General features: G+C 34.0%; 5 protein-coding genes across 15 annotated transcripts in view; 3 read left to right on the top strand and 2 right to left on the bottom strand.

Annotated features, from left to right (window-relative positions):
- The first annotated feature begins 25,864 nt into the window (after positions 1-25,864).
- LOC120071121 (EPIDERMAL PATTERNING FACTOR-like protein 1) lies at positions 25,865-26,572 on the top strand. Its single transcript, XM_039023190.2, has 2 exons — positions 25,865-26,003; positions 26,111-26,572. The coding sequence occupies exons 1-2, from the start codon at positions 25,931-25,933 to the stop codon at positions 26,404-26,406; spliced, it is 369 nt and encodes a 122-aa protein (XP_038879118.1). The 5' UTR covers positions 25,865-25,930; the 3' UTR covers positions 26,407-26,572.
- Positions 26,573-27,818: 1,246 nt separating this feature from the next.
- On the bottom strand, positions 27,819-33,094 carry LOC120071120 (CBL-interacting serine/threonine-protein kinase 24). Of its 11 annotated transcripts, none has more exons than XM_039023184.2 (16): positions 32,834-33,094; positions 32,555-32,669; positions 32,182-32,390; positions 31,475-31,537; positions 31,299-31,370; positions 31,089-31,196; positions 30,909-30,983; positions 30,763-30,816; positions 30,367-30,492; positions 29,980-30,069; positions 29,494-29,616; positions 28,977-29,096; positions 28,678-28,794; positions 28,521-28,574; positions 28,354-28,428; positions 27,819-28,219 (listed from the first exon to the last, which is right to left on the bottom strand). In XM_039023184.2, the coding sequence occupies exons 3-16, from the start codon at positions 32,344-32,346 to the stop codon at positions 28,151-28,153; spliced, it is 1,311 nt and encodes a 436-aa protein (XP_038879112.1). In that variant the 5' UTR covers positions 32,347-32,390; positions 32,555-32,669; positions 32,834-33,094; the 3' UTR covers positions 27,819-28,150. The 11 variants fall into 11 exon arrangements, with proteins under 11 accessions (XP_038879112.1, XP_038879113.1, XP_038879111.1 ...); XM_039023185.2 differs by having other exon boundaries at positions 27,819-28,167; positions 32,555-32,707; positions 32,834-33,073; XM_039023183.2 differs by having other exon boundaries at positions 32,555-32,707; positions 32,834-33,071.
- Positions 33,095-61,025: 27,931 nt separating this feature from the next.
- On the top strand, positions 61,026-62,662 carry LOC120071028 (Tetratricopeptide repeat (TPR)-like superfamily protein). The gene is made up of 3 exons (XM_039023013.2): positions 61,026-61,888; positions 62,014-62,186; positions 62,285-62,662. The coding sequence occupies exons 1-3, from the start codon at positions 61,319-61,321 to the stop codon at positions 62,433-62,435; spliced, it is 894 nt and encodes a 297-aa protein (XP_038878941.2). The 5' UTR covers positions 61,026-61,318; the 3' UTR covers positions 62,436-62,662.
- LOC120071027 (Nucleoside transporter family protein) lies at positions 62,603-65,080 on the bottom strand. The gene is made up of 2 exons (XM_039023012.2): positions 64,334-65,080; positions 62,603-63,852 (listed from the first exon to the last, which is right to left on the bottom strand). The coding sequence occupies exons 1-2, from the start codon at positions 64,887-64,889 to the stop codon at positions 63,158-63,160; spliced, it is 1,251 nt and encodes a 416-aa protein (XP_038878940.1). The 5' UTR covers positions 64,890-65,080; the 3' UTR covers positions 62,603-63,157.
- A 4,993-nt stretch (positions 65,081-70,073) lies between these two features.
- LOC120071434 (nucleoporin-like protein) overlaps positions 70,074-72,089 on the top strand; it is a 6,621-nt gene continuing 4,605 nt past the window's right edge. Inside the window, exons 1-3 of the mRNA XM_039023717.2 lie at positions 70,074-70,575; positions 70,962-71,017; positions 71,607-71,773. Coding sequence (XP_038879645.1) covers positions 70,311-70,575; positions 70,962-71,017; positions 71,607-71,773 — 488 coding nt within the window. The 5' untranslated portion in view covers positions 70,074-70,310. The remainder of the gene's footprint in view (positions 70,576-70,961; positions 71,018-71,606; positions 71,774-72,089) is intronic.

Below are 72,089 nucleotides of genomic sequence, written 5' to 3'. Positions count from 1 at the left end.
TTGTTATTGAGTTGTCTTTGAATCAATCATGAGAAGAAATCCTTGACCTTAAGGGGGGCGTAAGGTATCATTGGTTGAAAAGGGATTCTGATCTTTAAGGGGATCTAAGGTAATATAGATTGAATAGGAGTTCTCAAACTTAAGGGGAGCCTAAGTGAAGCGATCCTCATTTGAAGTGGGAAGATAAAGCATTGGTGAGAAGATGTCTCACACTTAGAGGAGCCTAAATGATCCTTCATTAATATTAGGCTCCACGTGCGTCACTGTAATTGTCATTACTTTATAAATAAGTACAACATCGTAAATAATTGACTTTTCATATTAGTAAATGATAACTTGTAGAAATACAAGTTATTTTTGCTCTTAAGTTGGAACAACTAAGGTTTTTAATGGTAAATTCTCCTCATTTTTAGAAGAAACACATGGATTTATTCAAACATTAGCAAACTCATGTAAAAGAAGTTTTATTACTAAATATCGCGCTACTAACGCATTGTATTGCAGGATTTCAATGCAAGGATTAACGCTAACACATTAGACAAGTGCCGCAGGAAAAGCTTTAACGCATAGGCCATGCGTCGGAGGGAGTTCAACACAGAGAAGATTCATTACTCCAGGCTGATTGTGTCACATCACCACTTGCAAGTATGGGCACCTACAACAGGCGGCGTCTGAAAAGCTTCCACGCAGCAGGCAGCGTCTGAAAAGCTTCCGAGAGTCAGGCGGCTAACCAGGGCATGAACTTTAATGTTGACCTGGGCATGGACTTTAATGCTGCCCATTCACCAAGTGGACGTGACCAATGCCTATAAATAGATGAAGTCCCTCCAGAGTCAAGAAGTTTGGAAATTATCAAGATCCTTACTCTCTATATATTATAGTCATAGTTTTAGTTCTTAGAAGCTGTGCTGTGGTGCCAGACGATCAGAAGGGTTGAGAATCACCACCACCGTCGGTCAGGGAGCGGAGGAAGCCACTCTTGAGAAAGACACTTCATCCAATTCCTATATAAGTGATTGTACACAACGAGATTAAGCCAAAGAAATACAAGAGATTGTATTCTTTGGCTTGACTCAGTTTTCTTCATCTCATTTATCGCTTTCATCTCATTTGATTAAATATTGCTTCTATAAAGACTCTGTTTCTTTATAAAATTCATATATTTGATCCATCATACTTGCTATGTTTATTTCTTGTTTATGTTGAATGCATTAATACTTTATGCCAAACTTCATTCTAACGCTCAAGCCAACTTGACAAATTGGTAAAAAGCACCTTAACTTAGATTGTTCGAAATAATAACTAAGCTGCATCAAGTAGGACGCCTAGTACAGCTAGAGATAGACTTACTGGTGTCTATTGCATTCTGTGTTAGATGCATGCATCCTAGAGATAGGTTTTGTATGTTATTTGCATTGAGAAATGTTGAATGAAGTCTAATGCATGAACAAAAGATAAGCAAATCACTCCATCTCATCCACATCACATCCTGGTTTGTATACATTCATCTTAGACCGACGCATCCAATTACATTAAACTCCATTCTCACATGATTCATCACTAACTATTCAACTCTTTTGCATCTCTTGCACAGGCACAACAATTTAGTGTAAATAACCCATTTCTCACATTTATTTAGGAAAACCCCTACAAAGATACAACGCAAGGTCTGCATTTGGTTAACTAAATCCCTGAGTTCGGCCCTGGATTTACCTAGAACCTAAATTAGATTTATACTTGGGTCTGGTTTAGGAAAACTTGAACGTCATTAGAAGGAGTTGTGTGCGTTCTGTTGCATATATCTGATGCCCCAACGCGTTATATTTACTTAAACGCATCAAAGTATAAACGCATCACTTACACTTAGAACTTATTCTTCCTATTTAGTTTATACAATACACTCCTAGAGCGAATCACGATAGCAACAAATAGTAAATTTATCTTTCTCAAGCACACTGCCCCAGACATAGGTGGTATATCACCAAAATGGGTTACCAAACACTAGTTGTTGGTACTTTAATTGTTGTTTCTATAATTACAAACCTATTTGATCGAGCAAATATGTCGTGTAATTCCGGATCAAATAAATTAACCGCTTCTACCTAATATGTAGTAACAGTAGCATCGGTTGAACTCAAGGAACCATTGAGTTTCTCTATTAAATTGTCTACAGTCCGAGGTAAAAGAGGAAGGGGTTTGAGATTGATTAGTTTGTAAGAAAAGTAATAGCATGAAAGTAAAGAAAGCAAAAGAAAGTTGTGATAATCAATGAAAAAAGAACTAGTTGGGGTAATTTCGAAATTTTCCTATTAAGTATACTCGATCATTGAATTCTCATAACTTGATTTAAGTATTTGTTTGTATTTAACTAAATTAATATGAAAAACTAATTAGTTGTCTTAATTAACTCATTAGTTCAAAGTGAATTGCATGTGAATCCAAATGGACCTAATTGCATTAAGCTCTCGGGCAAAGTTAAGTTGAATATTTAATTTTCAAACGCCTAATTAAACATTCCATTCATTTCATCCTAGATTGATTAGAGCAATGTTTATCATTATCGATTCACAAGCTAATCAAACATATTGCATCTTACAGATTAGTATACAATTATACATCACTTATAATATGCCAATCTAAAGCGGTAATCATACAATCAACAATCGATACACAATATGACCATGCTCTATTAAATCAGAATTGAAACCAACAAATAGAAAATAACTAAGTTCAAATACTCAGAGCTACATGAATAAGGAGAAAATCCTAAAATTCAAGCTAGAACGAGATACCTTAGCCCATAATCAACATTATGTCAAAGAGGTAGAGTTTGTATACATCAAAGATAAAAAAGATAGAAGAAAATAGAAAGAAATCAAGTAGAAATCAGCTAGGATCAGATCTCTTAAACCCTAGGCAGCTAATGCACTATTTATAAAAATTAGTTTGATGTTGTGCACTAAGGTACAACATCGCAACACTATGTATATTCCAAACCTCAGGTGGAAGACACCGTGCCCTGGTGTTGTGGCACTGATGGGCATCTGCATGTGTCCATCTTCATAGCATCACAACACTCTAGGATAGCTCCACAGTGCTCAACACATCTCAGTAAAAATGATGCTTTCTACCTCTCAAAGTCGAGCAAGGCACCTACCTGGCAATGCAACTACGCCATGCATGTAGGGGCAATTTCATAATCTCAGCATTTTTTTTTCCAGTTGATGCATTTGAGCTCCGTTTTGACTCGTATTGGCTCCATTTACTAAAACTTTGATTTATCTTTTAGATGCTCGATACCTATAAAAATTCATGAAATAAACACATAAAGTCTAGGAACAACCCCGAATTAAGCAGAGTAAGATAACACATTTTTTTGTGCTACCACTATCTGTTAAACATTCATGTTCTGTGTGACGGATCACCTTAATTTCATGTTTGAAATACACAAAATAAGAAGTCATTAAATATTTTACTCTTATAATACTTTAATATTGTATCTTCTTTTGTCATGATTTAAATGTGTTTGAAAATGGTTTTGTTTTTAATTTTTAGTTTTTGAAATTTGTTTTTATTTCTCTTAATTTTTTTAATTATGATTTCACATTTCTTAACCAAACAATTTTTTACTAAATTCTAAAAACAAATAAAAACTATTTATTTACGCTCTGTTTGATAACCATTAGTGTTTTTGTTTTTAGTTTTTGAAAATTAAGCCTACAAACACCCTCTTCCACCTCTAAATTTTTTCCTTCATTTTTTACTTTTTACCCATGTTTTTAAAAACTAAGCAAACTTTGAAAACTGTTAGAATTGCGATATTAGAAATTATTGTTTGAAGTTGGTTTGTTCTTCTGCAGCAAGTATTCATTAGAATGTCTCAACATGTTTGTTTCCTAACTGCTAGATGTTATAATCAAGCTGAAGTTTCTTTTGTTTCCTTATTGGGAAGATTGTGGCAGTATATTTTCTTCAAATGAGTTCTCTTATCTATCAATTTCATAATATTTTGTTAGAGTTCTCTTTTACGTTTGGCTTTGCATATTTAAAGTGGTCTTGGTGTTTTCTAAGATTATGCATTTTTATTCAAAAAGATAATTATCATTGCAGCTATCTTGTGAGTCTGAACAGAATCACAAGTGTGTGTTACCTTCTCGGTGAAGGTGTGTGTTCTTACCTCGTTAGTCCTCACCTAGATAATACTGGCTGAGTTTACAACAAGTTGAGAGGGATTCTCTAACTTAGGGGGAGCCTAAGTTTATGGAGTGATCTTCACTAGAAGAAAGAAAGATAAACTGTTGGGAGTAGGAAGTCTTTTACAATTAGAGGGAGCCTAACTGTTCATCTACTAATGTACTTACATTTAGGGGGGTCCTAAAGTGTACTGAGAAGAAGTCTCACATTTAGGGGAAGCCTAATTGTTCTTTAAAGAAGTTGAGCTAGATATGTATCACTATTATTGTTTGTTCCAACAGATAAGTATAATGTTGTAATTGCTTTACTTCACATTAGTGGATTTATCTTTCTTGGCCATATTGCCCCTCGAACATAGATGTTATTTCATTGAACTAGGTTACCAATTTCTATGTTACATTTGTGTTATTTATTCTCTATCTTTCTCTATATTGTTTTATAAAGTGTTACAGCATCCTACTTAACATCTGCAATTGTGCGTTATTTTATCTTCCTATCTTTTCAAGAACTAAAAAAGGTAGCTCTTAAAAATATATTTTTGGAATTTGGAATTTGGCTAAGAATTCAACTCTTTTACTCAAGTAAGATGCAAATCATTTTAAGAAAATATGATAAAAGTCTTAATTTTCAAAACAAAAACAAAACATAAAATAGTTAACAAACAGAGCCTTGTTTATATTTTTTATTTTGAAAATTTAGCTTGGTTTTTTAAAACATTAGTTGAAAGTGAGTAAACAAATTATAGAAACTCATTAGTAAAATTAGTTTTTTAAAACTATTCAAATGGTTATCAAACTTGCTTTTATTATTATTATTTTCTTTTTTTTTTCTTAAACATAAATCGATTTTAACCGATTTTTGTTAGTTTTAACACTTTATTAGTTTTACTTTTAGATCATAAACAAAATTGACAATAACTTTTAATACTTTTTTGTTATTACGATTGTTGATGCCAAATTTTAGGCAAAAAAAAAAAAAAAACGCACATGACCTTTACATAATACCAATAGTGAATTTGTTTGAAGAGAAGAAGAACGTGGTCTATAAAAGAGAAAATTTGCACACTATTATGGTGCTTGCCACATGCACTCTGATTCTTAAGTCAGAGAATAAAAGAGTGCAGAAGCTAAAGAGTTTGAGAGTAGGATTCAAATTATCTCATATCAAGTTATAATGATGTATATATGGAGAAAGTTGACCTAGGTTGTTCTCTAGAGTTTCAGAATCCTTTTTGGATAACTAGATAACCTACTAGGTCAAAGGGCGTGCCTAGTTCCAACCGTGCATCTTCCTTAGGCCATAGTTCGGACCGAAATGATATAAGCATGCCCCATTAGGCATTTAGTAAGGTTTGTATGGTCTTAAGTTGCCCCTTTCGGCCCGTATCATGCTTCTTCTTGATTTTTTCATTCATATTTGCACTAGATGTCAATTATACCCTTCAGTCAAAATCACCTATAACATTAGCCCCACTCCTAATGTTGAGTCTCAAGGGTTGGCTACTTAAATTATGAGCTAAATTTTCTAGGCCCGACTTGGGAGTATAATTTCTTCTAACTTGTGTTGCTTTGTGACCCTATTGGTTGGCTCTCAACAAGCTTCAACTTCTCACCGATGTCCACATGTGGTGCCCGTAGATTGGCCCATCATACCTGTAAAGTTGATGTTGGAATTGAATCCCAATGCGGAAGTGATTTATTGTTTTTCTCTTTGAATTGGGATAAAAAATTAACAAAATTAAATCTAAATAATAGATTAAGAAAACATAAAGGTTGAGAATTTACCTTAATGTAGAATTGTTCTTCAAATTCTCCAAGTTTTTCTCTGTATGAATCTCCAAGATCACGAATAAAAGAACACCACCAATTAGATCTTCCTCGCTATTCTTTAGTAAGAATTGGGCTAGGGAACCCTTTTTGGGATACAAAGAGAAGAGAAATAATATAGATAAACTGTTTTTTTTTTTTAAATTGTGTGTCTTGAAAGTTGAGAGAATTTTTCATTCTCAAGCAATTTTACAGAAAGCGAGAGTGTATCAAGAAGTGTTCTATCTCTTCAAAATCACGTTCTTATTTTTGAAAGAGGGGGGAAGTTATAACTTCCTTTAACTCAACATTAAATCCCCTTAACCATAGGAAGTTAAAATTCAACTAAGGTCTGGAAAGTGGTTGGGGATGATTTCTGTGATGTTGTCCTGTTACCTACCTGGTGGAGTTAATTCTACTACTATCACTCTTATCCTAAAGAGGTGGGAAGCAGAACGTATGGAGGAGTTTCGTCCTATTTCTTGTTGCAATGTTGTGTATAAGTGTATCTTGAGGATCTTAGCTGAGAGATTGCGGTTGTGGTTGCCTGCTTTCATCAGTGGTAACTAGTCTGCATTTGTTCCGGGCAGGTCAATTTTCGAAAACATATTATTGTGTCAGGAGCTTGTAGGGGGCTATAAGGAGGGCAGAGGGAAGTTGCGTTGTATGTTGAAGGTAGACCTTCAAAAGGCGTATGATTCAATCAATTGGGATTTTCTGTTTGGTGTGTTGCTGGCTATAGGTACGCCCCTTCAGTTTGTTAGTTGGGTGAGGGCTTGTGTTACTTCGCCTATGTTCTCTGTGATGGTCAATGGTTCCCTTGAGGGGTTTTTTCCTGGTAAGAAAGGCTTGAGACAGGGGGATCCGTTGTCTTCTTTTTTGTTTGTGATGGTGATGGAGGTCTTGTCTAGGTTGTTGAATAATCCTCCTATGTGATTTTGGTTCCATGATCGGTGTGAGCATGTGGGCCTGACTCATTTGATTTTTGCAGACGATTTGATGATTTTATGTGTAGCTGAGAGAGATTCTTTGGAGTTTGTGAGGCAGGTCCTGGCAGATTTTACAGGGTTGTCTGGGTTAGTTGCTAATGTTGGAAAGAGTTCCATGTTTGTTGTAAGTGTGGATTCTGGGGAGGCTGAGGAACTAGCTACGTTCATGGGTTTCTCTCTTGGTTCACTTCCTGTTAGGTACTTGGGTTTACCTTTATTGGCAGGTCGATTAAGGACTGGGGATTGTGCTCCTTTGATTCAGAGGATTACAGTTCGTATTAGAAGCTTGGCAGCGCGGTCCCTCTCCTTTGCTGGGAGGTTACAGCTTGTTAGGTCTGTCTTACAATCCTTTCAAGTGTTTTGGTATAGCATCTTCGTGTTGCCTGCATGTGTAACTCATGAGGTTGATCGTCTGTTACGTAGTTATTTATGGAAGGGTAGTGTAGTGAGTCGGGGTGGTGCACGGGTGGCGTGGGATAAGGTGCGCTTGCCTTTGGGCGAGGGGGTGGAGTGGAAGGTTGAATGTGAAGCATGTGGCATCTTGGAACCAAGCTACTATTATGAAGCTGCTCTGGCTTCTCTTAATTAAATCAGGTTCATTATAGGTGGCGTGGGTGGAGGCTTATGTTTTGCGTGGGCGGTCTCTGTGGGCTGTTTGGAGTGAGGTTGGGAGGTCTTGGTACTTAAGGGCTATCTTGCGAAATAGAGATAGATTCAAGCATTTGGTTTGTTTGATGGTTGGCAATGGTCGGTCATGTTTTGTTTGGTAGGATCCTTGGCTGTCGGGGGGTGCGATTTTGGATTCATATGGGTCTACGGTGATTTATGATGTAGGGAGTAGTTTTGGAGGCACAGTTGTCAGAATTCATGGATGGTGAGAGAGATTGGAGTTGACCTACAGTGTCTTGGGAGCTTCTTGAGATCTGGGGTCTTATTCAGGCAGTAGGGCCGAGGGTGAGAGGAAAAGATTATTGGGTGTGGGTGTCGAATGCGAGTGGTCGGTTTTCTATTACTAGTGCGTGAGAGAGTTTGTGTCCTCGTCGTCCTAGGGTGTCTTGGGCTGGTATTTTGTGGGTTGGGGGTGGTATTCTGCGTCATTCCTTCTGTACGTGGTTAGCTGTGAGGGACAGGTTGGGTATGTGGGATTGGTTGAGGAGTTGGGGTGTGTTGTTAGAGGGGGGGGGTACCTTCTGTGTGGGGGAGGTGTGGAATCGCGAGATCATTTATTTTTTGAGTGGGAGGAGAGAGGTGTGGTCTGGTGTGTTACGTCAGTTGGGCTCGTCGTATTGGGTGGCGGGTTGGGATGTGGAGTTGAGTTGGTTGTGTCGAGTGGGATCAGTAAGTTATTCTGTGTTTTCTAGTGTGCTTCCATATACTACATCTGGCAAGAACATAATCGGCGATTGCATGAAAGTAGACCGAGGTCAATGCCAGCTCTGGTTTACCTTATGGTCTCTACGGTTCGTGCTCGTGCTTCTTCCTGGAGGGTTGATCTTCTTGATCTTATATAATGTGTTTACGAATGTTTTTCTTGTTGTACTTCCCGTTGTTCTTTGTTTTTCTTGTTGTCCCTTGTTTGTGGGATTTTTCTTTTCTTTTCTTTGGCTTTCTCTCTAGTGGTATGCGAGTTTGTTTCTTTTTGTGTTGGTTTTGTTCTAATCTTATCCTATAGGCTTTGTTTTGGGTTTACTTACCTTATCTTTGCTTGTGCTTTGATGTTTTGATGCCTTGATCCCGGGCTATGGGATCCCCGTTGTTGTTGTATAATAATATCACTTATTCTAAAAAAAATTCAACTAAGATCAAATTAAATCCTATTTAAATTAATTTAGTTAAGTAAACAAATATTAATTAATATAAATTAATTAAATATCATTTATATAATTAATACTAAATTTGAATCATATTCAAATGTATTTTCCTCTCATAATCTATAGTTTAAATATGAATCTCATTCATATTATATTTAAGCTATAGTTTTAATATGAATCTCATTCATATTATTTAATATTTGAATATTATTCAATATTATCTCATATTATATAGTTTAATTTTGAATCTAATTCAAAATTAACTTTATATAATATAATGTATCTATATACATTATATTAATTGTATCATATACAATTAGTATATAATTCCCTCATATAAATCTTATTCATATTAATTTAATATTTGAATCTTATTCACACATTAATATATGTAGTTAATTTTGAATCTAATTAAAAAAATAACTTTATATTGTAATGTATCTCTATACATTATGTTTATTGTATCTCATACAATTAATGCACATTCCTTTATTTAATTTGAACAATTCAAATTTATCCAAAATAAATTAATTCTTATTTTACCTTTGGTGAGCTAGCAGGGGGACCTAATGGACCTATAGATTAAAAGTTCTAATGATACAAGATTAATTAATTAAACTCTTTAACTAAAATTAATCAACATTCATTAAGTGTGGGTCACTCCTAATAAAGACCCACAACTACACTCGTCACACTGTAGATATATTTCTGTGTCCACGGATATAACTGTTACAGTAAGTCGACCATTCACAAATTGCTTGTAATTACAGTTAGATCAAATTATTGTTTTACCTCTATAATTACTTTTTACTCTTTAAGTCCCAATGATTTCTCTAATGAATAATCAGTTTATAGCCCAACTATAAACTAAATCACTCTTGGGTCAGTAAGAGGGTGAAACCTCATTGTTCAAGACCTAGAATAAGCCCTTAATGGAGCAATTCATCTACTTACCCTAAAGACGGGAATAAATAAATTTCATCTTATGTAGTTATGTTCTTAGCTCTCTACTTGAACAAGTCCCTAAGGTGGTAGGCTTATTGAGTCGGTGACATGGGTCACGCTCACCCATATAAATTAAAAGACTGTCCTCATAGACAAAACTCACTCAGGATTGAGATCGAGTTACATTCAATTAACCTATTAAATGTTAATCTCTTCAGTCAATGGTGTTATAAAGAGAGATTAATCATTTTGCAGTTTGATCTTATACAAACTCTTTGTATAGGATACCTTCACTTGCATGTCTCTACATGAATGATTTGGATCAAATCTTTTGTAACACTTACAACTCTTATAACGTTTACAAAGTGGGTTGTATCTATTGTGTCACCAAGATAAGGCATCCAACCTCATCTATATACTACAGACCTTTTAGGTTATTACATAAATATGATCCACTTGTATATCTACCACATACTGTTCAAGTTATATAAAATAACCTTGGATCTTAGTTTATTGGATTGGGTTACACAAGACTAAAAGTTGAAAATAACTTTTTATTTTATTAAATAAATGAATATTGTTTATACAATACAAACTATTATGTAGGACATAAATCCCAACAGGGGTACTTCTTTGGATGGTGCTCGAGGCTCTAGAGTTACCTTGGCAGTTTTCTAGAGTGGTTCCAAGATTATCCCTAGATGACCCATGGCACCCTGTTAATATGGTCGCTAGATTCCTCTAGGTTTAGTTATTCCTGAAGTCAATCCCTTTTTCAGGGACCAACTGAAGGGATCGACTGTCGCAGCAAAAGCTTCGATTTTGTATTAGAAACTTACATCACATAATAGAAAAATACAGCATTTGTGATGCATAAATAATAGACTAAACATGCTTTAAATAAATTACTAAAGACAAGAAATTCATACCTTTGAAGACATTTTTCAAATCTTCTCCAGGTCTTAAGAAAAAGTCTGTAACGCATCTCCTTCGAACAAACTCTGGACACTACCTTCGAATCTTCTCTGGTACTCTCTTGGCAAAGACCCATTTGTGGGAACCTTCTTTTGAAAGAGAAGAGAATAGCAAGGAGAAGAATCACAAAGAAACTTTTTTCCTGTTAAAGGGTTTTCTAGAGAGAAAGATCAGGAGGAAGAAGATGAAATTGCATATAGATTAAGAGATATCTCATCCTTCTATCTCTCTTCTAAAATACATGAAGTTGGGAATTAATAAAAATTAACTTCCCACTTAATTAAAATAAATAATTTATTTTGATTAATTATTAATAATTAAATTAAATCAATTATACAAAATTAAATATCTTATATTTAATTTATTAAATATTTGAATCTTATTCAAATATTTCTCTCTATCATAAACTATAGTTTTCATATGAATCTTATTCATATTAAATTTTAACCTATAGTTTTAATATGAATCCTACTCATATTAATTATTTGAATCATATTCAAATAATAAATTTCATTTTATTATAAAGTTTAATTTTAAATCTCATTCAAAATTAACTTTATATTATAATGTATCTATATACATTATATTAATTGTATCATATCAATTAACATTATTCCCTTATTTAATTTGAACAATTCAAATTCTTTCAAAATTCTTGATTATTGTTTACCTGTTGTGAGCTAGCAAGGGGACCTAATGGGCCTGCAGATTAGAAGTTCCAATGATCCGACATTAACTAATTAAACTCTTTAATTATGTTAATGAACATTCATTAATTGTGAGTCACTCCATTAAAGACCCACAGCTGCACTCTTCGCACTATAGAATATTTTTGCGTCCATGGATTTAACCATTATAGTAAGTCGGTCCTGAAGGGATTAGAATTTTTCGCAGCGGAAGCAATTGGATGCACCAGATCCTAAATTTTGTTTTACAGAACATACAAAAAAATTCAAAGCGACGGAAACTCATAGATAAACAAAGTTTTAACTTAAGCATGTTGCTACTGAGAAAATATAGAGAGGAGAAGAGGGATAGGATATCGCATACCTTTGAAGAATATCGTCTTCTTGCTTCATCTCCCAAGCATGAACACGGACTGCTTCTCTTGGTCTCCTGCACCCGCAACTATGAACACGACGTATAGAAGAGGACACCACCACGACGTCTTCCTCGTTATTTTCAGGGATGTGAATTGTGCAGAGTTTCGTGGGCTTAAACTTAATCTTGGTAAAGCGGAAGAATGAAAGCTTGAGATATTTTTCTAAGAGGGTAACATAGAGAGATGGAGATGGATGAAGAAGATGATCCTCCTTCTCTCTCTCTCTTTTTTTTTTTTTAGGTGATTGGGAGAACAAAGGAAACTACTTCCCCTTATTTTTAACTCCCAAAAGGAGTTATTAAATTAAATTCAGATTCAAAGTTTGAATTTAATATATATATATATATATAAACTATATGTTATATCACATATAACATATGATCTATAGTTTGTTATTCTCTTAAATAAAACTGTAGTATGAATCATATTTATATTAATGTTGACCCTATGGTATTTATATGAATCACATTTATATAAATAATATTTGAATCACATTCAAATAATTTTCTCTCTCATAAAACTATATAAATTTAATACGAATTATATTCACATTCATTTTAACATATAGTTTCTATATAAATCATATAATATTTTAATCATATTCAAATATAATTTTCTCTCATAAAACTATATATAAACTTAGTATGAATCATATTAACATTAATTTTAACATACAGTTTTTATATGAATCATATTCATACAATTAATATTTGAATAATATTCAAATATTTATTTCTTTTATAAAACTATTATAATGTATCAACATACATTATTTAATTGTATCTTATATAATAATTCCCTTCAAATAATTTGAATAATTCAAATTAAACCAAAATTTATTTGATTCACATTAGTTTTTATTGAGCTAATAAGGGACCTTATGGACCTATAGATTAAAGCTCTAATGATTTGATTAATTAATTAAACTCTTTAATTAAATTAATCAACCTTCATTAACTATCGGTCAATCCACTAAAGACCGACAGCTGCACTCTTCGCACTATAGATATATTTCTATGTTCATTGAATATAACCAATCAACAGTGTGTTGACCCTTCACAAATTGCTCGTAAGTACAACTGGGCCAAATTACCGTTTTATCTGTGTAGTTTCATCTATTAGTCATAGTCCAACTATAACTAAACCCTTCTTGGCCAGGAGAGGGTGAGACGCCACATTGTTCAAGCTTCAAAATTAGTTCTTAAGGGAGTGATTTATCTACTTATCCTTACAATAGGAAAGGAGTTAATTCCTTCTTGTGTAGCTTAAAGGAGTATGTGAATACCCGCAATGAAAAGATCGTGTCCAAAGTTTTTTTTTATTTTATAGAAAATCATTAATTCAAAGGACGAAAAAGAGATACAACATTCTAACTAAGTATACTTACACAATAATTTAGAGAGGAAGAAAGGATTAATGGACTTATCCTTGAAGACCGATAACCTTCACGAATCCCCTCCAATGTACTGCTCGAAACAATTCGAACTCTTCCTCTTCTCTTGAACACACGAACACAGCAAATGGAATTTCAAATTTTGGACACCACCACAAATGAATCCTCATTATTCTCAAGGTAGAGAATCCTGAGAGGTGTGGACTTCAGTTTAATTATGGAAGGGAGAGGGAAATTTTTTTTTTAGAGCAATAATTTTTTTTTTCACTGAGATTTCTATGAGATCTTGTGAGAAACTGCAGGAAGAAGAAGAAGTATTAACCTCTGTCTTAATCCACGTTAAACCAGAGAGAGGGATTTTTCAAATAACTCCCTCAATAACTTATTTTTAATTTAATTAATATATATATATATAATAACTAATTCAATATATATATCATATATTAAACCATATGTTATATTTAATATAACATATAACCTATAGTTTAAATTATATCACATATAATATAATCTATAGTTTATTGTTCTCTCATTTAACCTATAGTATTAATATGAACCATATTCATATTAACTTTAACCTATAGTTTTAAATATGAATCTCATTCATATAATTAAGTTTGAATCATATTCAAGTATCTATTTCTCTCAAATAAAACTTGATGTTATAATATATCACATACATTATATTAATTATATCTTATATAATTAATTACCTTCAATTAATTTGAACAATTCAAATTAATCCAAAGTTAATATTGATTATCATTAATCCTTATTGAGCTAACATGAGATCTTATAGACCTATAGATTGAAGTTTCAATGGTACTTGATTAATTAATTAAACTCTTTAATTAAATTAATCAACTTCCATTAACTGTCGATCACTCCACTAAAGACCGAAAGTTGCACTCTTCGCACTACAGATATATTTCTATGTTCATTGGATATAACCAATCAACAGTGCATTGACCTTTCGCAAATTGCTCGTAAGTACAACTAGGCCAAAATTATCGTTTTCCCCTTGTAGTTACATCTAACTCCTTAAGTACAATTGATCCCTTCAATGAACAATTAATTATAGTCCAAATACAACAAAACCCCTCTCGAGCTAGGAGAGGGTGTGATGCCACATCGTTCAAGCGTTGGAATTGGCCCTTAAGGGAATAATTTCTCTTTTTTACCCTAACACTAGAGAATGAGTGAATTCTTTTTTGTGTAGCTGCATTCACATCTCCCCAATCAGATGAATCCTCAAAATGGTAAGTATATTGAGTCGGCAAAATTGGCCACTTTCACACATGCAGTTCAAAGGATCACCTTCATAGGCACTCAAGATTTAGGTCAAGTCATCTATGGTCATCCTGGTGAAATATAAATCTCTTCTAACAACGGTGTTATATAAAGAGACTATTCATTTCATGGTCCAGTCTTGTACAACTCTTTGTATAGAATCCTTACTCAAATGTCTCCACATGAATGATCAGGATCAGATCATTTGTAGCACTTTCCAACAATTGTAACAACTACAAAGTGGGTTGTATTTGTAGTGTCATCAGGATAAGGTACAATTGTAACTTTTTGTAGATATTACGATTATTGTAAATGCTACGAATGATCTGATCAGGATCATTCATGTGGAGACATGTGAGCGGGGGTATTCTAAACAAAGAAGTTTGTATAAGACCAGACCACGAAATGACTAGTCTCATTATATAATACCGTTCATAATAGAGACTTACATTTCACCAGGATGACTATGGGTTATATGACCTAAATCCTAAGTGAGTTGTGAACTCTTGCCTATGAAGGCGGTCCTTTGATTTGTATGGGTGAGAGTGGCCAGATCCCCCACTCAACAAGCCTACCATTTTGGGGATTCGTCTGATTGGGGAGCTAGAAACTAGGGGTGTTCAAAAAATCCGATGACCCGAAAAAATCACAACCTAATCAATCCAACCCAACCTGTGTGGTTTGGGTAGGGTTATCAACTCATTTGGGTTGGGTTGGGTTGGGTTCAAATAAATGAAAATTTTATGGGTTGGGTTGGTTCATTTAATATAACCCAAACCAACCCGAACCAATCCGAATTTATTATTAACTTTAAAATATATTTTTTTTATTACTTAAAATCCAATTATTTATACATATATTGATTTTAATTTTATTTAATTTCAATATTTTTTTGAATAATTTAGGTTGGGTTCAAATATTTCATGGTTGGGTTGGGTTGGGTTCATTTTTTAATAAGGGTTATTTGGATTGAAGAAATTTACAACCCGAACAATTGGGTTGGGTCTAAAAAGTCTTTCAACCCAACCCAACCCAACCCATGAACACCTCACTAGAAATACAACTACACAAGACAGAATTCATTCATTCCCCAAAGTCGAGGTAAGTAGATAAATTGCTCCCTTAAATGATGATTTCAGGGCTTGAACAATGTGGTGCTACATCCTCTCCTGGTCCTAGAGGGGTTTGGTCATGGTTAGACTATGATCTATAGTTCATTAGAGGAATCAGTAGTACTTAATGAGTTAGTCACTACAGGGGCAAAACGGTAATTTTTGCTCAGCTGTACTTACGAGCAATTTGTGAAGGGTCATCTTACTGTTGACTAGTTATATCCAATGTAATACGAAGAGTGCAGCAGTTCTTCTCATCTCTCTTAAAATCCCTCTCTTCCAATATAGCCAGAGCCCATAAAACTCCTAGATTCTCACCCAGAGAATACTGAGGCAATCAAGTGGTGGTGTCCATTGTGGGGTTTTGTGTTCGTGATTTTTGGAGAAGAGAATACACTAAGAAGATCGTTCTTCGAGGATTAGTTCTCTCACCCTAATTCTCTCATTTCCGTTTTGTTTGCATGTTGTAAATTTATGATATACATAACATTTTTACTCTTTAATTTTGATTTTGTGAAAATAAATTTTGAATCGATCTCCACGCTTCCACTCAAGGACCTTCAAAAGTTCCTTCATTTAGATCATTTATTGCTTCTGTTGTGCATGTGTATGTCCATCACACTCGTATGTCTCCATATGAATTATTTGGATTATATCGTTTGTAACACTTTACAACAATTGTAACTTTTACAAAGTGGAACATATCCATAGTGTTACTAAGATAAGACACCCAATCTTATCCATATATTATAGACCTTTTATGTTATTAATTGAACATGATCCACCTGTATGCCCATTACATACTGTTCAAATCTCATGAAATAACCTTGAATTTTTCCTCAATGGATAATTGCATATATAAAATAATCAACTATTATTTCAAATAACTTATTAACTACGAGGTTTTAGGGCATACATCACTTCACTGACCCCATACTGAATCTTGTCAAAAATATGAAAATCGATTTATTTTAGATTATAAGAACCTTCTTGAGAAAGATGAATATAGATTTCTAAGAGGTGAGGTGGCCAGTAAATGATTATATTTGGAGCTTGAGATTTTTTCTAGAAAGATGATAATCGATTTTTTAGAGATGATACGGCTAGCAAATGACCATGTTGGAGCTTAAAATTTTCTCTAGAAATTGATTTTTATATAGCTTTTCTAGACACTCTTGAACATGTATTGGGCTATGGCTAATGGAAGCATATTAATCTAGATTAAAAGAAAGTGTAGTGACCATGTAATGGTGAAATACGTGTTGGGCATATGGTAGCAATAGAAGAAGTTTGGCCAAGGTTGGCCTTGGCCTCGGCATGTGTGCCTAGGCTTCCGTTCAATGTTTATCAAATGATTTATTATTTTTTTTCAAGGATGAGCTCTCAAGTTGCAACAAAAAAACTTAAGTGCATGATGTGTATAACTTTTAAAAGAGGAAGGGACAATCTTTGTCTCGACCTTGGCCATCTTAGGCTCAACCTTGGCAGTTTAGTGTGCGGTCTCAGCTGAGCTTGACCTTAACTACCCATATATTGGTCGAAAGGTTTAACATTACTTTTTTTATCATTCTTCAAGTGAAGTTGGCTTCAACTTATTTTCCATGGAAGCCCCAAGTTTTTTGTCAGATTTGAAGTCATCTTATGAAATTATATTGATGCTTATCTTATAGATTTTATGTTTTTTGTTTGATAGGGAAGCATTGATAACTTGTGATAACAAGTTATATTGGCACCTAATATTGGGCTAATGTTAACCTCAAAGCATTAGAAAAAGTCAAAGTTTTAATTCTTGTAGCAATATTATGTAAAGACTATGCTAGCAAAACATGTACCTTAATGAGTTTTATATCATAAAATACTTTGAAATTCATATAAAATTATACTGACTCTAATGATTGATGCATTTGAAAAATTGATGTTTGATGCATCTGCAAAAATGATTATTGATTGCCAACGCTTCGAATTGACATGCTATAACATCACGGGAACTCAATGCTATAGTATGGTGGAATTTCTACCGCATGATTGATAGCTCTCAAAAAGAGCTATAATTCTTAGCTTAATTTAGGCTCATTAATGGATTCTTAATGTTAATTATCATATTTTGTAGTGAGGAGGTAGAATTAAGCAATTTGAGTCAAATAGGTTAATTTGAGACAATTTGGAGTTGATTTGAATATTCGGACTTCAAAGGAGTAAAAATGACAAAATTACCCTTGTTAGAGCATCGCAACGCTCGTTACATGCATAGCCTCAACGTTTGCGCAACGCTGAATGGCAAAAGATGAATATGCAGGGAAGCGTTGTAACGCTATCCTTGGCGTTGCAACACCACGATGGTTAACGCAACGCAACGTCTGCACGTGCACACTTGACGCAAGGGAGGTGCATGCCTGATGCTTGAAGGCTAAATCGATAAGAGCGTTGGAACGCTCCCATTAGCATTGCAATGCTATGACCAAATTTATAAAGACTCTCTTCGGATTTAGGTTAAAAACTAGGCTGAATTTCATGGAGGCCAATGAGAGACCTTATTTTCTTCTTCCCCTTTGTGTTTTCAGTATCCTTAGGTTAGATTTATGCTTTATTTTGGATTGTAAATAATGAATTGGATCTTCCTTCTCGATTTGTCTATGGATTGCTTGAGGTAACGATTTTCTATCTAGTTTTTTGGAGCTTTAATTCTTCACTAATTTCTAGAAGTTTTCTATGTTCTTGAACGAATTGCATGTTGAATTCGTGTCTTCTTCAAATACATTATAACTGCTAAAGGAATGATTGAGAGGTTTAATGTTCATGTATAATCGTGCATGGTTAATCGACTTTTAGTTACGTCACGCTCTTACTCAAATGTCTAGCTAAAGTCAATTAAGTAAAATTAGTTAATTGTGCATTTGATGGCTGATTTGCTAGGTTTAAAGATAATTTGGTTAATTGAACATGGCTTTCCTGACAATTAATCGACTTAATTGAATCCTAAATCGTAATGCATATGTTTTTAATTCTATATGATTGCTATCGAACCCAGTAGAATTTAGAAGCATGTAGTTTAATTAGGGTATGACCTTTTCGACCTTAATTAGTAACTAGGATGCTTTCTCGATTAGATTCTTGTTAGTTGTCCACCTTTGTAGAGGCTAGTTAGATATCATCGAGTGAGTAGTTATGCATACATGAATCGGATGCATGTTTAAGTTTGAGAAATCAATTAGAAATTGCAATGAATGGTTCTGGAAACTAGATAGATCAATCCTAGTTTACATTTATCCTTTGCATTTTAATTCCTTGCACGTTTTAAATTTTACCAATCAAACCAAAACCCCCATTTTTATTGCTTTTCATAGTCAAATTTAGCTTAGGAGAGATTTAATTCTTGGCCTCTTTGTGGTCTGACACCGTACTTAGCATTGTTACTATATTTTTGTAGTAATAGGAGTAGTTCGGTGATCTTTGAAAATATTTTTTTGATGAGGTTTGAGGTTTATTAACAACGTAAGCTTCGGACGTATCAAAATGGCACCGTTACCGAAGAGGCAAGCCAATTAATCTCTTTTAATTGAATTTGACTTGTTAATTTTAAAAACCTAAAAAGAATTTTCTTTTCTTGTGTCTACTTGTTTTCTCATGGCAGACGATTTGAACATTTACTATGCGCTTCGTATTGTATGCGGTTCAGTGAAGAGAACAAGAGGGAAGTGAATTTAATGATCTTAAAGATCAAATATCTGAACTAACCTCTCCTGTTCAAGTTTTGGTTATTAGACAATTACAGGTTTCGCATGGTCTTGAGCATAATTATTATCCTCATTAGGAGATGCATAGCCAAACTCCATTATCGATGCATGTCTCTTCCTTCAGTTCAGGTATTTCTTTAGAAGAATTGATTAGGGAACTTTCTAACGGCTCTGGTGAGTTTATGCATGAGTCCTCTTATAATCATCAATAAGCCTTGAGTTTCCAGTAGGATAGCTTCCATTACGGATACGAAGCTGGAACTGATTTTCAAAGTTTGAGCGACCTTGTTGCTCAGATCACTGAATCAGTTAGGAGACTTAAAGAATCCTTGGTGCATCCATCTTCTGAAAGTACTGAGCTAAGAAGTGGAGTGACTGACATCGTCCTTCCCACTGAGCAACCAGTTCCTCAAATTTCAGGTAAAGGTAAGACTTTGGATTTAAAAATGTATGAACTTGTTAATGGTTCCTTTCAGTGTATATAGGAGTCTATTGAGTCTCACTTGAAGATTCAAACTCCTATGCTTACATTGGAAAGTCATTTAGAGTCTTTCATCATCCATACCACTAAAGTCAAATTTGTGGAGGAACTTAGGACTTACAAAAAAAAATGTCTATCTCATGCCATGTCCAGAACAAGTCAGTGAAGTTAAGTATGAGCCCGAGCTTTACTTCGAGGTGTCTCAGGTAAAAGAGTTAGAGGTTTCCAAGCCTCGATTTGTTCTTTCTCCTAGTATTTCTTACATTTTTTAATATTGCTCATCTTTTCCTTGTGAATCAGTTGAGTCAGAGTCTTTATTTTCAAAAGAGTCAGTCCTTGAATCTTTTATTTTATTTCCTTTCTCTTTTATAAATCTAAAACATATCAAATTTGACTTGCTTGGTTCTTTCAAAAGATGGGAACCCTTATAGCCTTATTGGACTATATTGACTCATCCAAGAACGGACCAGAGAAATACGAGAAGTTCTTTGTGCCTTGATAGGGGACAAGCCACGTCGAGCAACCAACATAAAAAATTTCCCTTTCCTTGAGGGAGCCAAGTAATAGAAGTTACTACTTTCTTTATTTGCTTTCTAGATTAGCTTTCTTTTGTTTTTGTTTTGTAGGTTCCTCCCCCTTGGCCCCTAAAGAAGAAAGAAACATCTTTTGAGAGGTGGGCCCTCCTACCACACCTCAAAGATCGTGCATGAAAACACGTACAGGAGAGGTTTTCTGTTCCCTTGTCTTTATTTTCGTTGGGCTTTGATTAGAGCAATATATCGTTTTAAATTGGGGGTGGTAGTTATATATGCATGTCGGGTAAGTCCTTAAGCAATTGAGTTCGGACTTTGTGGTTCAGCTGCTGATATAATTTTTGTGATGCATGTATTGTGATGATGACTTTTTGTGACAAGATTTAGGTAACTCTCTATTTAGGATTCACAAAATATATGCATGATTTTAGGCTAAATTTAAAAAAATTTCTTGATTCCCTTGCATATTTTGAGCACAAAGCCATCTTATTTGTGGTCTTGAATGCTTAGGATTGGGTTATTTGGTCCACTAAGGAGGTAGAATCGAGTAATTAGAGTCAAACATGGTTAATTTGAGACAATTTGGAGGTAATTTGAGCATCCAGACTTCAAAGGAGTAAAAATGACCAAACTGTCCATGTTAGAGCATCGCAACACTCGTTACATGCATAGCCTCAATGCTTGCGCAACGTTGAATGGCAGAGGTTGAATATGCAGGGAAGTGTTGCAACACTATCCTTGGTGTTGCAACGCTACGATGGTTAACGCAATGCCAACATCTGCGCGTGCACACCTGTCATAAGGGAGAGTCACGCCACCGTTGCAACACATGCCTGACGCTTGAAGGCTGAATTGATAAGAGTGTTCAACGTTGCGACCAATTTTATAAATACTCTTTTTGATTTTAGGTTAAAAACTAGGTTGAATTTCATGGAGGCTAAAAAGAGGCCTTGTTTTCTTCTTCCCCTTTGTGTTTTCAGTATCGTTAGGTTAGATTTATGCTTTATTTTGGAATGTAAATGATGGATTGGATCTTTCTCTTCGATTTGTATATGGATTTCTTGAGGTAACGGTTTTCTATCTAGTTTTTGGATCTTTAATTCTTTGTTAATTTCTAAGAAGTTTTTGGTGTTCTTGAACGAATTACATGTTGAATTTGTGTCTTCTTCGAATCCATTATAATTTCTAAAGGCATGATTGTGAGGCTGACTATTCACGCATAATCATGCATAGCTAATCTACTTTTAGTTATGTCACGTTCTTACCCGAATATCTAGCTAAAATCAATTAAGTAGCATTAGTTAATTGTGCATTTGATCGCTATTCCTAGGATGCATGATTTGCTAGGTTCGAAGATAATTTGGTTAATTGAACATGGCTTTCCTAACAAATAATTGACTCGTTGAATCCTAAATCGTAATGCATATGTTTTTAATTCTATATGATCGCTATCGAACCCAATAAAATTTAAAAGCGTGTAATTTAATTAGGGTATGACATTTTTTACCTTAATTAATAATTAGGATGCTTTCTCAATTAGATTCTTGCTAGTTGTCCACCTTTTTAGAGGCTAGTTAGATCGCATCGAGCAAGTAGTTGCGCATACGTAAATCGGTTCCATGTTTAAGTTTCAGAAATCAAGGATAGAAATTGTATTGAACGACTCTAGAAATAGATAGATCAATCCTAGTTTACATTTATCCCTTGCAGTTTAATTCCTTGCATGTTTTAAATTTTATCAATCAAACCAAAATCTTCATTTTTATTGCTTTTCATAGTCAAATTTAGCTTAGGAGAGATCTAATTCTTGGTCTCTTTGTAGTTCGACCCCATACTTACCACTGTTACTACGTTTTTGTAGTAATAGGAGTAGTTCGGTGATCTTTACAAATATTCTTTTGATCAGGTTTGAGGTTTATTAATGATGTAAGCCTCGGACGTATCAATGATAAGATATTCTTGGGACCAGTGCCATTAACAATGGCCGACAAGAGCAGATTGCACCACTGCCAACTGCCTGCAACATCTACTGACAGACACCTATAGCATTGACAAGTACCATCAACATCAATTGTACTTGTCTGCAGCGTCTACTATAAAGCATTTATGTCCCCCTTGAGTTTGTGGACCATTCTCATTAGTTGAAAAACATTATAAACAGAGTCTTTCATCCATACTTTGAAAAAATGGGAGAGAAAGGAAGAGCTTTTCATCTTCTTTCTCCATCTTCACCTGAAGTTCATGAATGGATATGGCCAAACCACATTGTTGAGCTCGAGATGAAGCTGTTGTTGTGGAAAATAGGCTATTGTGTCAGAATTTTGTTGTAGCATTATGATATTGCATCAATAGTATTTTGCTCTTCTTTCCATCTCTTCATTTCCATAGTGTTTAATCTTTATTCTTAAGAACTTTATATATATATTATTTCTTCTAGATTTCAATGTGAGCTAAGTTCTCTTCAAGGCTTGACTTTATGTCCCTATGTTATGACCATCCTTATGTTTCAACCTACGCTTTTATTCACCGGATCAATCGATATAAAGTAATAGCATGTTTACGCACCAGATAAGTTGAAATGTGTGGAAATACTCAAGTAGAGCGAGAGCGAATGTAATTTCACTGGTTGTTATTAGGAATGATGCAACCACTTGTAAGTAGTAAGAGAGAACGGGAGTGAAGGCATTGAGTTAACACAGACGATCTCCAACTAATTCGATGTTCTATGCACCACATTGGAAGGTGGGTGTAGTAGGTTTTCTCGCTTAGATTTCGGAAGATGATTAGTAAAGCATAGGGCTAAAGCGTTAAGACAGGTGCAACATAAGGCAATAATAGTCAACCCTTGTCTCATCATATGTAACCTTCTTATAACATCGTATTTATGCATTTTTACATTCACACGTCAAATCTCTCCACTGCATCACTTTTATTTACTTTTTCAACAGTTATGTTTTACACAAAAATCACTCCAACTGATTGACTCTCATATAAGATATTGGTTAATTACTTACATGTTTCGCAAAGCACATTAAAGTCTTTTTCCCTGTGGATTCGACCTTGGAATACTCCCAAGTATTACTAGCCACAACCTAGTTTACCCTTGAGCTAGTGCGTTGAGTGGCTATATCTTGTGTTTCCAGTTTTATTGTCTTCTTTTAATTTCACTGTTATTTTTATGCTTATACCTAGGGTAGTAGCGGAAAGTTTTTTCCAACAACTTAACCCTACATGTTAAAAAGTACTTGAAATACATATGAGTAAAATAAGATGTGTAGTTGAGAGACTAAGTATTGATGTGAATGAGGGATAATTTCTAACACTACCGTGGCAGTCACTACTCTCCTTCATAATTTGACGTGTCATCAAATGATATATTAATTTATTATTACCTCTATATTATTTTTTTAAATGCTATTATCATATTCATGGTAAACGATAATGAATGAATGTTGTATTAAAAAAATTTCCTACTGAATTTTTTTCACGTGAATAAAAATGTTGAGTTTTTGAACTTTTTTATCTCGATATTCAGGTAAAATGATTTAATTTAGAAGGACTCATGCATCTTAATATCATAATATGCATCTTCCTTATTCTAATTAGTATTCATAAATATGGTTTTACATAATATTAATGGATTATATTATTGAAAGGCCAATCAATGTGGGCTGAGGATTGAATGAACACATTTTTTAAAGGAAAAAAACGTAAACCGAGGGCTGCAGAATGATGGAACGATGGTCAGCCACACAAGTGTGATGGACCAAAACACAAGGTGTGGGTTGGGACTTCAATAATTTGAATTGCTAAACCATATAAATCATTCGGTCCACATTTAGTGGTTCGTAATGAAAATTGGTGTAATCATAATAAAATTTTATTAATAGATCAATCGTAATAGACCACAATCGCAAATATAATTGAATTATTTGTGATCACAGTAACAATAAATGTGACAGATTCTAAAAATATGGTAACTATAACTGTAACGGTAACTATATTAACTATTGGGTCCCGCGTAATTTTGAAACACAATCAGATTAATTATCATTTGCACCTCAATTTGATTGTGTTCTTCGATTACAAACTTGGAAGTAAACCTTACATTTCATAACGATTACGAAACACAGGTAAACAACAACAAATGCGTAATCAAATGGAGTCCACTTTTCAGATTACTATTTATTTAATTTATTACGCTTTCCTTGGAGTAAACATGGCCTTAGTCAAGAGAAAATAAGAAAAGAATTCTCTTACAAAAATGTTGACATTTTATAACCGTTGAAATATCATTTTGATCCCTATACTTTGAAGTTTGTTCAATTTTTGTTCATGTACTTTAAATTGTTTGATTTTAATCTCTATACTTTCAATAAATCTTAAATTTAGTTCTCAATGCTAGTTTATTATTAGTCTTTAAAAAAGAAAATTATTGCCATATATAACATTTTTTACTATAAGTTTTGAAAACATAGTCACATACTCTGTTTTCTTGCATGAAAATTATTATTAATATTTAATCAATTTCAATAGAATTTAACTCGGGGAAACTAAATTTAAAATTTATTAAAAATACGAGAAGTAAAATTGGACAATTAAAAATATAGGGATAATTTTTTAATAAACTTCAAAGTATAGAGATTAAAATAGTATTATTTTAGGTTGTAGAGGTTAAATATGTGAATGTCAAAAAAGTATGGGAGAGAATTATGAGTTTGAAGAAAATGCAACCTTCTCTTAAGCAGCTTAATTCTTCTTCTAATTGCATATGAGATAGAGAGATACCTCCACTTAAAAACATTCAACATATATGAAAAGAAAATATTTACATGTTTGAAAAATGTTTGGTATATCCATTAAGATTCCTCTCCCTTTTACATTTGCAAATGCAATTCTAGACAAAGCTTAAAACATACCTTCCTCAACACATTTAGATAGAACTAGCTAGTTCTAAGCTCAAGCAACATTTCACTCTTATCACAATTCATCTTCAGATTCTTCAACATTAGTCAATTGAGATCTCTACTTAGTTTCTAAAGCATAGATATGAATACGAGACACGGATACGACACGAAACGTTCATGGCAACATGTTTATTAAAATATATATTTTTATACCATGAAAAAATTTAAAGTAAATGAGTTGATGTATTTATATGCTTAAAAAATTAGTCTAATACGTGTCCAACAAGTGACAGAGTGACACGACACGCTAGCCAAACTAAAATGTTTATACTTCTTAGCGTAGTTTCACCCAAACTTCATCCTGATCGAAGCTGGTATCAATAAATAAATAAAAGTTAAGGTGAGGTGAAAAAGCTTTTCACTTTTTTGTTTCTTCATTGGTCTAAAGGAGAAAGAAAAAAGGGTTGATTAATTGAGTTGGGACCCCCAAAAACAACTGATAGATGCACTGCACTAGGAAGACAAAGGCCACACCATTTCACTGTTAGCTATTTTGTCAATACACACTTCACCAGTATACAGAACAACTTCATTTCTATTAACCCCTTCTTCAATTCAACTCACAATCCTTCTCTCTCCCTTCACAAATTCATTCAAATATGGCTTTAAAAAACTCTCTCCTTCTCATTCTTCCTCTCATATTTTGCCTTTTTTTCTCTCACCCCACATCAGGTAAAACCACCCCTTTACTCATAATTATTATCATTAATCCAAACTTAGAGGCAAAGATATAATATATACTTGTGTAATATCAATCCAATTTGTTTTGTAATATTCAGGGCATGAGGATTCTTCTCCTTCTTCTTCTTCTTCTTCTTCTTCTTCTTCTTCTTCTTCTTCCTCTTCTTCTTCAAAGCAGAAGGAATTGGTAATTGGGTCAAGGCCACCACAGTGCTTCAACAAGTGCTTAAATTGCAAGCCATGTGTTGCTGCTTTAGTTATTTCTCAGAACCATAAAAATGATGATATTGTAGTTTCTAATTTGGAGGCAGATCTTCTTCCAGTCCCTAAAGATGATGCTTATTATCTTCTCTCATGGAAATGTAAGTGTAAAGATAAGTACTTTCAACCTTGAAATAAACAAAAAAAAAACTTTCATTTTCTTTCCTTTGTAGCATATAAGATATTAATTATTATTCTATTTTTCAAACCTTATCTTTTCCTAACACACTTTATGTTAGTCCTGTGGAAATCTACAAGCTATTTAATGAGAATATAAGTTAGTTGTTTTCGTTGAATCAGATGGATGGATTATTATTATCCATTGGACCACTATACTTTTCTGTTTTTTAAAAGGAAAATGAAGGATTAATTGTTTATGGTAATCGATTTTACAAATTATAGTTATTGTAAAAGGGGGGAAAGAAACAGATTATTGGGAAATTGAGATACTTTTGTTTTAATGATTTTGTAAATTTGAGATTTTTAAGCTTATGGGTCGGTTTGTATTAGTTAGTCCATGTGGTTTTGAGTTATTGAATGGTCATAGTCATACTGCTGTACTTGGGCCGACCAGTTTTAGAGGTGCAGTAAAGGAAATCTTTTTAATTTAAAGCTCAATTCTTTACAGCAAAAAAAATGGGTCTGTGTTTAGATGAAAACAGTCATTGTTTTTATATTTCAACTTAGACATGATGATGAGCAGCAGCAAGAAAACGATAATGTTTCTCCTGGACCATGTTCAGATCTTATGCTTGCATGTTCAGACATATATATATATATATATATATATATATATATATATATATATATATATATATCTTTTCCTCAACAGCTACGAGCCAAATTGAATCCAAAGCTTGAAACCTCACTTTCAGATTTATTAGAACTGTTCCCAAAGAGTAATTGAAGGGAAAGAAAAGGAAAATATTAACTGGGTCGTCTATGCGAATCCGACATCTTGACTTAATTTTTCACCATCTTTGTGTAAATGGGCTATGTTTTTCACTGAACTCTTAAGTTTAGGACAAGTAGGTCCCGTTTTATAATGATTCTGTTTTTAGTTTTCTATGTTTGAGAATTGGATTTAGTTTTAAGAAAAGTTTGAAGGCATAAAAGAACTTAACTTTTTTTATTTTTAATAAGTAGATTAGAAACAAAGAAATTATAGTAAAAATAGTGTTTATAAACTTAATTTTCAAAATAAGACCTAGTACTCTTAGGTTTAAAGAAGGGAGAAGGAAAGCCTCGGATTTTAACATGCCCCCATCATTCATGTACAATAATCACTATTATGTTACTCCAAAATTCTTAACCTAAAATCACAAGAAAAAGAATACGATAGTATTTAAAGTCACAAGATTCCTTTTTTTCTTTTCTATAATGTTAGAAAAAGGAGTTTCTGAGACTTGTAAACAAAATATTAGAAGCTAGGGAACAGTGTCTCATAAAATATAGTTTAATAAAATTGTACTTCGGAATTATGATCTAATGATTTGTAAGGGTTAGGAATGTTAGTTATTAACAAATTAACCTTCAAAACAGCTCTCAGCAAAAAGATTCTAAATTTATTTTCAATGACATTCTGTACAATCCAAGGCAAATTTCCTACTGAATCCCGCCTTTGGTGACAGAACCTTTAAATACAGGAAGGCTGAAGAAAATTAAACACGCACACACAAATACACACGCACTTCTTGAGTTATATCATTTGCAGCTTAGCCCTTTCTGTTTTCTAAATCATAATAGCATATATGAAGTTCAGATCATGGACAGTGAAGCTTCATTTATAAAAGCATCTCATCATGATGAACAGCTTTTGGGCAAACAGTGTGGTTGCTCATTTGCTCCATAGAACCAGTTAGTAACCAAGCAGGGCTTCAGTTCCGCACACTCTCTAATGGTTTCAAGATTATGTTTTCTAGCTTAGCACAGAAATTCTTGTAGAACTACAAGACCACACAAAACAAAACAAACAAACAAACAAAAAAAAAAAAATGGTAGTGTATAACAATAAATATATATGGAAGTATGTAGGATTTAAGCGTACTTATGCATTTTTTAGTTAATTATATCAAATTACCTTGTGATATTCTAGAGTATCTCCAGCAGCTTTGCGAACGTCGACCATAAAAAGCGATGGTGCCACCTCATAAATCTAGGAACAAGAAGTGAACTTAATAAGAAGTAGTTTCTAAGTACTTTATAAAACCTCGGATTATCAATCATTCATCATGTCTATGAGATTACCTCCAGCACAGCAGCAAACTGTGCAACCCTGTGTCCAGTCCTTTCCAACCTTGTCTGTAAAGAAATTTTCAATTCAAGTTGAAATTAATATGTAATTCCAAAACTATAACATAGTATTATACTTCCATTCGTCATAAGGGAAGAATAACAGTTGCACCTTGAAATTACGTGTGTGGACATTTAAACCCATTGTTTCTGCTACGGCTTCAATGGTTGACATTATAAAGTTAGCAGGTTTACAAGAAACAAAACGTGTTTGCCGCTTTATATAGTCCTGTCATGGAAAGGATATAATTTCAAAAGAACAAAATGAGGATAAGAAAATTGGTAAACGTCAGAATTCCAACAAGTAGGCATACAATACGAGATGGACACATTGTGGCCTGAGAGGATAATAGTATGGAGCTCTTGACGTTCTATATCAAAGAAGGGAAACAAAGCTTGACACGAGCTAACCTGTCCCCGGTCAAATAATGGTGACAGATTTAATCCTTGAGATAATGTTATCATCTCAAATGCATTCATTATCAAAGGACCGCCGTCACTTTTTTCTGACTGATCAGCTACATATTCATCCTGCAAAATGCAAATCCTGAGGTAAGCGAAGAGAATTAATTTAGTGCACAAATATGCATGAAAAACAAGTAAAATGTTAACAAGACCGGTAACACGAGCTTTAAACTTAAAGCAAATTAGAAAAAGGAAGAATGCATTTCATTGCTTAGAAAACTCTGTATAGTATGCCCCACATAAACCCCTGTGGTCACATGCAATGATTAAGAAGATCAAAAAGCAATTTAAACATAACTGCGCAGTTAGGCCATTTGTTTCATATGAAACTACTCTCGAATAAGGAGGGGTGGGTGGGTTCTGGCAGCTTCAAGTAGTTTTCATGGTTGTATATAAGCCCTAAATGTTTCCATTTTGAAGAGATGCAAAACCATAAATAGTGATAAAGGTAACAAAAACCAACCTCAATGTCATCAAAAACAGCCTGAACATCATCCAAGTTTACTTCCTCATCTTCTCCTAGTTTAGCAGGGATGTAGTTTCTTCTGAACCATGGATCTTTTCTAATTTCTTCAATTCGAATCCGCTGCAGTGCACAAATGAAAACCTCCGGTGAAAATCTTTAAAACAATATGAACAGACATTAAATCCTACATGATATGAAGAATTCTTTTTCTTTATTTATGTACTCCACAATGATGGTGATGAATGACAGAATTTCACATGAACTCATTCACCCAAGAAGACAAATATTTCCAACACCAGCAGAATAATGATACATCATTAAAACAAAAAACCCTATGGTCCCTGCCCTATGACGCAGATAAAGGCAGCAAATCCTAAAATAGTAAACTAATAAATAATGATTGAACTCGTTAATTTATGATGAACCAAAAATCTCACCATTGGAGAATTGGCAATAAAAATCTCTGAAACTGAAAAAACTCACAGTTTTAGGATTCGGATCAAGGATCTTCTGTATCAAGGACTTCGCACCAGATGAAAACCAATAGGGGCAGGAATACTCCGCTGCATGTATCTAGGCATCAGAAATGAAGTTGTTAGAAACTTATCATTCACAGTTGTGAAAGCGCTGAGCCATCATCTAATTTTGAATGCAAAAATCAGTTCATCCATGCATGCTTCTCAACCCCAGTACATCACAACAGAAAAGATATTAAAACAAAACCCCGTATTTCATAAATTGGATATATGTTGTAGATGTTGGCACCTAAAAAGCATTTTTGTATCAGGAAGAATGGTATTCTTATTTATAAATATGAGATAGTCATTGAATTCTGAGGAAACTATGGTGGTGTAAAGATTGGAAACAGACCTTCATATTTAGGGTAGGGAGATCTGTCTCTGAAAATGGAAGATATCCAGCCATTAGTACATAGAGGATGACTCCACATGACCATATATCTGCAGCTGCACCATCGTAACCCTGACCTCCAAGCACCTGCAAGGAGCAGTTTACATAATGGTTTTAAAAAAACAGAATGATAGATAAACATGAACATATTCCTACAAGAAAGAAACAAGATACCATCATTTACAATCCAATGAAACAGACCAAAGGAATGGAACCACCTACTTAAGAGCATTTTAACGATATACAGTACATCCATTGAGGCAAGGATGTCCTCACATCCTGCACAATCCTTAAAACTCACAAATCGTGAGTCTTTAACTTGTACTTATACTTTGACATTGCTTATGGATAATGTACCTCGGGTGCAACATAATTAGGAGTTCCACATGTTGTGTGAAGTAGCTCAACACCCTGATCAGAGACAAAGCAGAATAGGTTAGAGAAATGAGTAACGTGCAATTGACAAAATTTCTGTCATTCTAGATAACTGTCATTCTACATACTTGTCGAGACAGTGCACTCAGTCCAAAGTCAGAAACCTTCAGATTTCCATCAGCATCAAGAAGAAGGTTTTCAGGCTACAACAAGGAAATAAATGATTAATTAGGACCAGAACATTTGAAACAGTTTTTTGCCAGAACCGTGAACATTTAAACAATATTCTCTATTTAAAAGTTTTGCACCTTAAGGTCCCTGTGGTACACACCCTTGCTGTGACAATGAGCAACTGCATCTATCAGTTGTTGAAAGTACCGTCTAGACTCAATTTCTGGAAGCTTCTTTTGAAGAACCTGTGCAGATCAATTATACATAATCATAATTATACAGTTCCAAAACTCACCAATCTGGAGGATGATAATAATGTTCAACTATTTAAGACAGGAAAGCCATACGATTTTATCATATAGTTCACCTCCAGAGACAAACTCAAGGATAATATATATCTTTGTCCGGCTAGCCAACACCTGGAATTTAGGGGGAGATATCATAAAAGATGCCAATAGCAGGAAAGTAATTACAGATAAATCCCACAAGTAATTTGATATTGTCAAGAAGCCATAAGTGGTACCTCATGCAGTCGGACAATATGTGGATGCCTGACAATTTTCATTATTGATATCTCCCTCTTAATCTGAAAGAGAATTTACAAAAGAAAAATTAAATTAACGAAATATTTAGAACATGAAGCAAAGGGCAAGTTTCATTATATATAAGTAATAGCAGCATCCTTCCAGACATGAATACTGCAGACTTATTGAATTCATCATGACTTTAACGGGCAGAGGAGAAGCAAATAATCGTGCCTAAGCTCTGAGTTTGTTCATTTCTTTATTTCTGTGTAGTTTTCATTCATGAGGAAATACTGATTATCCAGAAGTTTGATTCCTGATCATGTTTTGAGCTTAAACCATGGCAAAATTCATCACCTCCTATTGATAATCCTTTGTATATACTCATAACTTCCTTATTAGAATGATAGTTAATGTGAATCTTCAAGTGAGTAGTGACTCCATGTGCCTTACCTCCATAATAGGTTAAATATCCGAGTGCTAATTCACGTAAGGGAAAGTGGGGTTAAAAATAGATTTCATGATGTTCAGTTGACCAAAAAAGAGATGCCCAACAAGTCCGGATTAATAATACAATTGATTCAGCATCGAGTTTCATATTAAAAGCATATGCTGTCCTTTTAATATGAACATGGAAATAATACTCATTAGGCAGCACTATGACATTAAATCCTTCCCGATATTTATGAAGAATTCAGGTAAGTACCTGATCTACCATTTTGTGCTTGAGAATGCTACTTTTGGCCAAAACTTTTATGGCCACACTCTCTCCCGTCTCCGTGTTACATGCAAATTTAACCTTGGCGAACGTCCCTTCGCCGACAGTCCGCCCCACCTCATACTTCCCAAGTTTTCTAGTTAGTCTCTTCATGATCGCATTTTCGAGAAGAAAACACACTCCGCGATAGTTGTCAACTAAGAAAAAGCATCCAACATGACACACAAAATAAACCTCAATCGACTCAATTCAACAAGGAGCCATCAAATAAGAAAAAGCAAGTCCACAATTATTCAATTCCAAAACTTAAAATTAGCGTGAATTGAACGGCCGAGCCTGAAATCGAATTCGAATAATACACCTCAGCTTTATGCAAGTCCTTATTCCGCTATGCACTCAAATTCTCTTCATGCTCAGAAACACAATCCTCTTAATATTCTTCTTGTCTCAGCATAGATATCGAAAATTTGAAACAGCTGCAGGGAAATTGATCGGAATCAACCAACAGAACAATCTGAAAGCAGAGGAAAGCACAAATCGTACAGATTTAAATTGGTAATTAGAACGAAAATGTGAGGAGCACCTGGAAGAACAACAATTGGGGGAGCTAACTACAAATACACCGGGGTGAGATACTTACCGGAATTGAGTTAATCACTGGAGAAGGAGGAGGAGTTGATATCGGGACGACGAAGAAATGACAAAACAAGCAACAAACGGAAGTATGATCGAAAAAAATGGGTTTGGTAAGAGAAGGTGGGCATTCTCAAAAGGGGAACGGTAAGCCAAATAAATTTGATGGCACTATGTAAAGCAATGTACAAAAGCGCAAGTGGCGGATTGTGCCCCCAACTCCTCTGCTTTCTACGTTTCAGAACGTGAGGTTATTAGCTTAACTCATTCTTATTTCAATATTTCTTTTTTTTTTTTTAATTGAGAGTTATTTGTGCCAATCATTTTAATATGACCATCTCTATCGTGATACAAATAAAGATCCCAATAGACATCAGGATTACGGTAAACATGATCATCTCTAACGTGCCTTCTACGTAAGCAAAGGTTAGATTTCATATATTTGTTGGGTAGGTTATTAATCATAAAGATATCTGTGAATGAGTCCTCTATAAAAATAAAAAGATAAAAAAAAAAAAAAAACTCTTTAATTGAAGATAAATTTATTAGGGATATTTGATGTCTTAAATTTAAATTAAAATGTTGAGAAGCAATGGTGAGAGAAAGAAGAAAAAATGATAGATATGCAAACTTTAATAACCAACATCATTAATTAACAAATAGTTACTAAAGAGAGGTAAAAAGTTTTGATTTTAAATATAATAAATTACACCATTAAGTACATAAATTCAACACCCACGGCAAGTCTATTGTATCTTTTCAGGGCTTTTTATACTCATGCCCTAATTAAAGAGGTCAAATTACAATAATAATGTCTTTAAAACACATTATTTCCATATTTGTGTCTTTTGATTTTTATTTTTTAAAATGCTAGAAATTAATGGGGTATTAGAGACTTTTGGACTGATTTTTATGTAATATTGTAGCATATTTGGCTATTTATATTTTCCAAAATTTTCAAAATCTATCACAAAAGAAAATTTTCATTTCCATAAAATTTATGAGATTTTATTTTTTTCTAATTTGTCTTACAAATTTTTCTTTCTACAAATTTTGAATTTTGACTTATAATTCATAATCTCCAAATTCAGTAGATTGCATATAATACATAATTATAATATCAAAATTTTGTTTTCATCTATGCTTTTTTTTTTTTTTTATTTACACCAGTTTTATTTCAAATATATAGGAGTTTTTTCAAATATATACAATGTTTATTTCAAATATATGTAGAACAATTACAAATTTAAGGTTGTTATTTAATATATACCTTTTACTATAATTTTGGCCTCATTTCTATTAAGATATGTATTTCACTTATTTTGTCACATCTATCCATGTATATTCAGTCATTTTGCAAATAAATGCCTCATATTATATAACAATAATGCTAGGGCAAATTGGAAAATTCATCCTTAAACTATGGTAGATGTTGCAATTTTCCGTTGTAGTTAAATGCTTTGTTTGAAGAAGTTTCATAGTAAATTGAAACATAACCACCATAACGTATTTTCTAAGATTTAGGGTATATAACATATTCGTTAACAAATAAAATAAGGAACAATTAAATGGAAAAAGATGGTGATCATATATTTCGTAATTAATGATTAATTAAAAAAAACTCTCTAAATAATTAATTTTCAATTTATTTTGATTTCCTTTAATATTTTAATTATAAAATACTACAAAAATTAAATAAGAGAGAGAATGTACTACAAAATTAAATTTGTCCTAAAAATCTGCAAAAATCTATTTTGAAATATCGTAAGTTTAAGTTATTTATGAAATATGGCTCGTGAAGTAGGTTGATGTTTAAATCTTTCTATTTTTAGTTTCTGATAGGATAGATTAGGGAGGGAGACCAATACAAGGCTTTGGTAAAAGTAGTTTAAGATTGGACGGTAACATGATTTTTCCTTTCTTTTTTCCTCTTATTCTTCTTCTTATTATTATTTTAAATCATACATCATTAAAACCAAAAACTAATAACAAGAAAATTTCTCATTAAGAATCAAGGACATCTATCTAGAATAAACATCTTCCCAACAAACATCACAATCTCCCTCTTCAGAGAAAGAAATTTGAGGATCAAAAAGATTAACACCAACGTACACCACAGAATGTGCGATAAAATTACAAGAATGATTACAATAACCAAAGTTAACTTCACCAAAACTCTTGACGACCGCAACTGTGGCATCTACTAAGATAATATTAGGATCATTTAGGGTCCAAATAATATTTATCGAGGCTGATTCCACTAATAGAGGTTGACATGCCTTCCAATTCAAACAAAGAAGAGAATATAGGTCAAGTTGAATAACCTCTCATTTCATCGCCATAATAGGCCACCCCTATCGAGACTTTTGAACATAACGTAGATAAGAGAGTTTCGAAAGTCATGGACCACTTAGCTTCCTATATTTGCACCAAAAGACATCTACATTGAGTTTCGAACAACAACATCCGAGAGAGGGGAGACCATCTTTCCTAAGTCACTTGACTCTCAAACCTCGTTGAATCAGGCCTCACAATTGCATTGACAAGATCAATAAAAAGATAATTGACAATCATTTTGCACCAACATGATTATATAATCCTTAAATAATGAAGTCAAATATTGTGTAAATGTTAACATGATAGAGTTGTTGCCCATAAACAAACTATCACCATCATGAACCATTTTTCTCTCTCTCTAATCCATAGCACATTGCCCTAGCCTCTTCCCTCTCTTAAAATATATTTCTATTTCTTAAAAAACCTAAAAACGAATAGAATCGACTAGTTAGTCGTCGATCAATGATTGACTAGACTTATTTAGAGCCAACAATCTAAGTCATTGGATTGTTCTATTTTATCTAGAATAGTATGAAAATAGAAATATTTCGTGTGAGCTCATTGAGTATCCTTGGTTCTTGATTTTTGGAGTATTTCCTTATTCATTTTATGTTTATTGAAAGAAATTGTCAAAAAAATCCATAATTTTTGTTGCAATTGTATTGCAAGACAGCCGGACAAATTTTCATATGAGGAAAGAAATCAGAATTGCAACAGTTTTAGAAAGGATTATCCAGCAATTTATGACTCGATTATCAGTGATTTTATCGGTCGAAATTTTTTTGAAGAAACCCTAACATGAAAACTAAAAAAAGGGCATGAAATCAATAATGGCTCAGACACAAGCATTCAACATTTTTACTTATTGCACAATTTTTTGTTTTTCAATTTCTCGTTTCTTTTGTTCTTCTAATACTATTCAGTTCTTGTTACTCTCTATTCAATCCACCCTTATCGAAAGATTTAGGGCATTTAGGACCAACAATCCTTGAAAGATGAAGTTGGGTTGATGGATGAAAGTTATAGTAAACCTCTCGAGTTTAGTTTCTTTTCTTTACTTTGTTTTTTGGGGGTTTATGTGATTTACAATTCTAGCACTATTTTGATTAAGTTATTTAATTTTGTATTTTCCTTCATATTTATTGGACTTTATTAAGTTTCTCTCAAGAACAAATTTTGTTCATATCTTTTTATCAATTTAGTACAAGTCCATCATTGATATTTTCCTTCGCTATTATCTTACTTTTACTATGTTTTTCTCTTCAATTATAGTTTTCTTTTATTTCTTCATGAGTTAAACCCTTCCTTAGTATTAAAAAAATGTAAATACTTGAAGGGAAGAGAATAAGTCATCTTTCATGCGCAAAAAGTAACTTTGCCTATTCCTATAGCATAGTTTGTTTATATTGACTTTATTTACATTATTAATCTAGATTGACCACCTAGATTAATATTTTAAAAAAATTGAGTTTGATACTGAGAAGATTAAATATAATTTGGTTTTTATAAAATCAATTTTAGAAAAGAAAAAAAAATTAGGCATAAGCCTTTGTTTTTTACCCTAGATATTAGGAAAAATCTTGAGGGCCTTGGATTATGTTTTATTCATCTAAGTTCTCATTAACTATAAACATATAGGTTTAATGGATTAAACTCTTAAAGATGCTTCATAGAAGATTTAATAGGTGTTGAGTCAGATATACAATGATAAATTTGAGTCAAAATTGCAATTGCATAAAATATGACATTCTCTGACCAAAGAATATGAGCATGTTTGAGATCGTTTTTTATTTTTGTTATCTTTAGTTTGTTTTCACACACATAATCATCTCCCAACTATTTTTGTTAGTTACTTTGTAAATGCATTCTTGCTAAAAGTCTTGCTGATCTTAGAATTTTTGTTACATATATTCCCTTGAGTACGATATCTTGAGTACTTTCTGTATTAGTTGCTAACATTGTGTGCTTGCATTGATGCTAGAGACTATTTTACTTTCATAGGGGTTACATATTTCAAGGTTGTGTCATGACATTCATCATCTCCCAACAACCATTGATTTGATCCATTAAAGACTGACTAACAATCTACCTAAAACATATAGGTTAATGATAATGATGTGTTTAAAGCTCATCAATTACACCTATAAAATCTTTAAGATTAAATTTACAGCAACCAAAAATTATATTTGAAATTATGATTGATAATATTGTCAAGATACATATATTATAGGAAAATAGTTCGTAAAGATTTTTATTGTATAAGAAATACATACATGTATTGATATTTGTGTTTGTACATTTTTTAAATATCTCTTCGTGTAGTACAATTGAAGTGAAAAATGATGATTTAAACTTCTAACTTTTTATAGAGGACTATTAATATCTTGATTTTACATGTTTTTCTATACTATGAATAAGGTGTAATTTGAGTTATAGATTACAATCAGCCGTGGGTGAAATTTGTGTTTTGTTTGTGTAATATAACTTACATATGTGTCCGTTATGTTCCAACAAAATGGTATCTAAGTTTATTTTATAGTTATATGGAAGCCAACAGTTGCCATTCAACTTTTAATGTTCAATTTTAGCAAATGTGTTATTATTACCTCATTATCTTAATTTTAAAAAATGGCTTACATTATATATCATTCAAGTGTGCCTTGATTTTGGTTGATTTGATTTCACAAGTCAAATTTCAATAATTTTTACATTGAAGTTTATACATTAATCGAGAAACTTCATCTTTTCATTTTTATCTCTTTCTCTCTTCCTTCCTCAAATGTTTCTTATGACTTCATCTACTAGCTACCACCGATGACCAACTCCAACGACAATCATCTTCCACAACATGCTCTGACGACCACCTCAGATGCCCGACTCTAATGACCACCTTAACATCCGATAACAACCACTATCGAAGACTACTACCACCTCACTTTGGTGACATGACCACCTTCAAATGGTTAAACTTTGAAAACTATTTCTAGTAAAAACCACCTCCAACAATCATCTCCAACAACCACCTCCAACGTCCAACTTTGCTTAACTACCATCTTTGGTGATCAACTTTGACAATCACCTTCGATGACCAACTCTGACCACCAACTTCATCAACCATCTCCAACAACTAACGCTAACGACCAACTCAATCGATCATATGCTAAAAAAACAAAACAAAGATATTTAGCCAGTGAAAGTATGTTTTTAAATACAAAATTGAAATTATTACTTATAATGTTTAAGAGTCAATCTGATATAGTCATTTAACATTAATAAAAACACATTAAGCATATACTCAAACCAAGTAAACTTGTTTATAAAAATATTTTTGACAAAATATAATCAAACACATTTATATTTTTTGTTTTAAATAGATTTTTATAAAACGTGTTTAAATATGAATAGTTTTTTGAAAAACATTTTCCTACCTACTCGAAAGCTCAAACATGAATGGATACCATCATCATTGCGCAGGCATTCCACCTCTTTAATCGGCAATAGAGGATTTTACCAACATGGTTAAGTCAAGCCATAGCGCCATTTTAATATCACTTGTTCGGGCAACAGATCTATAGATATCTCCATAATTGTATGATTTGTCTACTTCAAACATAAACCCTCGTGGCTTTACTTTGGTGATAGTTGTGGGACTTCAATCACATTCTCGGTAACACATATATGCATAATAAACCCTAACTTGTAATTTGACATAAGATACTATAAAAATCCCTAAACCCCTTGATGTCCTATCCTTTGTTTTTACACACATGTCATACTCATACATTCCACTAATGTGAAGATGTATTGTAATTTTATTGTTTATATGAAACAATAGTATTTTATCTATCTCAAGTACAATGGTTACATATAAAAAATTGTAAAGTATATGTGAAGATTTTGAGTTGCTATCTTGATTGAGTATTAAAAATTTAGAAAAAAATATGTGCGATTGAAGGGCTAAAAAAAAAGCTTAAAAATCATACTTTTCTAGATACCCCTAACTTAAAAACTAAACTTTGTACCCCAAATATGTACTTTGTAGCTACTCCAAATTAAATAACTTTGCACTCCAAACACAGATTTCCTAACTCAACAGACATTTACAGACATGTTAGCTTTTGACTTCATAACTCAACTAAATGGCTCGATCATTTTCTTAAATAATTTTTTATTGATAGCATCATTAATGAAATATATATATATATATATATATATAAAACATATTTATTTCTTTTTTAAACTCTGCAATATATATAGAGGTGGAAAGATTTAAATGACTTTTTTGTTGATGATATATGTCTTGACTAAACGAATTATGCTAAGATTAATATAATATAACATGTCAGATTGATAAAATTTAAGTAATGCAGCATAATGTAGCTATTGATACATGATTGACCTTATTGATCAAAAAGTATCCTTAAATTAAACATAAGAATTTTTATGATCACACATTCTAACTTCCATAATAGACTACAAAAGTTTCTCCTTCACCCTTTCTTTATCCTCCTATCGATTTTGTTATGAAAGGACAAGACTATTTTAGAAACTTTTTTTATATTTGTTGCATTAATTGTGGAAAAGAAAAAATAGTAAAAATAGTGAATAAAATGTTTGTTGATCTGTATTATAGACAGCTCAATGTTTATTCTTTACTGTAAGAAACTTTTTTTTTAGCAGTAATGGTAGATTCAAAATTATAACTTCTTAATCAAGACTAAATTCTTATACCTTCAGACTTAAAAAAAATCTTATACCTTCAGTTGAGTTATGTCTAAAAATATTAACAATAATAATTGAACTGAATTGGGTTTGATTTGATTATATAGATTGTGTATTTTTACGTCTTCACTATCTATTCTCATAAATGATATTCCTTCGAGATCCTTTTGTCTTGCAAGAGGCATTTGCCAAAAATGATCTATTATCTTTGTTCCTCATTGGACCTGAGGGTTTGACAACTCTCTTTAACTTGGCTCTTGCTCGAGGGTCAATTTAGGATATGGGTTGTTGGATTTTATGTCCTAAAACTCTTGGATAGTAAATGTTATCAATTGATCATCATCAATAAATAGTTATTGATGTTAATTTAATAAATGTTATTGATTGTGTTATTTTCTATTTTGTCTTAATAACACTAAATCCAATAAACTAACATCAAAGGTTGTCTTATGAGTCTTGAACTATATGCGGAGACATACAAGGATCAATGTTCAAAAAACAACCTAAAAGGTCTATAGTATAGGGATAAGGCTGGGTACCTTTTTCTTGGTGACACTATGGATACGATCCACTTTGTATTTGATACAAACGCAATGATCCGACGCATTCATATAGGTGACACGCGTATCCTATACAATGAGTTTGCATAAGACTGGACCCCGAAATAGTAATCACTAGATGTAACGCCATTAACTAGTTTAGTTCCTATTTCAATTGGATGATCTAGGCAACTTAGTCTTAATCCTGAGTGTATTATGAACTCCTGTTCATGAGGGATTATCCTTTGATTTGTATGGGTGAGAGTGGTCAGTTTGCCTACTCAATAAGCCTACCATTTTGGGGACAAGACCGAGTGAGAAGTTGGGAACATAATAATACAAGATGGAATTAATTCCTTCCCGACTTTAGGGTAAGTAGATGAGTCTTTCCTTAAGTGGTGTCTCTAGGACTTGAACAAAGGGCCCTACCCTCTTATTGACCCGAGAGAGATTTCTGTTTATTGGCTGGACCATGAACAGGTTGTTCATTAGAGGAGCACTAGTACTTAAGGATACCGAGGTAACCTAAGGGTAAAATGGTAATTTGACCTAGTTGGTGTTATGGACACTCATGAAGGACTAACTTGCTGTTATTGGCCTATATCTGTGGACACAAAAATATATTTATAGTGAGAAGATTGCAGTTGTGAGTCTTTAGTGGAATGTACCCACAGTTAACGAATATTGATTAATTTGGTTAATGAGTTTAGTTAATTAATCTCATGTCGTTTGAGCTTCTAATCTGCAGGTCTACCATGTCCTCTTGTTAGCTCACTAAAAGATGTTAAAGAGAAATTATTTGAATTGTTCAAATCAATTTGAGGAAATTGTATATTAATGTGATTAATATGTAATTGATTATGGATGTGATCTATAATTTAAATTAAGTTGGAGAGAAATATTTGAATGAGATTCAAATATTTAATTCAAGTGGATTAGATTCATAAAGAATTAATTAAATAAATTAATAGAGAGGTGAAGTGATGCACATAAACATACGATATTTACTTATGTTAATTAAATATATACGTTAAATTGGATTTAATGTATAGATGATTATTTGATTAATGTGCTAATTAATTAAATAAACATTATTTAATTAATTAAGCATAAGGGTAAATAGAAAAAGACTTGGAGAAGGGGCTAACCCTTCTCCATATAAATTCTTCCTTATGGCCCTTTTAGGGTAAGAATTTCATTTGGTGAATTTACCCTAGCTACCAAAACAAAATCCTCTCTTTACTCTCTAAGAGAAATCTCTCTACCTCTTCCTCTTCATTTAATTGAATACCACCTATCCTTCTATTGGAATCCTTAAGAATAACAAGATTATTCTCGTGGTTATGTCCAAGTTCGATCGAGAAGAAGTTTATGGCAAGGTCGAAAGGATTTGTCGTGGAGCTTGGGAATCTTCAAAGGTAAGAATGGTTTTCTCTTAGTTTCCCTTCTTCAAAGCATGTTATTTCATATGTTTGTCCTTCATATATTCTGTTTTAGAACAATTTTTTTATTCAAAAATCAATTTTTGAGATGCAAGGTATTCACATGCTTTCACTCGGGATTCGATCCCTACAATTGGTATCAGAGACAATTTTTTGCATCTTCATTCTACATGTTTTTTAAACAAAAATCATTTTAGAGGTGGATTTTTAAATCTGCATTTTTGAATGAAGGTTTGTAAGATTAAGTGTTTTCTTGGCACTTAGATTATTTTTAATGTGATTAAAATGTAAGGGCTCATTGTATTTTTTGGTATTTATTTTTTGTTTTGAGTCTGTAAGTTTGTTCGATCGAAAAAGCGAGTGTTGCTGAAGAGATCGGGAAAAACGAAGGTGTTCGAGACAAGTTTGGAGTAGAAAACGCACAAAAGAGGGGTGTTTTGCCTTTCAGCATCGCAACTGTAAACCCTAGGCCTTAATATTCCTATTAAGCATGTTTCAGTTAATGTATTAAGCATGTTTTTAAATTTTTTTTTTTTTTTTTTTTTTTTTTTTTTGCATGGGTGGTCGTTGTGGGCTGTTCGGAGTGAGGTTAGGAGGTCTTGGTGCTTGAGGGCTATCTTGAAAAGTAGAGATAGATTCAAACATCTAGTTCGTTTGATGATCGACGATGGACGATCTTGTTTTGTTTGGTAGGATCCTTGACTGCTAGAGGACGCGATTTTGGATTCATACTGGTTTAGGTGGTTCATAATGCAAGAAGTAGTTTGGAAGCGCAGTTGTCGAAGTTCATGGATGGTGAGGGAGGTTGGAGGTGGCCTACAGTGTCTTGGGAGCTACTTGAGATCTAAGGTCTTATCCAGGCAGTGGAGCCTAAGATGAGGGGGGAGGATTATTGGGTTTGGGTGTCGGATGATAATGGTCGATTTTCTATCACTAGTGCTTGGGAAAGTATACATCTGCATCGTCCTAGGGTGTCTTGGGCTGGTATTTTGTGGGCAGGGGATGGTATTCTGCGTCACTCTTTCTGTGCGTGGTTAGCAGTGAGGGACAGGTTGGGTACGCGGGGTTGGTTGAGGAGTTGGGTTGTGTTGTCAGAGAGGGGGGTTCTTCTATGTAGGGGAGGTGTGGAGTCGCGGGATCATTTATTTTTTTAGTGTGGGTTTGGGAGAGAGGTGTGGTCTAGTATGTTGCGTCAGTTGGGTTCGACGCATCAGGTGGCAGGTTGGGATATAGAGTTGAGTTGGGTGTGTCGAGTGGGGTCGGGTAAGGGGGTGCGTAGTAAGTTGTTCCGTGTTTTCTGATATGCTTCTATATACTACATCTGACAGGAGCGCAATTGGCGGCTTCATGGAGGTCGACTAAGGTCGGTGTCTACTCTGGTTCATCTTATGGTCTCTACGGTTCGTGCTCGTACTACTTTCTAGCGGGTTGACCTTCTTGGTCTTATCTAGTGTGTGTGTTCGGATGTTTTTTCTTTTTTTTTTTTGAACTTCACGTTGTTGTTCTCCATTTTGTTGTAGCCCTTAGTTTGTGGGGTTTTAGGTTCTTTTCTTTGCCTTTCTCCCTAGTGGTTTGCAAGTGTGCTTTTATGTGTTGGTTTTGTTCTGGTTTTATCATGTTGGCTTTGTTTTGGTTTTGTTGCCCTGTCTTTGCTTGTGCTTTATCGCTTTGATGCCTTAATCTTGAGCTATGGGATCCCCCTTGTTGTTGTATAATAATATCACCTATTTTTTAAAAAAAAAATGTTAGAGGCTTAGGAGTTTTAGAAGGAAAATATTCTAAGTATTGAAGCCTAGGCTCTTAGGTAGAAAGGGGTGCAAGGTGACGTCTAGTAGTAAAAAGGAAAAATGGCTAAGTGTGAACCATGCATTTAGAGCTATGTGAGCTTGTTGAAGGCCAGCGTGAGAGATGCGGCAGTCTACCTTGTCTAAGGAATGGTAGGAGATGAAGAGATTGAATCCCAAACGGAAGCGTGTGATCGTCTTGCAATTTTGTTTTCAATTTTTCATAAACAAAATACGGTATAAAGATGATAACATAATAGATAAACAATCAAATTAGCATGCATTTAAGAGAAGAAAACAGGGAAGAGTTAAACCTTGCCTTTGTAGATTCCCAAATTCTTCACGATTCCCTTTACATCTTCTCTGGAACGTCTCTTCGATGATCAAGGAATACCAAGTGAGTTATTCTCTAAGATCTCAAGAATTAGATGTGTAGTCTCCAAGACTTGGAAGAGGAAGAAGAAGTAGTAGAGAAAAGAAGAGAGATTTTGAGAAAAGTAGTAGGAAACTAAGATTCTTCCCAATTCAACTGTGTCATAAACATGGGCCATGAAGGCTTATTTATAGAGAGGAGGGGTGACCCCTTTCTCCTAGTATTTCCTATTCCTACTCTAGTTCTAAATTAATTAAATAACTTTTATTTAATTATTTAGTCCAATAATTAAATAACCATATATATTAAATCTAATTTAATATATATAATTAATTAATAAATGAATAAACATCACATGTTTATTTATCTCTACTTCTAAAAAATTAATTAATTAACCATTAATTAATCAATTAAACGACTATATTAAATCGTATTTAATATAGAATTAATTAACATATAATTTTCACATATTTATATGTATATATCTTTTTAGTATTTGAATCTTATTCAAATATTTTCTCTCTTAATTATAGATCACATCTATAATTAACCATATTATATTAATCTCATTAATATGCAATTGATTTGAATAATTCAAACAATTCCTCTTATATATTCTTTAGTGAGCTAACAATGAGACCTTATAAACCTACAAATTAGAAGTTTCAATGATATAAGATTAATTAATTAAACTCTTTAATTAAATTAATCAATTTTCATTAATTACTGGCCAGTCCACTAAAGACGATAGTTGCACTTTTTGCATTGTAGATTTATTTCTATGTCCACAGATAACAAGAAGTCGACCCTTCACAAATTGCTCATAACTATGGCTTGGTCAAAATACCATTTTACCCCTGTAATTACATTTAATTCTTTAAATACCACTGATCTCTCTATGAATAAATAGCTTATATTCCAACTATAAACTAACACCTCTCGAACCAGTGAGAGGTTGGGGTCTTAGTGTTCAAGACTCGGAATCAGCTATTAAGGGAGCAGTTTATCTACTTTCTCTAAGGTCAGGAAAGAAGTGAATTTCATCTTGTGTAGTTGTGTTCCTAGCTCCCTACTCAGACAAGTCCCCAATAATTGTAGGCTTGATGAGTTGGCTAACAAGGTCACTTCACCCATAAAAATAAAAGGATTTCCCTCATAGACAGGAATTCACAACTCACTCAGGATTAAAGTCAAGTCATATATGGTCATCCTAGTGAAGTGTAAGTCTCTTCTAGCAATGGTGTTATATAGAAAGACTATTCATTTTGTAGTCCGATCCTATATAAACTCTTTGTATAGAATACCTCCACTCACATGTCTCCACATGAAAGATCAGGATCAAATTATTTGTAACACTTTACAACAATTGTAACATCTACAATGCAGACTCTATTCATAGTATCACCAGGATAAGATACCTAACCTATCCATCTACTACAGACCATTTAGGTTAATAAAATACATCTTATTTTATTAGATATATAATTTGTCATTACAAACTACAAGATACACTCGATTTAGACATTAACTCCAACAGGAGAGACGCCAAGTCAATGGCAAGACAGGCCTCGAGGCATAAGCTGTGTGTTGATTAAGGGCCAAGCCTGGGCGCCGAGCTTGTGAGGCAATGATCGAGAAGTTAAGGTGTGTGCGGCAAGACAAGGACGTATGCGTAGACTTGAGGGGACATCGAAGACTGCAATGAAGGCTTAAAAGTATGATGAGCAATGTGTGTTAACGCATGGTCTTAAGCCATGAGGGCAAGAAGCAAAGGTTGGAGACACATTGGCCAAAGAGGGGCCTATGCATTGCAAGCTAGGCCATGCGATGGTTTAGTAGCCTAGTTGGTGAAGAGATGGAAGACTTCAGCTTAAATACTAAGCTTAGTGGGCTAGCTGTTGTGCTTAGATGCTTTAATCATGCTTAGTGGGCTAGTTGTCACCTTAAGCATGCATGATGGTCATGCACTCACAAGTATAAAAGTAAAGTAGGAAGAAGGGAATAGTTTGGCCAATCCATTGGTGCTGAGAGAGAAGAATTTCTACTGACGTGAAGCTTGGATGATGCTGAAGGAGAGCTGGATCTGCTAAGAAGAATTACCCACGAATTTAAGTTGAAGATTAAAGAATCTTTTAAGTGTTTCGAGCTTTTGGATAATCAGGTAAGGTAGGAAGATTGATGAACTTTGAGCTTGATTAGAGGAATCTAGAGCTCATATTTTGATTTAAGGAAGTTTAGATGTTTATGATCGAGTTTATAGAAGGAAATTTCTTGAGATAATGCCTAGAATTTAAGTTATTCATATGAAAATTTGAAATCTAGAAATTGGTGGTTGAATAAGCAGGCAGTTGCTTCCGAGGAACAAGCAAGTAGCTGAAAACCCTGGTTGAGCGTTGTCAAGCGCAAGCATGAGCATGCTTGAACACGAAGCACTAAATGGGTGTATATGTGAAGTAAGTGCACAGCCGCCAAAGAAAGAAGCCACTAACTGAGAACGCCGCGAAGGTGCAGGCACGCACACGACGTGTTATTATGGTGCGTGCGGCTTAACGCCTAGGTGCACATTGTAGCCGCATGTCACCCACTAGCTAATTGAGAGGAAAATTTGGCAAAGTATGGGATGCGTTAGACTAAGTCGATGATGAGTGTGGCAATTGCTCTGAGTTTAATGTTAAGCTTTATTGTCTAAGCTAAACTAAAAAGGGAGCTAGTGGCATTAACCAAGAGTATTTATCAATGTTACAGGAAAAACACCAATAGAAGAAGCCTATCGCCCATGAGGAAGTAGCCCAAGACTGTGAGTGACTAAATTTATAAAAAAAAAAATTCTCTTATGAGTTCCAACGCATGAATTACTATTGAGTTATTTTTTCAATATGTTTTCTTAAAGATATACCATGCATGAGTTTTAGCTTGATGATGAATTTTCTAAGCAAACATGATTTCTTTAAACTCTTCTTTGATGCATGCCATAGTATGATAGTGAACATATGAATGCATGGTTTAACTTCTCTAACAATGAGTTTTGTGAAGCATGTGTCAACTAGCATTCATTTCCTCATGTTAAGTATTTTACGATGAATGCGTTAAAGGCCTATTTTACTGGAATGCTTAATGTTTCAGAGTTGAGCTTCGTTCTTAGAGGATGATTTATGATAATGTGATGAGGAATTTGATACCGAAGGACTAAGAGAAGATATCTAGCCTTCCTAGTACCTAAGGTATGATGGTATCCAGGGCATTACCACATGTACATAGGTATTAATTGACGTTGGTTGTGTTAAGATTACTCTGCACCAACTAAGGACTTCAACGGTGAGTGAATGAGCAAAAAGGTTTTCCTCAACTAAGGCTATGTGATAATAATTTCTGTTTGAGGTTTCAGGGTTTAAATGTTTTATTTATTTGATAATAGTGAGTATGAATGTTTTAAACCCTGAAGTTTTATGGAAGTTTATGTTTACTTAATGTTTAGTAAATATGTTTTTAAAATAGTCACTCATTGGACTAGTAGCTCACTCTTTACGATGTTTTCCTTTTTTCCAGGTAGCGGTCAACTCCCTAAAGGATAGTTTGTTCTGCTAGTCTGCAACTCGAGGTGTGCGTTGAAGAAGAAGGAAGAAAAAAGAGAAGTTTAGGTGGTTTAGTAGTCTTTTCTTTACTTTTGGTCATCATGTACTTACTAGGAACTGAGGAGAGTACTATTTGGGACCCACTGTTTGTGTGAATGTAATTAAGCTACTATACAAGTATAAACCTATGCACTTGTTTAAATTCCTTCAGTAGGTAATGAATGGGAAAAGATAAATATCATGCTTATCAGGTGACTATGACTTCGATGAACGGATAAAGAAGGATGAGGATGAGCAATTGATGTCATAAGAGAGTTGGCATCAAATGTCATCACATCTTCTCCTAGGATAAGAGAGAGGGTCCCGGGAGGGGGTGTGACAACAATGCTGCAAGGCGAGGTGATACACAAACTGATTCGTAGCATCGTCACGTTGCCCCTTAGTGTCGTGACGTTCCAAGTATGTGATAGACCTTGACGGCACGCGCGATAAAGAGGCTGCTGAAAGGTTGGGTTTTTTTTTACCTTTTTTTTATTTTTAAGATTAATTAATTAAATTAATATAAAAGTTATAATAATTTAATTAATTAGTTTTGTTTTAGGGTGCCCAAATTGTTCTAATTTTTGTTGTTAAATTAATTTAAATATACATTGGATGTACGTTTAAAATAATGTTTGGATTCATATTACATATTGTATGTCATATAGATTCAAAAAATTCTCACCTTAGGATAAACATGTTCATGCATCATAATTAAATATAAGGGTTATATTTTATGGATGCATGATTAAATTAGCATGCTCATGCATCATAATATAAGTGTTACATTATAAGGATGTATGATCACATTAAACATGTTCATGCATCATGCTATGTTATAATTGTTATAATGAATGGTGAAATACTGTATGTGAATGCTTGAACTTCATGTATAATTAATATAAATGTTATATTTATAAAATGAAAATTGAATTTGCATTGAGCATGACATTACTTAGATAAATATAATTGTTGTATTTATTCAATATCATTAGATGCAAATTTATATGTTTTAATAAAGCATTAAAATATAAGTGTTATGTTTTTACTGTGATAGATTAAAATCTATAATCAAGAGTTGCACACAAACATAGGTCCAAATTAATTTTAAATGGTTTAAAATTATTTCACCTAGACTTATATTAGAAGTTTTTCTAATAAGATTAGAAATAGGTTAATATTTTAATTTATTTTAATAGGATTAAAATGAATTCCGTTAAAAGATTAAGTTTAGAAAATAATTGCCCATTGAGATCTTTGTCTATGAACGTTCTGTCTAGACGAGGGTATTTAAGCTAACAGAAACAGACCACCTCCACCTGGGAACTGACCTGGAAGGTGAATTGGGCAAATATTGTATAAGCATGCAATAAATTAATTGATTTTATTAAAGAGTCTAATATATAAAATCAAATATTATTAAAAAATTCAATATAATTGTTATATTGAGCAAATTAAAAGGACTTAAATAAATTCATTAGTCGGTTTTTAACTAAGTATAATAAAACCCTAGAAATATTATACTACTTTAGTGGGAGAAAATTGATATATGGGATATATTAAATTTTGGTTCTCACGTTCCTAAGAGTTCACAGCGGAAGATCCATGCTCGGCTTCATATCGCCCTGGTCGCAGTCTCCCTTCGGAAAGTGTTTGCATGGGTCAATAACAAGGTGAATATGGAAAGTGTCCATAGTAAGTGGGAGAAGGACGTATGTCAACATATCCTACGGTCTCCTCCATTCGATTGCATCGTGAGATTCCTATGGTCAGTTTGCATGTCGTCCTGAAGTGACCATCCTTTCAGAGGGTCTGATCATAGGAGTCGGAACAATACAAATTCCACCAATGGATAGGATTTCTTAGGCTAATCTTCAATAGTTGTCTTTCTTTTGGTAGCCAGTTGAAACATACCTCTTGGATCCGAAAATGAAAGGGTCACACTTACGAGATGAATTAAGCTAGTTAATAAATCCTTGACTGAAAAATGGTAGCTAATAACTATAGGAAAATAGTTATTATGGTATTAGTGATTAGTTGAGATTGTCTCAATTCAGGGGAGGAGTAGCTTTAAACCTCTGAAATATCATTGCAAAAACTAACTCAATAATTTAATTAGGGTTCTATGATCACATGTGTTTTTGTTAAATTGATTGGATAATTAAGTAACAGGTTAAGACAAATATACAGTTAATTGTTTGTTATTCGTTTCAACAAGTCTTCCACAATCATTTCCTTGCTTAAAAATGAAAAATTAACCGATCAAAACTATACGACGTGGAAATCTAACCTGAATATGATTCTGGTTATTGATGATCTGTGGTTCTTCTTGATGGAGGAATGTTCTCCAGTCCTCGCTCGTAATGCATCCCAAGTGTTGAAGGATGCTTATGACTATTGGCAAAGGCCAATGACAAGGCTCGAGTCTACATCTTGGCAAGTCTATCTGACATTCTTACTAAGAAGCTGAGGCCATGATGTTTACACATCAGATCGTGAAGTCCCTCCAAAAGATGTTTGGACAACCGTCCATTCAGATCCGGCACGAGGCCCTCAAATATGTTTATTATTCACGCATGAAGGAAAAGCAATCAGTGAGAGAATATGTGCTCGACCTAATGGTCCAGTTCAATATCACCAAAATGAACAGTGCGGTCATTGACAAGCAGAGTTAGGTGTCCTTTATTTTGGAATCTCTTTCGAAGAGTTTCCTTTCAATTCCGTAGCAATGCGGTTATGAACAAAATACAGTACACCATAACTACTCTTCTTAATGAGTTACAAACTTATCAGTCCTTTATGAAAGGCAAGGGACAGGTAGTAGGAGAGAAAATATTGCCCATTCTAAGAAGTTTCACAAGGATTCATCCTTGGGAACTAAGTTTGCTCACTTATCTTCTGGTTCTAAGAAGATCCAGAAAAAGAAATGAGGGAAGGGGAAAACTCCAGCTACTAGGAAAGGCAAGGGTAAGGCCAAGGTGGCCGACAAGGGTAACTGCTTCCATTGCAATATGAATGGTCACTGGAAACACAATTGCCCCTACCTTGTCGAGAAAAAGAAAGAGAAGGAAGGTAAATATGATTTACTAGTTCTGGAAACTTGTTTATTTGAAAATGACCATAATGCCTGCATACTTGATTTAGGAGCCATTAATCACATTTGTTCTTATTTACAGGGAATTAGTGCTGGATTGTATCAGCAAGCAGCAAAAGTAACAAGGATCAATAAGCACTCTAATTCATTAATTTTGGCATAAACTAAAGCATGCTCTTGCATAAATAAATGGGTTTCAAGTCATACCTTTGTAGAATTCTTGAAATCTCGATTTCTAGCTATAAATTTCTCCAAGTCTTATTATAGACCACCTCAAGATCTTCCCTACTGATCTCTTGGTGCTCTAGATTGAGTTGTGGGACTCAAAATAAGCTTCAATCAAGGGAACTTGAAGAAAAACTCACAACAGCAACCCATTTGAAAAATACCTATCGATTGCATCACCTCAAATTCACTCTAATCTTCTCAATATATTGCAGACAATCATGTAATGAAGGTGGCTGCATGAGATGCAACTCATGCTTGGAGTAATTGAAGCATTTGGATGGTGGGTTATGAGTGAGTAACTTGAAGATGATAATGGAAAATACCATTTTTCCATTTTGTGTATTTTTCAAATTTCAAATTTCAAATTTGATTTAATAATTTGATTTCCAAAATAAAAATTATTAATTTTATAAATTAATTTATCTAATAAAATTAATAAATAATTATTTAAACAATTTAAATAATTCTAAATAATTTAATATCAAATATTAAATTAATTTTACACAAATCCACCTTCATATATTTAAATCATATTTAGATATTAATTCTCCAATTTTGTTTAATTCTTAAAATTAAACGTATAATTATATCTCATTTAATTACTAATTCCTTTAATTCTAATTTGAGCGTTTCAAATTAACTTATCATGCTACTCTAAAGCTAATCCATTCATGAGCTAGTAGGGGGACCTCGTGGACCTACAGATCATGGGCTCCAACAATCCAAGATTAATTGGTTAAACTCATTACATCGAACTAACCCCCATTCGTTAACTAATGTGTCACTCCACTAAAGCCCATAGTTGAACTCCCCTCACTGTAGATATATTATGTCCACTAAATATAACTATGAATAGTAAGTTAACCCTTCACAGGTTGTTCGTAATAACGGCTGGGTCAAGTCTCTGTTTTACTTCCAAAATTACCTCTTGTTCCTTAAGTCCCACTGATCCTCTAATGAACAATTCATTTGTGATCCAATCAACAAATCGGGTCCCTCTCGGGCCAATGAGAGGATGGGGCCTCTTGTTCAAGACCCATAATCAACACTTAAGGGAATAACCTTTCTACTATCCCTAATAACGGGTAGGAGTGAATTCCTTCTTGGACCCTATGCCCCCAACTATCTATCTGGTCTTACCCTTAAAATGGGAAGTTATTGAGCCGGCGTTGTTGAGCCAACCCTCACCTATGCAAATCTAAGAATAATCCCGAATAAACAGGAGTTCATAGTTAGCTCAGGATTGAGGTCAAGTTACCTAGGTCATCGCTTTGAAATAGTCAGTCTTAAACAGTAAACAGCGTTATAAAGTAAGAGTGATTGATTTCGTGGTCCAATCTTGTACAAACCCTTTTGCACAGGGATGCCCCCACTCCTCATGTCATAACATGTACAAATTAAGATCACTTCGTTTGTAGCACATTACAACTCTTTGTAACAAGTACATAGTAGGCTACATCCAATAGTGTGACCAGAATAAGGCACCCAACCTTATTCATATACTATAGATCAATTTGACTATTTACTCGAATTTGATCCACTCTTATGTCTCCATATAAAGTTCAAGTACTCATGTAATAGTCAAAGGACTTTTAGGTTTATTGGATTTCTAAAAATCAAAACATTTATTCAATAACAACTCATTGAATTTTCAGAATAAGTTATATTGTTTACAAACCACGAGTTTTAGAACATAAAATCCAACAATTAATTCCTCCAACAGCTCGAGGAAGGTGAAATGATGCTCAAGGTCGAAATGAGAGACACCATTTCAGCTCGTGCAGTGGGAACTGCTAAGTTGTTTTTTGGAAATAGATTTTTGTTTTTAGAAAACTTATATATCGTTCCTAAAATGAGAAGAAGTCTTGTTTCTATTTCCTGTTTAATTGAACAGTCGTACTCTGTTTCTTTTTCATCTAATGAAGTGTTCATTATAAAAAATGGTGTGACTATTTGTTCAGCTAGACTAGAAGCCAACTTATATGTGTTAAGACCAACCAAATTAAAAGCACTTTTAAATCATGAGATACTTAAAACTATGAATACTTAAACAAAAAGACGTAGAATTTCTCAAAGTAACAATGATATGTATTTTTGGCATTTGAGATTAAGTCATATAAATCTCGATGGGATTGGGAGATTGGTAAAGAATGAACTTCCAAATAAGTTAGAAGATGATTCATTACCTCTGTGTGAATCCCGTCTTTAAGGAAAAATGACTAAAAGACCTTTTAGTGGAAAAGGTTATAGAGCCAAAGAGCCCTTAGAGCTCATACATTCGGATCTTTGTGGTCCAATGAATGTAAAGGCTGGATGAGGTACGAATACTTCATTTCTTTCATAGATGATTATTCAAGATATGGTTACTCATACCTAATGGATCATAAGTCTAAAGTCTTTGAAAAGTTCAAAGAGTATAAGGCTGAAATTGAAAACCTATTAGGTAAAACGATTAAAACATTTCGATCTAATCAGTGTGAAGAGTACATGGATTTAAAATTCCAGGTCTATGTGATAGAACATGGAATTCAATCCCAATTTTCAGCACCTGGTACACCTCAGCAGAATGATGTATCAGAGAAAAGAAGTAGAACCTTAATAGATATTTTTCGTTCTATGATGAGCTATGTTCAATTGCCTAACTCAGCATCTTAAACAATGTTCCCTCGAATAGTGTTTCTAAAATACCTTTCGAGTTATGGAGGGGGTGTAAATCGAGTTTACATTACTTCAGAATCTGGGGTTGTCCTACACATGTTTTAGAAGAAGTTGGAACCTCGTTCGAGGTTATGCCAATTTGTTGGTTACCCTAAAGAAACGAGAGGTGGTATATTCTATGAACCTCAGGAAAATAAGCTGTTTGTATCGACAAATGCTACATTTTTAGAGGAAGACCACATGAGAGATAATAAACTACATAGCAAAATAGTACTAAGTTAAGCTACTAAAGAATCAATAAGGGTTGTTGATGCAGTTGGTCCTTCATCAAGAGTTAATGAAGAAGCCAACACTTTAGGTTAGTCTCGTCCTTCTTAATCGTTGAAAGTGCCTCGACGCAATGAAAGGATTGTGATACAACCTGATCATTATTTGGGTTTAACTGAAGCTCAGGTTGTCATACTAGATGATGATGTTGAGGATTCATTGTCTTATAAATAGGCAATCAATGACGTAGACAATGACCAATGGGTCAAATCCATGGACCTTGAAATGGAGTCTATATACTCCATTTCAGTATGAGAGCTTGTAGATCCACCTGAAGGGGTTAAACCTATAGGGTATAAATGAATCTATAAAAGAAAAAGAGACGTAGCTGGAAAATTACAGACCTTCAAAGATAGACTTGTAACAAAGAATTATACCTAGAGGGAAGGGTTTGACTATGAGAAAACTTTTTTCCCTGTTACTATGCTTAAATCTATAAGATCTCTCTTGATCATAGCCACATATTATGACTGTGAGATATGGCAAATGGATGTCAAAACTACTTTTCTAAATGACAATCTCGAAGAGAACATTTTTATGTCTCAATCTGAGGGGTTCATAGCCCAAAGGCAGAAGCAAAAAGTTTGCAAGCTGAATCGATCTATTTACGGGTTGAAGCATGCACCTATATCTTAGATTATTAAATTTGATACGGCGATAAAATCTTTTGGTTTTGACCAAAATATTGATGAACCTTGTATCTACAAGAAAATCATCAACGATAAAGTAGCTTTTTTAATACTTTATGTGGACGATATCCTACTCATTGGGAATGATGTGAGGTACCTTTCTGACATTAAGAAATGGCTTGTAGCCCAATTCCAAATGAAAGATTTAGGAGAGGCGCAATATGTACTTGAGATCCAAATCATTAGAGGTTGCAATAACAGAACGTTGGCTCTGACTCAAGTAACTTATATCGACAAAATGTTGACTCGATATTTGATGTAGAACTCTAAGAAGGGTTTATTACCTTTCAGACACGAGGTTCACTTATCTAAAGAACAGTGTCCTAAGACACCTCAAGAAGTTGATATTATGAGATGTATTCTCTATGCCTCAGTTATGGGCAGCTTAATGTATGCTATGCTCTACACTAGGTCAGACATTTGTTATGTAGTGGACTATGAGGAAACCTTTAATGCTAGACTCGTGACAAAAGGTTATACCCAGGTCGAGGGAGTGGACTATAAGGAAACTTTCTCACATGTTGTCATGTTGAGGTCTATCAGGATACTCCTATCCATAGCCACATTTTATGATTATGAGATATGGCAAATGGACGTCAAGACTGCCTTTCTTAATGATAATCTTGAGAAGACCATCTACATGGCTCAACCAGAGGGGTTAATTGTTCCAGATCAAGAGCAATGAGTTTGCAAGCTTAATAGGTCCATTTATGGGATGAAACAAGCATCTAGATCGTGGAACATTAGATTTGACAATGCGATCAAATCGTTTAGCTTTGATCAGAACATTGATGAGCCTTGTGTTTACAAGAAGATCATCAACAGCTTAGTAGATTTCCTAGTACTATATGTGGATGATATACTACTCATTGGGAATGATGTAGGGTTTCTGACTGACATTAAAAAGTGGCTAGCCGCCCAGTTCCAAATGAAAGATTTAGGTGAGGCGTAGTACGTTCTAGGGATCCAGATTATTCGGGATTATAAGAACAAGTGGTTAGCCTTGTTTCAGGCATCGTACATAAATCAAATGTTGATTAAGTACAAGATGCAGGATTCCAAGAGGGGTTTATTACCCTTCAAGCATGGAATCGTTTTATCTATGGATCAATGTCCTAAGACACCTCAAGAGGTTGTGGAGATGAGACAGATTCCCTATGCTTCAGCTGTTAGAAGCTTAATGTATGCAATGTTGTGTACTAGACCTGACATTTACTATGTAGTAGGAATTATCAGTCGTTATCAGTCTAATCCAGGATTATATCTCTGGACGGCATTCAAAACGATCCTCAAGTATATTTGGAGAACGAGGGACTACATGCTCGTGTATGGAGATAAGGATTTGATTCTTATAGGATACACAGACTCTAACTTTCAAACTGATAGAGATTCTCGTAAATCAACATCAGGGTCAGTGTTCACTCTGAATGGAGGGGTTGTAATGTGGTGAAGCATCAAGCAAGGATACATCGCTGACTCCAATATGGAAACCGAGTACGTAGCCGCTTGTGAAGCAGCCAAGGAGGTTGTTTGGCTGAGAAAATTCCTTATAGATTTGGAAGTTGTTCCAAATATAGATTTGTCGATAAATCTTTATTGTAAGAACAGCGAGGCTATGACAAATTGGAAGGAACCTCGGAGTCATCGTAGAGGCAAGCATATCGAATAGAAATATCACTTGATCAGGGAGATTGTGCATCGCAGTGATGTGATAGTCACGAAGATCACGTCAGAGCACAACGTTGCCAATCCGTTTACAAAGGCTCTCACAGCTAAAGTGTTCGAAGATCATCTGGAAAGTTTGGGTCTACGGGACATGCAGTATCTTGTCTAGGGCAAATGGGAGATGATACTGGGGTATAAAGTATGCCCTAGTTTATTGTATATTGTACTTGTATTTTTCATGCATTGTACATTAGTCTCCCGAGGCATGAAGACAAGTGAGAGATTGTTGGATTGGTGTCCTAATTCTCTCGGAGTCTCATAGTTTGTAAACTGTATACATTGTTATGAATAAAATAAGAGTTATTTTATTTTGCATTTACTCATGTCCAATAAACAAAGCTCCATGGTTATTGTATGTAAACTTAAGCATGTATATGAAATATACAAGTGGATCATGTCTTAAGTGATAACCTAAAAAGGTCTGTAGTGCTTCTCCTTTTGATTGTACAAGTTCGTAAAGAGGGTTGGAAAAATGGAATTGGTACTTTTTCGAATCACCAAATGTTGGTGGATATGGCTAATTGTTCATTGGATCCTTATCTGAAGCCTATTCAATTCCCGGATAATATTTGGATATTGATGTCTTCTTTTCAATCCATTAATTTCTGTTTTGTGTGAATGTATTGGAATAGGACGGCTCATGATTTGGTTCTTCTTGGTTTATCATCTATTTCCTTTTTGTGGCTTCCTAATTTAATCTCATGGTTGGTTTCGAGCTGCAAAAAAAGGACATTCTTAAATTTCTCATTCTGCCATCCTTTTTTTCTTTTTTTTTTTAATTGATTATTATGCCATCTTTTGGCAGGGAAAGATTTATATGGTTATTTTATTATAAAAATAATAATAAGCTTTGATGTGATATATATATATATATAATTTAATAAACACTTACAAGTTCTATGTATTCTAATGTCATTCTTCACATGCTTTATTAAGAAACGTCCGTAGAGTGATGTAAGAATCCACATTTATTAAAGGACGGTATGGTACATCCTATAATAAACTGTCATGCTATATATTATTTAAACAACGTGAAAAATTCTTTATTGTGAAAAGTATATGTTTCCATTTACATATAATTGTTTTCTTTTCTATTAACGTGAGGTGGGCATGATGCCACATGTCCGACTTATAAGCTGCCCACTCCAAAATAATAATAGTAATAATAAGTTGAACTAGCTATCGTAAATAAACTAACCAGAACTTTAGCTTCCTTGCATATAATCTTATTTAATGTTGATATAAGTCTCTTCAACCAAAATATAACGAGAACAAAAAGAGCATAGCTGACTAAAATAAACTTATAATAACAATCAATCCGGAAAAAAAATAATAAATCAAAGAGGGTATTCATTGGCAAATGGTTTTGTGATGGGCCGATTTAGGGGCACGATTTAAATGGGCTTTAAGGAGGCATGGAATGGAAGTGTACCCTACAACGGAAGGACGGACGGTAGAAAGAAAAGAAAGGAACAGGCGGCCAATGGTGGGGTCCATTTGGGAAGATTCCTCGTTCTGATTGGAGGATGGAAAAAGTTGTCCAAAAAATGAATGGCTGTGATTGTCCGTGTCAGATGTGTGTAAATTTGACTATGACCCGCCGCCATAATTTCACAATATTTAATTCATAATTATCTGTCGCTTCTTGCAATTTGTCTGCTTCTTGGAAAGTTCCATATTTGGCAAGAATAAATTAAATAGATTGAAATCAATTTTATATAACATCTCGTCGACTCTATTATTATTTCCTTCCTTTTAATTCTGGTACAAGGGAATCCAAGATGAAAATAGGACACTACGATCTATATAACTTCAAAAAATCAACAATCAAAATAGAAAATAACGATCAAAATAAATACTTCTTTTCAAAGTCTCGAAGGCCAGCAACAAAAAATCAAAATGGTTAGATTATGAATAGTTTTGTTCCTCTCTCTAAATATGTGATATACTTGTTTGGTGCGAGGAAGGAAGATGAAATTAATGTTTCCCGAAATCATTTACTATCATAGACTATATTGTTCTATGCTATTGTTTCCTTTGCTTTCTATTTTTTTTATATAAATACAAAATTCTAATTAAGCTTGGTATAGAATTATAATTTTCAAGAATTATTTACACTTGACATAAGTAATCAGAAAATTTTACTCCATAAGAACATCTTATAAATATAAAATTAGTCACCTACTTGAGATCTTAATGTCTTGATATCATTTTTGGATCACATTATTATTTCATGGATATGGATATTAAATATATGACATTTTAAATGTTTGTGATAATTAATTTATATATTTAGATATGCATGATAATTAATATAAAAAAGTTCAATATTTATGTTTGATAATCAGTTGGTATTTAGAAACCAAAATTAAATTCTCTTTTTGTTAAGCTTATAAACATTCATTCCATATATTATATATATATATATATTTTTATTTTGTTGATTATAGTTTAGTGGAGGTGCTTGTAAAATAAATTTGTTAGGAATATAAAAGGAAAAAAAAAAAAGAATATATTCTATGCAAAAGTGTAAATTTTCAACTCTTAAAGGACCTGTTGCAAATTTGTAATTGCATTCGAGAGTGGGAAGGAAAAGATCCGATTGTGAATCTTCTTTTAAAAAGAAAATAAATAATTAAAAAAATCATAAAATTCGAGCCGCCAATACCACAGATGAAGTACGGAACACACACATTGCCTTCATCAATAAAATAATAATAATAATACAAAATTACGAAAATACCCGTAAATTGACTTAGTCGCCATCGCCATTCTTATTTTCGGCTGCTTCACGGCTAACCGTTGAATCAAGCAGTGGGGTCCACTTAGGACAGCTAGTTTTGCTCTTGGACGTCGGCCATGTGGGTCCCTAGAAGCTAAGTCCGGCCACTCATGAAAGAGAGTGGCAGAAGTGTTAATTTGGGAAAGTAGGAGGGCTTTTCAGCAGTGGGGGAGAAAGTGAAGTATAGCTATCGTTGTCAAAATCACGTGACTGATTTTAACAAGGGTCGTTAAAAATCTGACACACAACCAATCAACAGTCTTCGTAGGTCCTGACACAGTGACACTCGTGACGTGTTACTCGTGGCGGGCCCCACCTACACCATCCCACCAATAGAAAATCTGAACTCCCATTACCGTTGAATTATATTCATTTAAATATGAATGATGATAATTTGAGTTATTTACCCGCGCATAAAAGAGAAAATATTTGTAACCGTGTTTTACAAAATTAAGTCTTCGACGTTAAAACTAAAAGATAGGGTTTAATTTATATGAAAATATCTTTAAACTTTAAAGTAAGTTTTTAGTGACACTAGAATTTTAAAATTTGTTTGACAAAATACTCTTTCACTCGATGAATAACGTGTAAAAATTAGATCCTGCTTGACATAATTTAAGATATTATGCATGTAAATTGTTGTAGTGGTTGGTCAGTAAAATTTATTAGATTAACTATCTTAATTTTTATAACCATTTGTTTTTCTTGATTCTTACCAATTTTTACCTTGCTTTTCATCTATTTTAAGAAATTTTTTGGATTTGTAGTCATATAACAAACATCCTTTTTAATTTTCAAAACCATAACAAAAAAAAAAAAAAAGTAGTTATTCAATGAGACTCTCGTGTCGGAATTCTAATTTCATAGTTATTGTGTGTATTAATAATAATAATAATATAACACTAGTTTAGCCTTATATTTGAGATGCTCATATTGACATGTGAGATGTGAGCTGAATAATTTTTTATATTGATATATTATTTATGATGAGATATATTTCTAATCATATAAATATAATCATTTGTAACAACTTTAACCTAATCATTATAATATCAAATGTTGGCTTGGTTTGAATTATGACATATATACTAATTAGTCAGAACCACCAAAAGATTTTAGATGATAGCTTGGAATTTTTTTCTTCAATTATTTGAGCTATTATTATATTTTTAGAAGATTTAAACTCATCTATGTATGTTTGAATTGAAATTCTAAAATTAATATGTTGGAGTATTGACAAAAAACCAACCGGCACTTAGGGAAGAAAACATATCATTTGTAATTGAATTATTTGCTTGAAAAGTCTTATTATATAATATATGGGTGGGATATTAAACATCAAACCTTAAGATTATAGTACAAATTCATACCAGCTAAGCTATGTTCATGTTGATAATTAAAAAGTCAACATCATACACGCGTGTATATATAATTTTAATTTGTTTCAATGTTATAAACTCCAACCTAACCATTCCTATAGGTTTCATTTAGGACTATTTAACTCATATATTTTTGAGTGACAAAATTAAACATTTCTTCTTCAATAAAGATAAGTAAACCAACATCCTTCGTTAGGCTAATGAGTAGAATGCATTTAAAATGAAATTTTCTTTGACCAATATGTTAATTATTTTACATGTTAGGGCAAATTATTACTCATTACCTTTTTTTTTGTGTTCGAATGTCGTCTGCGTTCGTTGTCATTGTGAACCTCTCGTAAACTTGATATTCGACTCACTTCTCTCAGTCTCGTCTCACTTTTTGAGTTGATTTGTTTAAGAAAACTTCACACTAATGTGGTATCGAGATTATCACACTCTGATATCTAAGTTAATATGATAGAGTGTATAGCTTAACTAAGCATTTGACAAATATGGTAATACTCTCATTTGAAGATTACTTATTATTTCCCTTTGAAGTTGGAAAAACCAACTTTCCCTCCGCGTTAGAGAAGTAAAACCTCGTGCACCAGTACACGGTTTTCTTAGTTGTCAGTCACAAAATCAAGGGCTCAGATTTAATCTTCAATTTCCCTCCTTCACCACAATTTCTCTTATAAAAATCCTCCCGTTGCCGCCATTGTTTTAGGTCAGCCCTCAAAGAACTCACACAAAGCACCAAACGCCAAGAACAAACATCTCCTTCCATTTCTCCAAAAGCAACCTCCAAATTTCCATAACTATGATTCTCAGAAGTGCTTCCACTCCCCTTCTCAATTCATGGTTACACCATTCAAGAGATTCATCTCTAGAGCCTGAGATTGTGCACCAAATCCCCAAATCGCGTTCCATTCTCCTCTCTGGCTCACCCAGTTGCTTATCTCCGATAATCGATGATTCCCCCCGGAGGATTACTCGAACGCTTTCTGAGACGGATCTTCGGGACCTGTCCATGTCTAAGATGAAACCTTTTACCAGAACTCTGAGTGGGTTTACTGAGGTGGTTGAAGAGACAGATGCGGTTGGGTTTAGCCGCTCCAAAACGGCGTCGTTGAGCTGTGGGTCAATTTCTGAAACTGGGGATGGGGATGGGGGTGGTGGGTTTGTTAGTGTTCTGGTTGGTGGTGGAGTAGGTGGTAGTGGTGGAAGGATCCATGGTGGTGGAGGATCTGATGGTGGCGATGATGGGAGTTTGGGGTTTGGAGATTCAAATCATGGGAATGAGAGTACGGATTTGTACTATCAAAAAATGATCGAGGCAAATCCTGGGAATTCAATGCTTTTGAGCAATTATGCTCGTTTCTTGAAAGAGGTAAATACAAAGTCAAATTCAAATCCCAATTGCTATATGATTGAAGAAAAACTGTTGTTTCGTTTCAAATATTGCTGTTCCTTTTTTTTTGTGTGTGTATTTATGATGATTTGTTCGGGTAATAGGTACGCGGGGATCTTGTGAAAGCTCAAGAGTATTGTGGGAGAGCAATTTTGAGCAATCCTGGCGATGGTAATGTCTTGTCCATGTACGCCGATCTGATATGGGAAACTCAAAAGGACTCTCCAAGGGCCGAGAGTTATTTTAATCAAGCTGTTAAAGCTGCCCCTGAAGACTGGTAAAGCTTCGAGATTTCATGATGAGATTCTTACTTTTGGATTACAGTCATGGTTGTTTAATGACATGTTCATTGATTGCTTTTATGTTATGGTGCAGTTATGTTCTAGCATCTTATGCACGGTTCCTTTGGGATGCTGAAGAAGAAGAAGAAGAAGAAGAAGTGGGAGAAGAAAGCTTTAGAGAAAAACCAGCAACGAGCTTCTTCCAAGGAGTTCACCCCCCACCTCCTCTTGCTGCTGCTTCTTAGTTCTTAAGACTCATCCTGGCTTCATATCTTTTGTATCATAGCTTCAGAGATAACATCTCTTGACCCTGTTTATATTCTCTTCTTGGCCTTAGTATTAGTATTCTTTTTTTGTGCAGTAGTGAGTTGTATCGTCCAAAGATATTGAATTTCTCCCTACGGAATGAAAGTTGTAGAAAGAAGATAAGATATATTTTAGCTTAATATTTAGAGAGTACTCTTTCTGTGTCTCTGTCTCACAGTCTCACTCTTCTTCACTGGTGCATGTTTTGGTTCTGAGTTGCATTAACAACTGAATGATATGGACTCTATACATTTTCAGAAAAGGGCGCTATTGCTGATTATTCATGGTCAGCCTGCAAGTCTGAATTTACCTGTAAGAAGAAAGAAACGATGAAACTAATACAACTAATTTCTAGTGCTACATCTGTTACTATTACCCAAGATTGAACATGGAGAGAGATGCCACTTGAGTGAAAAACTTTCTTGTCAGCTTCTTCTTCATCTCTTCAATTCGGTTTGCCTTTTTCAGCAGTTGAACATGGTAGTGGCTTGAATGTTAGGCCTGTTATCTTGTCTGCTTGCACACTATATATCTTGTTGAAAATTGGCAAAAAGTTCCCTATCAAGACTAATTTGGACAAGCATTTTTATTAGCTTGTTGTACCACTTTGGTGAACTGCTTTGAACGGGGTACTGAACAATTTATAGAGTTTGTTTCAACTTCAAAGGATCCAAAACCAGCCTAGAATTGAGCCACCTACCAACCCAATGCCCAGGAACACAACCATTACAATGGCAGATAACTCTGCCTCTGATGCAGGTAATAACTTGGGAGTACTGATCATGATGACACTAGTCAGATATCCGTTGCTCAAGCCAAGCAAAAAAGTCAGAACAATCACGGGCAGTTCGGTTTTCAGCCACCTAGGTCCATGGATGCAGGCCATGAACAGTGGATAAAAGAGAAGCCTGGTGATGCAAAACCATGTTGCTTTCTTGATGTTTTTCAAAATATATATTGCAGTTAGAGATTTTCCAACTAAGTCTGCAATATTGTATATTGTGATCAGTAGAATAGGATACCAATCTTGAAGCAGTTTTGATTCCAGGTCCTCGGCTATGAATCCTGGAAAAATTGATAGCGTAACGACATAAGTTATGAAAATTCCGAATGCAGGCCACCGGATTTTACCCACCACTATCCAGAACTTGGATTTTGAACATGGAGGTTCATCTAGAAGTTCTCTGTAATAATGCTGCATCACTGGCAGCTTGCACAACAAGTTACATGACACTATGCAGCAGAAGAGAATCGAAGCGCCAACGATGAAGTACAAATGCGCACTCTTTTGAAGACCCTTGGGCGATTGTGTAAGTAAGGCCTTTGTAATAATCCTCAAGATTGAAACTAGAACACCTGCCACCATCAATTTTATCAGTCAGGTACATTGCAATAGTTCTCTATCTAACTTCACGGAATTCAGAGCAGCAAATTAAGCTTCACTTTATGTTTTGTTTAGTTGGTCAGGACAAGCATGTTTGGTATTGACTTTTGTACTAGGATATGATTGATTATTGAATCAATTGAAGACTGAATCTCTTTTAGCTTGTTTAGTTTTCAATTTAATGCTATACACCAATACCTAGTTGCCACATCAATAAAGATCATTAAAATATTAACACACTTTATAGCCATCCCATATTAATTGTATACTTATTCATGCAGTTGAATGAAAAGAATACTTCTTTTGTTGCTCTTTCAGGCAACTGAATGCACATGCTTTCTAGGCTGCTAGATCATGTCTGGCACTTTTTATTGTTGTCAACGATTTCATGACATCCGTTTAAGGGCAAGAGGAGAAATATAGTTAACTAGAAGGTTTGGACATAGATAGTACCTGAAGAAGCAGTCCCTGCAAATACAGCCTGCATAAATTGTTTTGGCAGTCTGCCAGCCGATCCTATCAAACTTCCTGCTACTAAGCCATCGGCCAAACCGCATGCGACAACTGATGCAACTATCACTCCGTAAGCTTCGTTTGGTCTCCAGTTTGAACCAGTCATGCTTGAAGCCCAATCCATAATAGGAGACACCAGAATAGACAGGATAAACAAAGAAAATCCCAAGTTCATTCGAAATCTAAAGCTCGTCTTCTTAGACCATCCATCCCAAGCAATCATAAGAACCAGAAGGAGCACAGAAGAAGTCATGTAAGCCACGGAGAAAACCTTCTCGACGTGTTTGGTTGGATACAGGTAGCCAAAGTAATCAACTGCAGTGATTGAAGCATTCCAAGGTAGCAAATTGCCAACACCAAGCAAGAAATGGATTAGGTAGGCAATTTTGAAAGTATCCCTTGGTTCTAGCTGATCTCTCATAATAGCCTTTTCTCTTTCCATTTTCATGTTCAAGCGTTCTTCTGGGTTTGTGCTGTTGTTTGGGAATTTATGCATTGTCAAAACAACAGTAGTTTTGCATTCAGAAATGATGTGTTGATGGAGATGGGCATATCCCTTTAAGAGAGTCTGAAACTATTCAAAGCTTAGAGCACTGCCAAGATTGGTGGCTATAATTTTTAGACATGTTTGATCTTTTTCAATGTTAATCACCATTAAAAACAGCTTCCCTCAGTCACCACTACCATGGAGGGGACTGATCTGCTCTAGCCTTTGAAGCCCTTTATTGAAACAACTGACAGCTCAGTTTGTTTGGATCGCAGATGTGATTGATGGGTTGAACTTGGAACCAATATGACTCATGAAAGTAAGCTTCGTGGGGACAGGAAATGGATGGGCAATATTAAGGCTTGGTGCCCTTTATTCTACTGCTACACATGGGGGGCAGCATTCTTCAAGCTCAACTCTGAAATTCTCAAACCAAATTGGTTCATTCCCATCTCTCAACTTCAATTTCATTTCATAATTTTATGTTTTAAATTTTAAAATGGTTCATTAAGTTACTATTTTCTGTGCTTTGAAAGATCTAAATGCTACAGATTATTCACTACTGATCTAAGACAGCCAAAACTTGTTATAGTAAAAACTGATATGAATTGTAAGGTCATTTCAGCGTGGCCAAGATGTCACATTTAGCTGATAAGCCATCCGCATGGGAGAACTTGATTCTTTATTTTTCCAGTCAGGGAATTTTCATATTGGAGAAGATTAATTACCCCCATCCATTCTTTTTTTTCTTCTTCCTGTCATTTCGTACTATCTTCACTTGGCTTTTTTATTCCTCTCTCTCTTTTTTCCTTTTTACCTTGATCAATCTTTACAGAACTATAGACTGATATTCTTCAGTAGAAAATTCCTCCATATCATGGTCTGAATTCGTATCGCACACCATGAGTTGTAGATTCAATGAACGAATAACAAGTGGCTTCGATTACACACTTAGCCCAACAAACGTGAGGATAGAATTTTGAACTTCCAACTTCAAGAAGAGTAAATATCTTAATGGTGAGCTGTGTTCATGATTTGATTTTGTCTTGCTCAAATAGTCCATGTTTATATTTGTTAATACAGACCAATTGTGTTAACATATATAACAGCACCATTGTAAAACAACATTGATTCAATAGAAACCAAAGGAAATTAGAATCTGTGTACCTAGTTAGAAGAGATGTGAGATATTTAGTCATGTATGCATCCAATCTAATATGATTTTTGGAAATCAAACTGTAAGAGTTGATGCATTATTATTGTTTGGTGCACATCAAATCCAAGCAGAATATATAAAAGAATTGTAGCCAAGCCTACCCACAGTTTGAAAGTTTGAATTGTGATGCAGCCACTCCAAAACCACTCATTTTTAGAAGCTTTAATTAAAGGGAAAAAAAAAACATTTTGTTTTTCCACTCTTTTTCAATTGGGGTGTGTAGTGGGAAAGCCAATGTTTTTTTTTACAGGAAATGTGATTCCATTGGTATATATTATACTTCGAATAAAACGCGCATTAATAATATTCTTATACAATCAAGAGGTCTAGAATTTAAATGTTTTCTGACGTAGTATTTTAAAATAAATAAAATTTAAAAATTCCTCAAAGTTATGCACTATTTTTACAGTATATTGATCATCCTCCAATGGATGGCATCTTTTTTTTCCTCTTCCAATGATTGTGACTTTAACAACATTGGGTTGAAAAATGAGAGATTCCTTCTGTAAATTGTGGGAGTTTCTATTTTCTTGTCTTTATTCAGCAGCAAATGCAAAGCTTCTCCAAATCTTGAACAGGAAAAAGAAAGAAATCTAATAAAAAAAGTAACCTAATTGAGTGCTAGCCTTTGTGATGATGACTTGGATTTTAGATCTTTATAATATAATAAGGTGGTTTTATTATGAAAACGTGTCACATTGTATATCATAATCAATAATTATGTTCTTTGATACCAATGAGATCTTGACATGTTTTTCCTTTTCAACCTAAGATTGTTATGTTTTACTGTCATTAATAATGGTGATCCTAGCTTGATGTGAGAATATATGTAGTTGGGTTTAGAGTACAATTTCACATCTTATACCTATATTGGCTATGAAAATGAAGGGAATTGATTATTGATGCTTTAGAGTACTTAATATTTAAATGGATCTAGTCTAGTTTGACAACAAATTGAATTGTTAGAAATGAAGGACATTACGTTTTGTTATATTAATAGCTTGATTCGTGATCATAGTATTTACCTTTTTCTAATAAAAGTGAATGTAATGTTACACAAATATTGGAAGGAGAGAGTTTAGAAACTTCTTATTCTATATAATTTAAGTTAAGGGCGAACATGGAAAGCGATTGGCACTTCTAAATTTGACTAACAATTGACATTAAACTTGATTTTTTTACTTTAATAAATTCACATTGAACCAAGATTAGTATGATAAGTGTACCCATCAATCGTAGGCTCAACGGGCTCAAGTAGCCTAAAACAATAAGAAGGTTCTGAGAGAACCTTGATATTGAGTTGATGAGCTCAAGTGATTGTCCAAAACGAAAGGAGGCTACCAAGGTGACCACTAGCAGTTTGGAGGGGATGAGACCCTTCCATAATTTTGATTGGTTTTAACACCTACTTCAGATGAAAAAAAAACAATGTATAAATGGAGAAAACTCATCCTTCACCATGCATAATATGGAGTTTTATGCTATTTGATCTAAATACTAAATTAGGCATTAGAGGATCTTAAGTCGAGACTACATTGATGCTAGACCTTGCCTTGCCAATACACCCAACCCTCACATAAGACAGAGCCCAAAACTATCTAATTACTAACTTAGTCACATTCATATGCATATCAATGATAAGCAATGTTTTAATGTTCAAAAATAAAAATATAAAATTGTTCAAAGAGATTTTAGAGAAATTTAATTCGTTAAATGAATTTGTATTTGTAATAATTTTAGTATTGTGAGTATAATCTCTAATAAATGTTCATGTGATGCTTTCTCTTGAAAAGTAAACTCACCATTGTGGCTTTGTAGCTTGTTCTCATTGTTTATTTATTTTGAGGGTTTTGTAGCTTGTTCTCGAATATGGATTTATCTTGAGGGCTTTGCAACTTGTTGTTGATGTTAATTTATGCGGATGTCGTTTGATCTCTAGTACTTGATTTGAAGAAAACATGTTCTTGGAGTTGATTATTGGGAGAATTCTTTTTAGGCTCTCTAGAGTCTAAAATTTCTATTTATAGAGTTTTGGTCTTATAGGTTTGAGCTTAGTTGGTCAAATTAATTGAATCTTGGGCTTGCTTGGCATTTGGGTCAAATTGAGACTTATTTTTTGGGCTCAATTGAACATAAGCCCAAATATTAATATCAAGTTGGACAAACTTATTTTATTCGATCCAAAAACCATGACGAAAACACTTGACATCATTGGGATTTGCAAACTTATGTCTTCAAATTCAATTTAGGACTGATATCAACTATTAATTAGTTCCAAATTTGATCATTTGTAATTTTGTCATTAATTTGAGGAATAATGTGGCGACTTGTAATTGGTTCAAAATTTCTCAGCCAAAATATAAATGTAAATCATATATTTTTTATAATAGAAAAAAATAAAAATAAATTAGATTTATACAGGCAATTGTTAGAAAATAACACAAAAATGTTTTCTAGTTTATATAAACGATTTTTAGGAAACCTATTCTTTTTTTTCCCCTTTCTCGGTGGAGATCCTGGTTGGGTCCGAGATTGGAAAAGCACAAAAAAAAAAAATGTTGGCTAAATATCGGCTTCCTAAATTTATTCGCTTTTGTGCTTTTCTAGTCTTGGTTTCAATTTCGGTGGTGATCTTCAATTGACAACAACGATCAATTTTTGACATGATGGTAGGCTTGAAAACTTCTCGGACAAAGTTTGCTTTTCCAAGAATTTATGCTGTCCCTTGGAAACGACATTTCAATTGCTAACATGTAAAATACTAGGAATTCTTCCAGGATTCAGTGTCTCATAAGGAATTTTAATTGAAGTTAAAATTGATGAATGAGCTATGATAACATTCATTCTTCAGCTAGGTAATTAGTTTGGTGATGAATAGGAATATCTTTTCCTCTTAACAAAAAAACTCACCAACATGCACCCTTATAATCTTGCATTTCACATGCCCACTTCCCAAAAATAAATCAACCATCACTAATACTGAACAAAACCAGAAAATGAAGAGGAGGTTTTTAGGTCAAGAAATACTCACAGTCTACTTCTTTTTAGCCCAAGATTTTTGTTTGTTGTTTCTCGGTCTCGGTCTTGATCCTAGTTGAAATTACCATTGAAAAAACACAATAAAACAAGCTTCTCAAAATAGAGATATTTATATTTATATATATATATTTTTTACTATTTCTTACTATTGCTCCAATTTAACATGCATTTGCTTACCTATTCAAGAGTTAGATTTTTTTTTCCTTCCAGCTTTTGACTGAAGATAAAAAATAATAGTATATAAACAATGGTTAAATTATCGAGTTTAATCTACGGATTTCAAGAACTTATGTCTAATTGATCATTGAAGTTTTAATTGTGTCAGATAAGATCTTGGCCTATTCAACATTTGTTAAAATCTTTGGACCTATTCACCATCTTAAAAAAAAAAAAAAAAAAAAAAATTCATTTAGGAAGAAGAACATGGGTCCGGCGCATGGATGATCCAAAATTGAGAGATAAAATGAAATTTGTCATCCCTTTTGAAATTGAGGTTTTTTTTATCTGTTGTCGACGTCGTATTCAGGTGAAATTATCACAACGTAACCTTACACATGCAGATTGTTATTTTACTCTCACTCTTTGCTCTCTCGCTGTCTTGTTGTCTGGCTATTTCGCTCTATTCACTCTCTTAACCTCTTCTTTCTCACGAATTCCTCTTTGTTTTGCTCTCTCTTCTTGGTCTCTATCTCCCTCTCTTACCATCTTATTCTACTGTATCTGACGTTCTGATAGCCGACGACGACATCTATGCAACATTCTGATGGTTGAATACAAATAGATAAAAGAAAAATGGAGAATGATGGACGCAAATGGAAAATTGAAAAGAAGAAGAAGAGAAAAAAAAGAAAATTAAGAATAGTTTTGTAATTTTATTTTGGAGTTTGAAATTAGGTCTTTTAAATCCATTATTATCTGGAAGAAAATGAGTGTGACGTGTGTGTGGATAGTGGTTAGAGAGAACGACATATGATTATTTCGTTGCACATTTGACGACAAGTCGTTTCAAGAAGCAATAAAAGGGAAGGTTGAAGATTGCGGCTAATGGGATCGCAGTCGTCGCAACAAAGTCGAGTGGACGTATTTTCAAAGAGAAAAAGAAGCGAAAAATAGTCGACGGTGCTCTTACTGCGAGTCGCCGACGCCCAAGGCGGAGCACGTGTGTTGGAGGAAACATGGACAGCGCTGAGGAAGGAACATCATCCGCACCATACGGCGGAGGAGGAGTCGGAGGAAAAGTTAGGAAGCCAACCACAAGAAAGCCGCCGCCGACGCCTTACGCTCGCCCGCTGCATAACCAATCGCAGAGGCGCTGGCTTTCGAAGCTCGTTGATCCGGCCTACCGGCTCATCACCGACGGCGCCACCCGACTGCTTCCCTATTTGTTCTTGAAACCACTGCCCTCCAATGCCCTTCCGTCTCCCGGAGACGTAGATCAAGGTCATTTGCGTTCTTCCCCAATTTTCTCTCGTTAAATTCTTTATCTACTGCCAACTGCTTAGGGTTTTGGACATCGCATTATCTTGGTTGAAATCAATATCCTTTTTGTACTCTCTATTTTAGTACTCGGCATTTGGGGAAATTGATGGCTTTTCTGATGGTAGTGACTAGTAGAGTGAGTAGCGAGGTCTCTAATTTTTTCCCTTAGTAAACATCTTGTTGCATTTACAAAGCAATTTTTCTAATGCACATCAGTGAAAGTATTGTAGCTATGTTTTTGCCATGCTGCTTGCATTTATCTAATAGATATTGTTCACATCAGACTCCAGAGAATGTTCTCATTCTCTAGTAAGATTAGTTGATGATGATGAATTCTCTTTGAGCAGATAAGGTGGAGGCAGAGGTGGAGGATAACGTCTCTGGAGAAGAAGAACCCCACAATGTAAATGTAGTTCCTTTTTTTTTTGTTTTGGTTACAATTTATGCCATCTTGCAAATGAATATCCGGGTATTGCTTTGGTAACAGACAGATGAACAATCGATATCCAAAAGTGCTAACTTGGTTTCTATCATTAAATGATATAGAAGTCTATGGAAATAAAGTCACAGGGCAAGAATTACCTACTCTTAACAGCCACTTATAACTGTTTTGACCTTGCTAGTGCGCTCATGCTTGGCTGCCAGTTGAAGTTATTGATCGAGTAAACTGACATTTAGTCTGATGTTGTTGATATTAGTTATCTGCAAGAAATCTAATAGTTTACTATTTACAATTTTATTTACCTGGTGTATTTTTTTTTCTCTTGTTTCCCTTTCCTGTATAGCAATATTCTCACATTGATCCTGATAGCTTGGAGTTACAAAATCACATTGCTTATTTATTCTTTTTGGTTAACACCCACGGGGATGATTTCCCATGTCCTGTTTTTGTTTTCATTTAATTCAACTTTACATTTTTACTTTTCATTTGAAAAATTACATGCATGCAGTAATGTGATTCATTAACGTACATTTTGGTTCATTTCTTGCAGCCAGAGGTATCTACCTTAGTTGGATCACCTGGTCCTAGTGGAGAGGCAAATAGATCAGAGAACAATTCTGATTTTAATGGCTGCCAAAAGGACAGAGTAAATGATACATTAGCTGGGAATAGAACATTTGATGTTGAAAAATGGATTCAAGAAAAAACATTTTCAAGGTAAATTGCAGAGCTTGACCATTTCTTCTGTTCTATCAGACAAAGTGATGTGTCACTTATTGTCCAAAAAACATGAACGTGGACAAGATCCATATTGATATAGATATGATGACTCATTTTCTAACATATTTAGACAGAGAGATGACAAGGACTTACATCCTTCAATAATTTTCAGACAAAAAGTTCATTTTAAGTCTACAATATTGGTGTTTGGAAGTCAATTTAAAAGTGATATAATATGCAATATTTTAAAGATGTTGAAGAAGCCAATTGCGCATACCTATCTGTGCAATTCCTTATGGTACAATTATGTTTA

The sequence above is a fragment of the Benincasa hispida genome, chromosome 2, assembly GCF_027475165.1.
Source record: "Benincasa hispida cultivar pf3 chromosome 2, pf3_genome.v1.1, whole genome shotgun sequence".
Taxonomy (NCBI): domain Eukaryota; kingdom Viridiplantae; phylum Streptophyta; class Magnoliopsida; order Cucurbitales; family Cucurbitaceae; genus Benincasa; species Benincasa hispida.
This window is presented reverse-complemented; position numbering and strand designations above follow the sequence as displayed.

Bases quoted from the DNA above. Each gene is read 5' to 3' on its own strand.
- LOC120071121 (XM_039023190.2), top strand. From the start codon at position 25,931: ATGGCTTTAAAAAACTCTCTCCTTCTCATTCTTCCTCTCATATTTTGC. The intron at 26,004-26,110 runs GTAAAACCACCC...TGTAATATTCAG, and splicing joins TTTCTCTCACCCCACATCAG to GGCATGAGGATTCTTCTCCT.
- LOC120071027 (XM_039023012.2), bottom strand. From the start codon at position 64,889: ATGCATAAATTCCCAAACAACAGCACAAACCCAGAAGAACGCTTGAAC. The intron at 63,853-64,333 runs GTACTATCTATG...TGATGGTGGCAG, and splicing joins TGCAGGGACTGCTTCTTCAG to GTGTTCTAGTTTCAATCTTG.
- LOC120071120 (XM_039023184.2), bottom strand. From the start codon at position 32,346: ATGAAGAGACTAACTAGAAAACTTGGGAAGTATGAGGTGGGGCGGACT. The intron at 31,197-31,298 runs GTATGGCTTTCC...TGATCTGCACAG, and splicing joins GTGAACTATATGATAAAATC to GTTCTTCAAAAGAAGCTTCC. The intron at 28,575-28,677 runs GTGCAACTGTTA...ATTTCTTTACAG, and splicing joins TCCACACACGTAATTTCAAG to ACAAGGTTGGAAAGGACTGG.
- LOC120071028 (XM_039023013.2), top strand. From the start codon at position 61,319: ATGATTCTCAGAAGTGCTTCCACTCCCCTTCTCAATTCATGGTTACAC. The intron at 61,889-62,013 runs GTAAATACAAAG...TTCGGGTAATAG, and splicing joins ATGCTCGTTTCTTGAAAGAG to GTACGCGGGGATCTTGTGAA. The intron at 62,187-62,284 runs GTAAAGCTTCGA...GTTATGGTGCAG, and splicing joins AAAGCTGCCCCTGAAGACTG to TTATGTTCTAGCATCTTATG.